Genomic DNA, 72089 nt, shown 5'->3' with positions numbered 1-72089 from the left:
TTAAAAAAAAAAAAAATCCCAGTATGACACACTAGGTTTTCTGTGCCCCAATAATTTGAGACAGATGGCACACACAGGACTGGCACTCAAGCAGAAATGCCAATCTTAATCTCCCACTATTTTTTTTTGTTTTCAGGGAGAATAAAAAAAAAAATAAATTCCCAGTATGACACACTAGGTTTTCTGTGCCCCAATAATTTGAGACAGATGGCACACACAGGACCGGCACTCAAGCAGAAATGCCAATCTTAATCTCCCACTATTTTTTTTTTTTCATAGGGAATTTAAAAAAAAAAAAAAATTCCCAGTATGACACACTAGGTTTTCTGTGCCCCAATAATTTGAGACAGATGGCACACACAGGACCGGCACTCAAGCAGAAATGCCAATCTTAATCTCCCACTATTTTTTTTTTTTCATAGGGAATTTAAAAAAAAAAAAAAAAATTCCCAGTATGACACACTAGGTTTTCTGTGCCCCAATAATTTGAGACAGATGGAACACACAGGACTGGCACTCAAGCAGAAATGCCAATCTTAATCTCCCACTATTTTTTTTTGTTTTCAGGGAGAATTAAAAAAAAAAATAAATAAATTCCCAGTATGACACACTAGGTTTTATGTGCCCCAATAATTTGAGACAGATGGCACACACAGGACTGGCACTCAAGCAGAAATGCCAATCTTAATCTCCGACTATTTTTTTTTGTTTTCAGGGAGAATTAAAAAAAAAAAAAAAATTCCCAGTATGACACACTAGGTTTTCTGTGCCCCAATAATTTGAGACAGATGGCACACACAGGACCGGCACTCAAGCAGAAATGCCAATCTTTATCTCCCACTATTTTTTTTTTGTTTTCAGGGAGAATTAAAAAAAAAAAAAAAATTCCCAGTATGACACACTAGGTTTTCTGTGCCCCAATAATTTGAGACAGATGGCACAAACAGGTCTGGCACTCAAGCAGAAATGCCAATCTTAATCTCCCACTATTTTTTTTGTTTTCAGGGAGAATTAAAAAAAAAAAAAAAAAATCCCAGTATGACACACTAGGTTTTCTGTGCCCCAATAATTTGAGACAGATGGCACACACAGGACCGGCACTCAAGCAGAAATGCCAATCTTAATCTCCCACTATTTTTTTTGTTTTCAGGGAGAATTAAAAAAAAAAAATTCCCAGTATGACACACTAGGTGTTCTGTGCCCCAATATTTTGAGACAGATGGCACACACAGGACTGGCACTCAAGCAGAAATGCCAATCTTAATCTCCCACTTTTTTTTTGTTTTCAGGGAGAATTTAAAACAAAAAAAAATTCCCAGTATGACACACTAGGTGTTCTGTGCCCCAATATTTTGAGACAGATGGCACACACAGGACCAGCACTCAAGCAGAAATGCCAATCTTAATCTCCCACTATTTTTTTCTTTTCAGGGAGAATTAAAAAAAAAAACCCAGTATGACACACTAGGTTTTCTGTGCCCCAATAATTTGAGACAGATGGCACACACAGGACTGGCACTCAAGCAGAAATGCCAATCTTAATCTCCCACTATTTTTTTTTGTTTTCAGGGAGAATAAAAAAAAAAAAAAATTCCCAGTATGACACACTAGGTTTTCTGTGCCCCAATAATTTGAGACAGATGGCACACACAGGACCGGCACTCAAGCAGAAATGCCAATCTTAATCTCCCACTATTTTTTTTTTTTCATAGGGAATTTAAAAAAAAAAAAAAAAAATTCCCAGTATGACACACTAGGTTTTCTGTGCCCCAATAATTTGAGACAGATGGCACACACAGGACCGGCACTCAAGCAGAAATGCCAATCTTAATCTCCCACTATTTTTTTTGTTTTCAGGGAGAATTAAAAAAAAAAAATTCCCAGTATGACACACTAGGTGTTCTGTGCCCCAATATTTTGAGACAGATGGCACACACAGGACTGGCACTCAAGCAGAAATGCCAATCTTAATCTCCCACTTTTTTTTTGTTTTCAGGGAGAATTTAAAACAAAAAAAAATTCCCAGTATGACACACTAGGTGTTCTGTGCCCCAATATTTTGAGACAGATGGCACACACAGGACCAGCACTCAAGCAGAAATGCCAATCTTAATCTCCCACTATTTTTTTCTTTTCAGGGAGAATTAAAAAAAAAAACCCAGTATGACACACTAGGTTTTCTGTGCCCCAATAATTTGAGACAGATGGCACACACAGGACTGGCACTCAAGCAGAAATGCCAATCTTAATCTCCCACTATTTTTTTTTGTTTTCAGGGAGAATAAAAAAAAAAAAAAATTCCCAGTATGACACACTAGGTTTTCTGTGCCCCAATAATTTGAGACAGATGGCACACACAGGACCGGCACTCAAGCAGAAATGCCAATCTTAATCTCCCACTATTTTTTTTTTTCATAGGGAATTTAAAAAAAAAAAAAAAAAATTCCCAGTATGACACACTAGGTTTTCTGTGCCCCAATAATTTGAGACAGATGGAACACACAGGACTGGCACTCAAGCAGAAATGCCAATCTTAATCTCCCACTATTTTTTATTGTTTTCAGGGAGAATTAAAAAAAAAAAAAAATTCCCAGTATGACACACTAGGTTTTCTGTGCCCCAATAATTTGAGACAGATGGCACACACAGGACCGGCACTCAAGCAGAAATGCCAATCTTAATCTCCCACTAGTTTTTTTTTTTTCATAGGGAATTTAAAAAAAAAAAAAAAAATTCCCAGTATGACACACTAGGTTTTCTGTGCCCCAATAATTTGAGACAGATGGAACACACAGGTCTGGCACTCAAGCAGAAATGCCAATCTTAATCTCCCACTATTTTTTTTTGTTTTCAGGGAGAATTAAAAAAAAAAAAAAAAAAATTCCCAGTATGACACACTAGGTTTTCTGTGCCCCAATAATTTGAGACAGATGGCACACACAGGACCGGCACTCAAGCAGAAATGCCAATCTTAATCTCCCACTATTTTTTTTTTGTTTTCAGGGAGAATTAAAAAAAAAAAAAAAATTCCCAGTATGACACACTAGGTTTTCTGTGCCCCAATAATTTGAGACAGATGGCACAAACAGGTCTGGCACTCAAGCAGAAATGCCAATCTTAATCTCCCACTATTTTTTTTTGTTTTCAGGGAGAATTAAAAAAAAAAAAAAAAATTCCCAGTATGACACACTAGGTTTTCTGTGCCCCAATAATTTGAGACAGATGGCACACACGGGACCGGCACTCAAGCAGAAATGCCAATCTTAATCTCCCACTATTTTTTTTGTTTTCATGGAGAATTAAAAAAAAAAAATCCCAGTATGACACACTAGGTTTTCTGTGCCCCAATAATTTGAGACAGATGACACACACAGGACTGGCACTCAAGCAGAAATGCCAATCTTAATCTCCCACTATTTTTTTTGTTTTCAGGGAGAATTAAAAAAAAAAATTCCCAGTATGACACACTAGGTGTTCTGTGCCCCAATATTTTGAGACAGATGGCACACACAGGACTGGCACTCAAGCAGAAATGCCAATCTTAATCTCCCACTTTTTTTTTGTTTTCAGGGAGAATTTAAAACAAAAAAAAATTCCCAGTATGACACACTAGGTGTTCTGTGCCCCAATATTTTGAGACAGATGGCACACACAGGACCGGCACTCAAGCAGAAATGCCAATCTTAATCTCCCACTATTTTTTTTTTTCATAGGGAATTTAAAAAAAAAAAAAAAAATTCCCAGTATGACACACTAGGTTTTCTGTGCCCCAATAATTTGAGACAGATGGAACACACAGGACTGGCACTCAAGCAGAAATGCCAATCTTAATCTCCCACTATTTTTTTTTGTTTTCAGGGAGAATTAAAAAAAAAAAAAATAAATTCCCAGTATGACACACTAGGTTTTATGTGCCCCAATAATTTGAGACAGATGGCACACACAGGACTGGCACTCAAGCAGAAATGCCAATCTTAATCTCCCACTATTTTTTTTTGTTTTCAGGGAGAATTAAAAAAAAAATAAAATAAATTCCCAGTATGACACACTAGGTTTTATGTGCCCCAATAATTTGAGACAGATGGCACACACAGGACTGGCACTCAAGCAGAAATGCCAATCTTAATCTCCCACTATTTTTTTTTGTTTTCAGGGAGAATTAAAAAAAAAATTCCCAGTATGACACACTAGGTGTTCTGTGCCCCAATATTTTGAGACAGATGGCACACACAGGACTGGCACTCAAGCAGAAATGCCAATCTTAATCTCCCACTTTTTTTTTGTTTTCAGGGAGAATTTAAAACAAAAAAAAATTCCCAGTATGACACACTAGGTGTTCTGTGCCCCAATATTTTGAGACAGATGGCACACACAGGACCAGCACTCAAGCAGAAATGCCAATCTTAATCTCCCACTATTTTTTTGTTTTCAGGGAGAATTTAAAAAAAAAACCCATTATGACACACTAGGTTTTCTGTGCCCCAATAATTTGAGACAGATGGCACACACAGGACTGGCACTCAAGCAGAAATGCCAATCTTAATCTCCCACTATTTTTTTTTGTTTTCAGGGAGAATAAAAAAAAAAATAAATTCCCAGTATGACACACTAGGTTTTCTGTGCCCCAATAATTTGAGACAGATGGCACACACAGGACCGGCACTCAAGCAGAAATGCCAATCTTAATCTCCCACTATTTTTTTTTGTTTTCAGGGAGAATTAAAAAAAAAAAATTCCCAGTATGACACACTAGGTGTTCTGTGCCCCAATATTTTGAGACAGATGGCACACACAGGACTGGCACTCAAGCAGAAATGCCAATCTTAATCTCCCACTTTTTTTTTGTTTTCAGGGAGAATTAAAAAAAAAATAAATAAATTCCCAGTATGACACACTAGGTTTTCTGTGCCCCAATAATTTGAGACAGATGGCACACACAGGACCGGCACTCAAGCAGAAATGCCAATCTTAATCTCTCACTATTTTTTTTGTTTTCAGGGAGAATTAAAAAAAAAAAATCCCAGTATGACACACTAGGTTTTCTGTGCCCCAATAATTTGAGACAGATGGCACACACAGGACTGGCACTCAAGCAGAAATGTCAATCTTAATCTCCCACTATTTTTTTTTGTTTTCAGGGAGAATTAAAAAAAAAAAAAAATTCCCAGTATGACACACTAGGTTTTCTGTGCCCCAATAATTTGAGACAGATGGCACACACAGGACTGGCACTCAAGCAGAAATGCCAATCTTAATCTCCCACTATTTTTTTTTGTTTTCAGGGAGAATTAAAAAAAAAAAAAAAAAATTCCCAGTATGACACACTAGGTTTTCTGTGCCCCAATAATTTGAGACAGATGGCACACACAGGACCGGCACTCAAGCAGAAATGCCAATCTTAATCTCCCACTATTTTTTTTGTTTTCAGGGAGAATTAAAAAAAAAAAAATCCCAGTATGACACACTAGGTTTTCTGTGCCCCAATAATTTGAGACAGATGGCACACACAGGACTGGCACTCAAGCAGAAATGCCAATCTTAATCTCCCACTATTTTTTTTTTTGTTTTCAGGGAGAATTAAAAAAAAAAATAAAATTCCCAGTATGACACACTAGGTTTTCTGTGCCCCAATAATTTGAGACAGATGGCACAAACAGGTCTGGCACTCAAGCAGAAATGCCAATCTTAATCTCCCACTATTTTTTTTTGTTTTCAGGGAGAATTAAAAAAAAAAAAAAATTCCCAGTATGACACACTAGGTTTTCTGTGCCCCAATAATTTGAGACAGATGGCACACACAGGACCGGCACTCAAGCAGAAATGCCAATCTTAATCTCCCACTATTTTTTTTTGTTTTCAGGGAGAATTAAAAAAAAAAAATTCCCAGTATGACACACTAGGTGTTCTGTGCCCCAATATTTTGAGACAGATGGCACACACAGGACTGGCACTCAAGCAGAAATGCCAATCTTAATCTCCCACTATTTTTTTTTGTTTTCAGGGAGAATTAAAAAAAAAAATTCCCAGTATGACACACTAGGTGTTCTGTGCCCCAATATTTTGAGACAGATGGCACACACAGGACTGGCACTCAAGCAGAAATGCCAATCTTAATCTCCCACTTTTTTTTTGTTTTCAGGGAGAATTTAAAACAAAAAAAAATTCCCAGTATGACACACTAGGTGTTCTGTGCCCCAATATTTTGAGACAGATGGCACACACAGGACCAGCACTCAAGCAGAAATGCCAATCTTAATCTCCCACTATTTTTTTGTTTTCAGGGAGAATTTAAAAAAAAAACCCAGTATGACACACTAGGTTTTCTGTGCCCCAATAATTTGAGACAGATGGCACACACAGGACTGGCACTCAAGCAGAAATGCCAATCTTAATCTCCCACTATTTTTTTTTGTTTTCAGGGAGAATAAAAAAAAAAAAAATTCCCAGTATGACACACTAGGTTTTCTGTGCCCCAATAATTTGAGACAGATGGAACACACAGGACTGGCACTCAAGCAGAAATGCCAATCTTAATCTCCCACTATTTTTTTTTGTTTTCAGGGAGAATTAAAAAAAAAAGAAATAAATTCCCAGTATGACACACTAGGTTTTCTGTGCCCCAATAATTTGAGACAGATGGCACACACAGGACCGGCACTCAAGCAGAAATGCCAATCTTAATCTCCCACTATTTTTTTTGTTTTCAGGGAGAATTAAAAAAAAAAAAAATCCCAGTATGACACACTAGGTTTTCTGTGCCCCAATAATTTGAGACAGATGGCACACACAGGACTGGCACTCAAGCAGAAATGCCAATCTTAATCTCCCACTATTTTTTTTTTCATAGGGAATTTAAAAAAAAAAAAAATTCCCAGTATGACACACTAGGTTTTCTGTGCCCCAATAATTTGAGACAGATGGAACACACAGGACTGGCACTCAAGCAGAAATGCCAATCTTAATCTCCCACTATTTTTTTTTGTTTTCAGGGAGAATTAAAAAAAAAAGAAATAAATTCCCAGTATGACACACTAGGTTTTCTGTGCCCCAATAATTTGAGACAGATGGCACACACAGGACCGGCACTCAAGCAGAAATGCCAATCTTAATCTCCCACTATTTTTTTTGTCATAGGGAATTTAAAAAAAAAAAAAATTCCCAGTATGACACACTAGGTTTTCTGTGCCCCAATAATTTGAGACAGATGGAACACACAGGACTGGCACTCAAGCAGAAATGCCAATCTTAATCTCCCACTATTTTTTTTTGTTTTCAGGGAGAATTAAAAAAAAAAGAAATAAATTCCCAGTATGACACACTAGGTTTTCTGTGCCCCAATAATTTGAGACAGATGGCACACACAGGACTGGCACTCAAGCAGAAATGCCAATCTTAATCTCCCACTATTTTTTTTTTCATAGGGAATTTAAAAAAAAAAAAAATTCCCAGTATGACACACTAGGTTTTCTGTGCCCCAATAATTTGAGACAGATGGAACACACAGGACTGGCACTCAAGCAGAAATGCCAATCTTAATCTCCCACTATTTTTTTTTGTTTTCAGGGAGAATTAAAAAAAAAAGAAATAAATTCCCAGTATGACACACTAGGTTTTCTGTGCCCCAATAATTTGAGACAGATGGCACACACAGGACCGGCACTCAAGCAGAAATGCCAATCTTAATCTCCCACTATTTTTTTTGTTTTCAGGGAGAATTAAAAAAAAAAAAATCCCAGTATGACACACTAGGTTTTCTGTGCCCCAATAATTTGAGACAGATGGCACACACAGGACTGGCACTCAAGCAGAAATGCCAATCTTAATCTCCGACTATTTTTTTTTGTTTTCAGGGAGAATTAAAAAAAAAAAAAAATTCCCAGTATGACACACTAGGTTTTCTGTGCCCCAATAATTTGAGACAGATGGCACACACAGGACTGGCACTCAAGCAGAAATGCCAATCTTAATCTCCCACTATTTTTTATTTTTTCAGGGAGAATTAAAAAAAAAAAAAATCCCAGTATGACACACTAGGTTTTCTGTGCCCCAATAATTTGAGACAGATGGCACACACAGGACCAGCACTCAAGCAGAAATGCCAATCTTAATCTCCCACTATTTTTTTTTTCAGGGAGAATTTAAAAAAAAAACCCAGTATGACACACTAGGTTTTCTGTGCCCCAATAATTTGAGACAGATGGCACACACAGGACCGGCACTCAAGCAGAAATGCCAATCTTAATCTCCCACTATTTTTTTTTTTCATAGGGAATTTAAAAAAAATAAATAAAAATTCCCAGTATGACACACTAGGTTTTCTGTGCCCCAATAATTTGAGACAGATGGCACACACAGGACTGGCACTCAAGCAGAAATGCCAATCTTAATCTCCCACTATTTTTTTTTGTTTTCAGGGAGAATTAAAAAAAAAATAAATAAATTCCCAGTATGACACACTAGGTTTTCTGTGCCCCAATAATTTGAGACAGATGGCACACACAGGACTGGCACTCAAGCAGAAATGCCAATCTTAATCTCCCACTATTTTTTTTTGTTTTCAGGGAGAATTAAAAAAAAAAAAAATAAATTCCCAGTATGACACACTAGGTTTTCTGTGCCCCAATATTTGAGACAGATGGCACACACAGGACCGGCACTCAAGCAGAAATGCCAATCTTAATCTCCCACTATTTTTTTTGTTTTCAGGGAGAATTAAAAAAAAAAAAAATCCCAGTATGACACACTAGGTTTTCTGTGCCCCAATAATTTGAGACAGATGGCACACACAGGACTGGCACTCAAGCAGAAATGCCAATCTTAATCTCCCACTATTTTTTTTTTGTTTTCAGGGAGAATTAAAAAAAAAAAAAAATTCCCAGTATGACACACTAGGTTTTCTGTGCCCCAATAATTTGAGACAGATGGCACACACAGGACTGGCACTCAAGCAGAAATGCCAATCTTAATCTCCCACTATTTTTTTTTGTTTTCAGGGAGAATTAAAAAAAAAATAAATAAATTCCCAGTATGACACACTAGGTTTTCTGTGCCCCAATAATTTGAGACAGATGGCACACACAGGACTGGCACTCAAGCAGAAATGCCAATCTTAATCTCCCACTATTTTTTTTTGTTTTCAGGGAGAATTAAAAAAAAAAAATAAATTCCCAGTATGACACACTAGGTTTTCTGTGCCCCAATAATTTGAGACAGATGGCACACACAGGACCGGCACTCAAGCAGAAATGCCAATCTTAATCTCCCACTATTTTTTTTGTTTTCAGGGAGAATTAAAAAAAAAAAAAAATCCTAGTATGACACACTAGGTTTTCTGTGCCCCAATAATTTGAGACAGATGGCACACACAGGACTGGCACTCAAGCAGAAATGCCAATCTTAATCTCCCACTATTTTTTTTTTGTTTTCAGGGAGAATTAAAAAAAAAAAAAAATTCCCAGTATGACACACTAGGTTTTCTGTGCCCCAATAATTTGAGACAGATGGCACACACAGGACTAGCACTCAAGCAGAAATGCCAATCTTAATCTCCCACTATTTTTTTTTGTTTTCAGGGAGAATTAAAAAAAAAAAAAAAAAAATTCCCAGTATGACACACTAGGTTTTCTGTGCCCCAATAATTTGAGACTGATGGCACACACAGGACCGGCACTCAAGCAGAAATGCCAATCTTAATCTCCCACTATTTTTTTTGTTTTCAGGGAGAATTAAAAAAAAAAAAATCCCAGTATGACACACTAGGTTTTCTGTGCCCCAATAATTTGAGACAGATGGCACACACAGGACTGGCACTCAAGCAGAAATGCCAATCTTAATCTCCCACTATTTTTTTTTTGTTTTCAGGGAGAATTAAAAAAAAAAAAAAATTCCCAGTATGACACACTAGGTTTTCTGTGCCCCAATAATTTGAGACAGATGGCACAAACAGGTCTGGCACTCAAGCAGAAATGCCAATCTTAATCTCCCACTATTTTTTTTTTGTTTTCAGGGAGAATTAAAAAAAAAAAAAAAATTCCCAGTATGACACACTAGGTTTTCTGTGCCCCAATAATTTGAGACAGATGGCACACACAGGACCGGCACTCAAGCAGAAATGCCAATCTTAATCTCCCACTATTTTTTTTTGTTTTCAGGGAGAATTAAAAAAAAAAATTCCCAGTATGACACACTAGGTGTTCTGTGCCCCAATATTTTGAGACAGATGGCACACACAGGACTGGCACTCAAGCAGAAATGCCAATCTTAATCTCCCACTTTTTTTTTGTTTTCAGGGAGAATTTAAAACAAAAAAAAATTCCCAGTATGACACACTAGGTGTTCTGTGCCCCAATATTTTGAGACAGATGGCACACACAGGACCAGCACTCAAGCAGAAATGCCAATCTTAATCTCCCACTATTTTTTTTTTTTCAGGGAGAATTTAAAAAAAAAAACCAGTATGACACACTAGGTTTTCTGTGCCCCAATAATTTGAGACAGATGGCACACACAGGACTGGCACTCAAGCAGAAATGCCAATCTTAATCTCCCACTATTTTTTTTTGTTTTCAGGGAGAATTAAAAAAAAAAAAATAAATTCCCAGTATGACACACTAGGTTTTCTGTGCCCCAATAATTTGAGACAGATGGCACACACAGGACCGGCACTCAAGCAGAAATGCCAATCTTAATCTCCCACTATTTTTTTTGTTTTCAGGGAGAATTTAAAAAAAAAAAAAATCCCAGTATGACACACTAGGTTTTCTGTGCCCCAATAATTTGAGACAGATGGCACACACAGGACTGGCACTCAAGCAGAAATGCCAATCTTAATCTCCCACTATTTTTTTTTTGTTTTCAGGGAGAATTAAAAAAAAAAAAAAATTCCCAGTATGACACACTAGGTTTTCTGTGCCCCAATAATTTGAGACAGATGGCACAAACAGGTCTGGCACTCAAGCAGAAATGCCAATCTTAATCTCCCACAATTTTTTTTTGTTTTCAGGGAGAATTAAAAAAAAAAAAAAATTCCCAGTATGACACACTAGGTTTTCTGTGCCCCAATAATTTGAGACAGATGGCACACACAGGATCGGCACTCAAGCAGAAATGCCAATCTTAATCTCCCACTATTTTTTTTGTTTTCAGGGAGAATTGAAAAAAAAAAAATCCCAGTATGACACACTAGGTTTTCTGTGCCCCAATAATGTGAGACAGATGGCACACACAGGACTGGCACTCAAGCAGAAATGCCAATCTTAATCTCCCACTATTTTTTTTTGTTTTCAGGGAGAATTAAAAAAAAAAAATTCCCAGTATGACACACTAGGTGTTCTGTGCCCCAATATTTTGAGACAGATGGCACACACAGGACTGGCACTCAAGCAGAAATGCCAATCTTAATCTCCCACTTTTTTTTTGTTTTCAGGGAGAATTTAAAACAAAAAAAAATTCCCAGTATGACACACTAGGTGTTCTGTGCCCCAATATTTTGAGACAGATGGCACACACAGGACCAGCACTCAAGCAGAAATGCCAATCTTAATCTCCCACTATTTTTTTGTTTTCAGGGAGAATTTAAAAAAAAAACCCCAGTATGACACACTAGGTTTTCTGTGCCCCAATAATTTGAGACAGATGGCACACACAGGACTGGCACTCAAGCAGAAATGCCAATCTTAATCTCCCACTATTTTTTTTTGTTTTCAGGGAGAATTAAAAAAAAAAAATTCCCAGTATGACACACTAGGTGTTCTGTGCCCCAATATTTTGAGACAGATGGCACACACAGGACTGGCACTCAAGCAGAAATGCCAATCTTAATCTCCCACTTTTTTTTTGTTTTCAGGGAGAATTTAAAACAAAAAAAAATTCCCAGTATGACACACTAGGTGTTCTGTGCCCCAATATTTTGAGACAGATGGCACACACAGGACCAGCACTCAAGCAGAAATGCCAATCTTAATCTCCCACTATTTTTTTGTTTTCAGGGAGAATTTAAAAAAAAAACCCATTATGACACACTAGGTTTTCTGTGCCCCAATAATTTGAGACAGATGGCACACACAGGACTGGCACTCAAGCAGAAATGCCAATCTTAATCTCCCACTATTTTTTTTTGTTTTCAGGGAGAATAAAAAAAAAAATAAATTCCCAGTATGACACACTAGGTTTTCTGTGCCCCAATAATTTGAGACAGATGGCACACACAGGACCGGCACTCAAGCAGAAATGCCAATCTTAATCTCCCACTATTTTTTTTTTTTCATAGGGAATTTAAAAAAAAAAAAAATTCCCAGTATGACACACTAGGTTTTCTGTGCCCCAATAATTTGAGACAGATGGCACACACAGGACCGGCACTCAAGCAGAAATGCCAATCTTAATCTCCCACTATTTTTTTTTTTTCATAGGGAATTTAAAAAAAAAAAAAAAATTCCCAGTATGACACACTAGGTTTTCTGTGCCCCAATAATTTGAGACAGATGGAACACACAGGACTGGCACTCAAGCAGAAATGCCAATCTTAATCTCCCACTATTTTTTTTTGTTTTCAGGGAGAATAAAAAAAAAAAAAATAAATTCCCAGTATGACACACTAGGTTTCATGTGCCCCAATAATTTGAGACAGATGGCACACACAGGACTGGCACTCAAGCAGAAATGCCAATCTTAATCTCCGACTATTTTTTTTTGTTTTCAGGGAGAATTAAAAAAAAAAAAAAAAATTCCCAGTATGACACACTAGGTTTTCTGTGCCCCAATAATTTGAGACAGATGGCACACACAGGACCGGCACTCAAGCAGAAATGCCAATCTTTATCTCCCACTTTTTTTTTTTTGTTTTCAGGGAGAATTAAAAAAAAAAAAAAAATTCCCAGTATGACACACTAGGTTTTCTGTGCCCCAATAATTTGAGACAGATGGCACAAACAGGTCTGGCACTCAAGCAGAAATGCCAATCTTAATCTCCCACTATTTTTTTTGTTTTCAGGGAGAATTTAAAAAAAAAAAAAAAATTCCCAGTATGACACACTAGGTTTTCTGTGCCCCAATAATTTGAGACAGATGGCACACACAGGACCGGCACTCAAGCAGAAATGCCAATCTTAATCTCCCACTATTTTTTTTGTTTTCAGGGAGAATTAAAAAAAAAAAATTCCCAGTATGACACACTAGGTGTTCTGTGCCCCAATATTTTGAGACAGATGGCACACACAGGACTGGCACTCAAGCAGAAATGCCAATCTTAATCTCCCACTTTTTTTTGTTTTCAGGGAGAATTTAAAACAAAAAAAATTCCCAGTATGACACACTAGGTGTTCTGTGCCCCAATATTTTGAGACAGATGGCACACACAGGACCAGCACTCAAGCAGAAATGCCAATCTTAATCTCCCACTATTTTTTTGTTTTCAGGGAGAATTAAAAAAAAAAAAACCAGTATGACACACTAGGTGTTCTGTGCCCCAATATTTTGAGACAGATGGCACACACAGGACCAGCACTCAAGCAGAAATGCCAATCTTAATCTCCCACTATTTTTTTGTTTTCAGGGAGAATTAAAAAAAAAAACCCAGTATGACACACTAGGTTTTCTGTGCCCCAATAATTTGAGACAGATGGCACACACAGGACTGGCACTCAAGCAGAAATGCCAATCTTAATCTCCCACTATTTTTTTTTGTTTTCAGGGAGAATAAAAAAAAAAAAAAATTCCCAGTATGACACACTAGGTTTTCTGTGCCCCAATAATTTGAGACAGATGGCACACACAGGACCGGCACTCAAGCAGAAATGCCAATCTTAATCTCCCACTATTTTTTTTTTCATAGGGAATTTAAAAAAAAAAAAAAAAATTCCCAGTATGACACACTAGGTTTTCTGTGCCCCAATAATTTGAGACAGATGGCACACACAGGACTGGCACTCAAGCAGAAATGCCAATCTTAATCTCCCACTATTTTTTTTTGTTTTCAGGGAGAATTAAAAAAAAAATAAATAAATTCCCAGTATGACACACTAGGTTTTCTGTGCCCCAATAATTTGAGACAGATGGCACACACAGGACTGGCACTCAAGCAGAAATGCCAATCTTAATCTCCCACTATTTTTTTTTGTTTTCAGGGAGAATTAAAAAAATAAATAAATTCCCAGTATGACACACTAGGTTTTCTGTGCCCCAATAATTTGAGACAGATGGCACACACAGGACCGGCACTCAAGCAGAAATGCCAATCTTAATCTCCCACTATTTTTTTTGTTTTCAGGGAGAATTAAAAAAAAAAAAAAATCCCAGTATGACACACTAGGTTTTCTGTGCCCCAATAATTTGAGACAGATGGCACACACAGGACTGGCACTCAAGCAGAAATGCCAATCTTAATCTCCCACTATTTTTTTTTTGTTTTCAGGGAGAATTAAAAAAAAAAAAAAATTCCCAGTATGACACACTAGGTTTTCTGTGCCCCAATAATTTGAGACAGATGGCACACACAGGACTAGCACTCAAGCAGAAATGCCAATCTTAATCTCCCACTATTTTTTTTTGTTTTCAGGGAGAATTAAAAAAAAAAAAAAAAAATTCCCAGTATGACACACTAGGTTTTCTGTGCCCCAATAATTTGAGACAGATGGCACACACAGGACCGGCACTCAAGCAGAAATGCCAATCTTAATCTCCCACTATTTTTTTTGTTTTCAGGGAGAATTAAAAAAAAAAAAATCCCAGTATGACACACTAGGTTTTCTGTGCCCCAATAATTTGAGACAGATGGCACACACAGGACTGGCACTCAAGCAGAAATGCCAATCTTAATCTCCCACTATTTTTTTTTTGTTTTCAGGGAGAATTAAAAAAAAAAAAAAATTCCCAGTATGACACACTAGGTTTTCTGTGCCCCAATAATTTGAGACAGATGGCACAAACAGGTCTGGCACTCAAGCAGAAATGCCAATCTTAATCTCCCACTATTTTTTTTTTGTTTTCAGGGAGAATTAAAAAAAAAAAAATTCCCAGTATGACACACTAGGTTTTCTGTGCCCCAATAATTTGAGACAGATGGCACACACAGGACCGGCACTCAAGCAGAAATGCCAATCTTAATCTCCCACTATTTTTTTTTGTTTTCAGGGAGAATTAAAAAAAAAAATTCCCAGTATGACACACTAGGTGTTCTGTGCCCCAATATTTTGAGACAGATGGCACACACAGGACTGGCACTCAAGCAGAAATGCCAATCTTAATCTCCCACTTTTTTTTTGTTTTCAGGGAGAATTTAAAACAAAAAAAAATTCCCAGTATGACACACTAGGTGTTCTGTGCCCCAATATTTTGAGACAGATGGCACACACAGGACCAGCACTCAAGCAGAAATGCCAATCTCAATCTCCCACTATTTTTTTTTTTCAGGGAGAATTTAAAAAAAAAAACCAGTATGACACACTAGGTTTTCTGTGCCCCAATAATTTGAGACAGATGGCACACACAGGACTGGCACTCAAGCAGAAATGCCAATCTTAATCTCCCACTATTTTTTTTTGTTTTCAGGGAGAATAAAAAAAAATAATAAATTCCCAGTATGACACACTAGGTTTTCTGTGCCCCAATAATTTGAGACAGATGGCACACACAGGACCGGCACTCAAGCAGAAATGCCAATCTTAATCTCCCACTATTTTTTTTGTTTTCAGGGAGAATTAAAAAAAAAAAAAAATCCCAGTATGACACACTAGGTTTTCTGTGCCCCAATAATTTGAGACAGATGGCACACACAGGACTGGCACTCAAGCAGAAATGCCAATCTTAATCTCCCACAATTTTTTTTTGTTTTCAGGGAGAATTAAAAAAAAAAAAAAATTCCCAGTATGACACACTAGGTTTTCTGTGCCCCAATAATTTGAGACAGATGGCACACACAGGATCGGCACTCAAGCAGAAATGCCAATCTTAATCTCCCACTATTTTTTTTGTTTTCAGGGAGAATTAAAAAAAAAAAATCCCAGTATGACACACTAGGTTTTCTGTGCCCCAATAATGTGAGACAGATGGCACACACAGGACTGGCACTCAAGCAGAAATGCCAATCTTAATCTCCCACTATTTTTTTTTGTTTTCAGGGAGAATTAAAAAAAAAAAATTCCCAGTATGACACACTAGGTGTTCTGTGCCCCAATATTTTGAGACAGATGGCACACACAGGACTGGCACTCAAGCAGAAATGCCAATCTTAATCTCCCACTTTTTTTTTGTTTTCAGGGAGAATTTAAAACAAAAAAAAATTCCCAGTATGACACACTAGGTGTTCTGTGCCCCAATATTTTGAGACAGATGGCACACACAGGACCAGCACTCAAGCAGAAATGCCAATCTTAATCTCCCACTATTTTTTTGTTTTCAGGGAGAATTTAAAAAAAAACCCAGTATGACACACTAGGTTTTCTGTGCCCCAATAATTTGAGACAGATGGCACACACAGGACCGGCACTCAAGCAGAAATGCCAATCTTAATCTCCCACTATTTTTTTTGTTTTCAGGGAGAATTAAAAAAAAAAAATCCCAGTATGACACACTAGGTTTTCTGTGCCCCAATAATGTGAGACAGATGGCACACACAGGACTGGCACTCAAGCAGAAATGCCAATCTTAATCTCCCACTATTTTTTTTTGTTTTCAGGGAGAATTAAAAAAAAAAAATTCCCAGTATGACACACTAGGTGTTCTGTGCCCCAATATTTTGAGACAGATGGCACACACAGGACTGGCACTCAAGCAGAAATGCCAATCTTAATCTCCCACTTTTTTTTTGTTTTCAGGGAGAATTTAAAACAAAAAAAAATTCCCAGTATGACACACTAGGTGTTCTGTGCCCCAATATTTTGAGACAGATGGCACACACAGGACCAGCACTCAAGCAGAAATGCCAATCTTAATCTCCCACTATTTTTTTGTTTTCAGGGAGAATTTTAAAAAAAAAACCCAGTATGACACACTAGGTTTTCTGTGCCCCAATAATTTGAGACAGATGGCACACACAGGACTGGCACTCAAGCAGAAATGCCAATCTTAATCTCCCACTATTTTTTTTTGTTTTCAGGGAGAATTAAAAAAAAAAAAAAATTCCCAGTATGACACACTAGGTTTTCTGTGCCCCAATAATTTGAGACAGATGGCACACACAGGACTAGCACTCAAGCAGAAATGCCAATCTTAATCTCCCACTATTTTTTTTTGTTTTCAGGGAGAATTAAAAAAAAAAAAAAAAAATTCCCAGTATGACACACTAGGTTTTCTGTGCCCCAATAATTTGAGACAGATGGCACACACAGGACCGGCACTCAAGCAGAAATGCCAATCTTAATCTCCCACTATTTTTTTTGTTTTCAGGGAGAATTAAAAAAAAAAAAATCCCAGTATGACACACTAGGTTTTCTGTGCCCCTATAATTTGAGACAGATGGCACACACAGGACTGGCACTCAAGCAGAAATGCCAATCTTAATCTCCCACTATTTTTTTTTTGTTTTCAGGGAGAATTAAAAAAAAAAAAAAATTCCCAGTATGACACACTAGGTTTTCTGTGCCCCAATAATTTGAGACAGATGGCACAAACAGGTCTGGCACTCAAGCAGAAATGCCAATCTTAATCTCCCACTATTTTTTTTTGTTTTCAGGGAGAATTAAAAAAAAAAAAAAAATTCCCAGTATGACACACTAGGTTTTCTGTGCCCCAATAATTTGAGACAGATGGCACACACAGGACCGGCACTCAAGCAGAAATGCCAATCTTAATCTCCCACTATTTTTTTTTGTTTTCAGGGAGAATTAAAAAAAAAAATTCCCAGTATGACACACTAGGTGTTCTGTGCCCCAATATTTTGAGACAGATGGCACACACAGGACTGGCACTCAAGCAGAAATGCCAATCTTAATCTCCCACTTTTTTTTTGTTTTCAGGGAGAATTTAAAACAAAAAAAAATTCCCAGTATGACACACTAGGTGTTCTGTGCCCCAATATTTTGAGACAGATGGCACACACAGGACCAGCACTCAAGCAGAAATGCCAATCTTAATCTCCCACTATTTTTTTTTTCAGGGAGAATTTAAAAAAAAAAACCAGTATGACACACTAGGTTTTCTGTGCCCCAATAATTTGAGACAGATGGCACACACAGGACTGGCACTCAAGCAGAAATGCCAATCTTAATCTCCCACTATTTTTTTTTGTTTTCAGGGAGAATAAAAAAAAATAATAAATTCCCAGTATGACACACTAGGTTTTCTGTGCCCCAATAATTTGAGACAGATGGCACACACAGGACCAGCACTCAAGCAGAAATGCCAATCTTAATCTCCCACTATTTTTTTTGTTTTCAGGGAGAATTAAAAAAAAAAAAAATCCCAGTATGACACACTAGGTTTTCTGTGCCCCAATAATTTGAGACAGATGGCACACACAGGACTGGCACTCAAGCAGAAATGCCAATCTTAATCTCCCACAATTTTTTTTTGTTTTCAGGGAGAATTAAAAAAAAAAAAAAATTCCCAGTATGACACACTAGGTTTTCTGTGCCCCAATAATTTGAGACAGATGGCACACACAGGATCGGCACTCAAGCAGAAATGCCAATCTTAATCTCCCACTATTTTTTTTGTTTTCAGGGAGAATTAAAAAAAAAAAATCCCAGTATGACACACTAGGTTTTCTGTGCCCCAATAATGTGAGACAGATGGCACACACAGGACTGGCACTCAAGCAGAAATGCCAATCTTAATCTCCCACTATTTTTTTTTGTTTTCAGGGAGAATTAAAAAAAAAAAATTCCCAGTATGACACACTAGGTGTTCTGTGCCCCAATATTTTGAGACAGATGGCACACACAGGACTGGCACTCAAGCAGAAATGCCAATCTTAATCTCCCACTTTTTTTTGTTTTCAGGGAGAATTTAAAACAAAAAAAAATTCCCAGTATGACACACTAGGTGTTCTGTGCCCCAATATTTTGAGACAGATGGCACACACAGGACCAGCACTCAAGCAGAAATGCCAATCTTAATCTCCCACTATTTTTTTGTTTTCAGGGAGAATTTAAAAAAAAAAACCCAGTATGACACACTAGGTTTTCTGTGCCCCAATAATTTGAGACAGATGGCACACACAGGACTGGCACTCAAGCAGAAATGCCAATCTTAATCTCCCACTATTTTTTTTTGTTTTCAGGGAGAATTTAAAAAAAAAAATTCCCAGTATGACACACTAGGTGTTCTGTGCCCCAATATTTTGAGACAGATGGCACACACAGGACTGGCACTCAAGCAGAAATGCCAATCTTAATCTCCCACTTTTTTTTTGTTTTCAGGGAGAATTTAAAACAAAAAAAAATTCCCAGTATGACACACTAGGTGTTCTGTGCCCCAATATTTTGAGACAGATGGCACACACAGGACCAGCACTCAAGCAGAAATGCCAATCTTAATCTCCCACTATTTTTTTGTTTTCAGGGAGAATTTAAAAAAAAAACCCAGTATGACACACTAGGTTTTCTGTGCCCCAATAATTTGAGACAGATGGCACACACAGGACTGGCACTCAAGCAGAAATGCCAATCTTAATCTCCCACTATTTTTTTTTGTTTTCAGGGAGAATAAAAAAAAAAATAAATTCCCAGTATGACACACTAGGTTTTCTGTGCCCCAATAATTTGAGACAGATGGCACACACAGGACCGGCACTCAAGCAGAAATGCCAATCTTAATCTCCCACTATTTTTTTTTTTTCATAGGGAATTTAAAAAAAAAAAAAAAATTCCCAGTATGACACACTAGGTTTTCTGTGCCCCAATAATTTGAGACAGATGGCACACACAGGACCGGCACTCAAGCAGAAATGCCAATCTTAATCTCCCACTATTTTTTTTTTTTCATAGGGAATTTAAAAAAAAAAAAAAAAAATCCCAGTATGACACACTAGGTTTTCTGTGCCCCAATAATTTGAGACAGATGGAACACACAGGACTGGCACTCAAGCAGAAATGCCAATCTTAATCTCCCACTATTTTTTTTTGTTTTCAGGGAGAATTAAAAAAAAAATAAAATAAATTCCCAGTATGACACACTAGGTTTTATGTGCCCCAATAATTTGAGACAGATGGCACACACAGGACTGGCACTCAAGCAGAAATGCCAATCTTAATCTCCGACTATTTTTTTTTGTTTTCAGGGAGAATTAAAAAAAAAAAAAAAATTCCCAGTATGACACACTAGGTTTTCTGTGCCCCAATAATTTGAGACAGATGGCACACACAGGACCGGCACTCAAGCAGAAATGCCAATCTTTATCTCCCACTATTTTTTTTTTGTTTTCAGGGAGAATTAAAAAAAAAAAAAAATTCCCAGTATGACACACTAGGTTTTCTGTGCCCCAATAATTTGAGACAGATGGCACAAACAGGTCTGGCACTCAAGCAGAAATGCCAATCTTAATCTCCCACTATTTTTTTTGTTTTCAGGGAGAATTAAAAAAAAAAAAAAAATTCCCAGTATGACACACTAGGTTTTCTGTGCCCCAATAATTTGAGACAGATGGCACACACAGGACCGGCACTCAAGCAGAAATGCCAATCTTAATCTCCCACTATTTTTTTTGTTTTCAGGGAGAATTAAAAAAAAAAAATTCCCAGTATGACACACTAGGTGTTCTGTGCCCCAATATTTTGAGACAGATGGCACACACAGGACTGGCACTCAAGCAGAAATGCCAATCTTAATCTCCCACTTTTTTTTTGTTTTCAGGGAGAATTTAAAACAAAAAAAAATTCCCAGTATGACACACTAGGTGTTCTGTGCCCCAATATTTTGAGACAGATGGCACACACAGGACCAGCACTCAAGCAGAAATGCCAATCTTAATCTCCCACTATTTTTTTCTTTTCAGGGAGAATTAAAAAAAAAAACCCAGTATGACACACTAGGTTTTCTGTGCCCCAAATATTTGAGACAGATGGCACACACAGGACTGGCACTCAAGCAGAAATGCCAATCTTAATCTCCCACTATTTTTTTTTGTTTTCAGGGAGAATAAAAAAAAAAAAAAATTCCCAGTATGACACACTAGGTTTTCTGTGCCCCAATAATTTGAGACAGATGGCACACACAGGACCGGCACTCAAGCAGAAATGCCAATCTTAATCTCCCACTATTTTTTTTTTTTCATAGGGAATTTAAAAAAAAAAAAAAAAAATTCCCAGTATGACACACTAGGTTTTCTGTGCCCCAATAATTTGAGACAGATGGCACACACAGGACCGGCACTCAAGCAGAAATGCCAATCTTAATCTCCCACTATTTTTTTTGTTTTCAGGGAGAATTAAAAAAAAAAAATTCCCAGTATGACACACTAGGTGTTCTGTGCCCCAATATTTTGAGACAGATGGCACACACAGGACTGGCACTCAAGCAGAAATGCCAATCTTAATCTCCCACTTTTTTTTTGTTTTCAGGGAGAATTTAAAACAAAAAAAAATTCCCAGTATGACACACTAGGTGTTCTGTGCCCCAATATTTTGAGACAGATGGCACACACAGGACCAGCACTCAAGCAGAAATGCCAATCTTAATCTCCCACTATTTTTTTCTTTTCAGGGAGAATTAAAAAAAAAAACCCAGTATGACACACTAGGTTTTCTGTGCCCCAATAATTTGAGACAGATGGCACACACAGGACTGGCACTCAAGCAGAAATGCCAATCTTAATCTCCCACTATTTTTTTTTGTTTTCAGGGAGAATAAAAAAAAAAAAAAATTCCCAGTATGACACACTAGGTTTTCTGTGCCCCAATAATTTGAGACAGATGGCACACACAGGACCGGCACTCAAGCAGAAATGCCAATCTTAATCTCCCACTATTTTTTTTTTTTCATAGGGAATTTAAAAAAAAAAAAAAAAAATTCCCAGTATGACACACTAGGTTTTCTGTGCCCCAATAATTTGAGACAGATGGAACACACAGGACTGGCACTCAAGCAGAAATGCCAATCTTAATCTCCCACTATTTTTTTTTGTTTTCAGGGAGAATTAAAAAAAAAAAAAAATTCCCAGTATGACACACTAGGTTTTCTGTGCCCCAATAATTTGAGACAGATGGCACACACAGGACCGGCACTCAAGCAGAAATGCCAATCTTAATCTCCCACTAGTTTTTTTTTTTTCATAGGGAATTTAAAAAAAAAAAAAAAAATTCCCAGTATGACACACTAGGTTTTCTGTGCCCCAATAATTTGAGACAGATGGAACACACAGGTCTGGCACTCAAGCAGAAATGCCAATCTTAATCTCCCACTATTTTTTTTTTGTTTTCAGGGAGAATTAAAAAAAAAAAAAAAATTCCCAGTATGACACACTAGGTTTTCTGTGCCCCAATAATTTGAGACAGATGGCACAAACAGGTCTGGCACTCAAGCAGAAATGCCAATCTTAATCTCCCACTATTTTTTTTTTGTTTTCAGGGAGAATTAAAAAAAAAAAAAAAAAAATTCCCAGTATGACACACTAGGTTTTCTGTGCCCCAATAATTTGAGACAGATGGCACACACGGGACCGGCACTCAAGCAGAAATGCCAATCTTAATCTCCCACTATTTTTTTTGTTTTCATGGAGAATTAAAAAAAAAAAATCCCAGTATGACACACTAGGTTTTCTGTGCCCCAATAATTTGAGACAGATGACACACACAGGACTGGCACTCAAGCAGAAATGCCAATCTTAATCTCCCACTATTTTTTTTGTTTTCAGGGAGAATTAAAAAAAAAAATTCCCAGTATGACACACTAGGTGTTCTGTGCCCCAATATTTTGAGACAGATGGCACACACAGGACTGGCACTCAAGCAGAAATGCCAATCTTAATCTCCCACTTTTTTTTTGTTTTCAGGGAGAATTTAAAACAAAAAAAAATTCCCAGTATGACACACTAGGTGTTCTGTGCCCCAATATTTTGAGACAGATGGCACACACAGGACCAGCACTCAAGCAGAAATGCCAATCTTAATCTCCCACTATTTTTTTGTTTTCAGGGAGAATTTAAAAAAAAAACCCAGTATGACACACTAGGTTTTCTGTGCCCCAATAATTTGAGACAGATGGCACACACAGGACCGGCACTCAAGCAGAAATGCCAATCTTAATCTCCCACTATTTTTTTTTTTTCATAGGGAATTTAAAAAAAAAAAAAAATTCCCAGTATGACACACTAGGTTTTCTGTGCCCCAATAATTTGAGACAGATGGCACACACAGGACCGGCACTCAAGCAGAAATGCCAATCTTAATCTCCCACTATTTTTTTTTTTCATAGGGAATTTAAAAAAAAAAAAAAAAATTCCCAGTATGACACACTAGGTTTTCTGTGCCCCAATAATTTGAGACAGATGGAACACACAGGACTGGCACTCAAGCAGAAATGCCAATCTTAATCTCCCACTATTTTTTTTTGTTTTCAGGGAGAATTAAAAAAAAAAAAAATAAATTCCCAGTATGACACACTAGGTTTTATGTGCCCCAATAATTTGAGACAGATGGCACACACAGGACTGGCACTCAAGCAGAAATGCCAATCTTAATCTCCCACTATTTTTTTTTGTTTTCAGGGAGAATTAAAAAAAAAATAAAATAAATTCCCAGTATGACACACTAGGTTTTATGTGCCCCAATAATTTGAGACAGATGGCACACACAGGACTGGCACTCAAGCAGAAATGCCAATCTTAATCTCCCACTATTTTTTTTTGTTTTCAGGGAGAATTAAAAAAAAAATTCCCAGTATGACACACTAGGTGTTCTGTGCCCCAATATTTTGAGACAGATGGCACACACAGGACTGGCACTCAAGCAGAAATGCCAATCTTAATCTCCCACTTTTTTTTTGTTTTCAGGGAGAATTTAAAACAAAAAAAAATTCCCAGTATGACACACTAGGTGTTCTGTGCCCCAATATTTTGAGACAGATGGCACACACAGGACCAGCACTCAAGCAGAAATGCCAATCTTAATCTCCCACTATTTTTTTCTTTTCAGGGAGAATTAAAAAAAAAAACCAGTATGACACACTAGGTTTTCTGTGCCCCAATAATTTGAGACAGATGGCACACACAGGACTGGCACTCAAGCAGAAATGCCAATCTTAATCTCCCACTATTTTTTTTTGTTTTCAGGGAGAATAAAAAAAAAAAAAAATTCCCAGTATGACACACTAGGTTTTCTGTGCCCCAATAATTTGAGACAGATGGCACACACAGGACCGGCACTCAAGCAGAAATGCCAATCTTAATCTCCCACTATTTTTTTTTTTCATAGGGAATTTAAAAAAAAAAAAAAAAAATTCCCAGTATGACACACTAGGTTTTCTGTGCCCCAATAATTTGAGACAGATGGAACACACAGGACTGGCACTCAAGCAGAAATGCCAATCTTAATCTCCCACTATTTTTTTTTGTTTTCAGGGAGAATTAAAAAAAAAAAAAAAATCCCAGTATGACACACTAGGTTTTCTGTGCCCCAATAATTTGAGACAGATGGCACACACAGGACCGGCACTCAAGCAGAAATGCCAATCTTAATCTCCCACTATTTTTTTTTTTTCATAGGGAATTTAAAAAAAAAAAAAAAAATTCCCAGTATGACACACTAGGTTTTCTGTGCCCCAATAATTTGAGACAGATGGAACACACAGGTCTGGCACTCAAGCAGAAATGCCAATCTTAATCTCCCACTATTTTTTTTTGTTTTCAGGGAGAATTAAAAAAAAAAATTCCCAGTATGACACACTAGGTGTTCTGTGCCCCAATATTTTGAGACAGATGGCACACACAGGACTGGCACTCAAGCAGAAATGCCAATCTTAATCTCCCACTTTTTTTTTGTTTTCAGGGAGAATTTAAAACAAAAAAAAATTCCCAGTATGACACACTAGGTGTTCTGTGCCCCAATATTTTGAGACAGATGGCACACACAGGACCAGCACTCAAGCAGAAATGCCAATCTTAATCTCCCACTATTTTTTTGTTTTCAGGGAGAATTTAAAAAAAAAACCCAGTATGACACACTAGGTTTTCTGTGCCCCAATAATTTGAGACAGATGGCACACACAGGACCGGCACTCAAGCAGAAATGCCAATCTTAATCTCCCACTATTTTTTTTTTTTCATAGGGAATTTAAAAAAAAAAAAAAATTCCCAGTATGACACACTAGGTTTTCTGTGCCCCAATAATTTGAGACAGATGGCACACACAGGACCGGCACTCAAGCAGAAATGCCAATCTTAATCTCCCACTATTTTTTTTTTTCATAGGGAATTTAAAAAAAAAAAAAAAAATTCCCAGTATGACACACTAGGTTTTCTGTGCCCCAATAATTTGAGACAGATGGAACACACAGGACTGGCACTCAAGCAGAAATGCCAATCTTAATCTCCCACTATTTTTTTTTGTTTTCAGGGAGAATTAAAAAAAAAAAAAATAAATTCCCAGTATGACACACTAGGTTTTATGTGCCCCAATAATTTGAGACAGATGGCACACACAGGACTGGCACTCAAGCAGAAATGCCAATCTTAATCTCCCACTATTTTTTTTTGTTTTCAGGGAGAATTAAAAAAAAAATAAAATAAATTCCCAGTATGACACACTAGGTTTTATGTGCCCCAATAATTTGAGACAGATGGCACACACAGGACTGGCACTCAAGCAGAAATGCCAATCTTAATCTCCCACTATTTTTTTTTGTTTTCAGGGAGAATTAAAAAAAAAATTCCCAGTATGACACACTAGGTGTTCTGTGCCCCAATATTTTGAGACAGATGGCACACACAGGACTGGCACTCAAGCAGAAATGCCAATCTTAATCTCCCACTTTTTTTTTGTTTTCAGGGAGAATTTAAAACAAAAAAAAATTCCCAGTATGACACACTAGGTGTTCTGTGCCCCAATATTTTGAGACAGATGGCACACACAGGACCAGCACTCAAGCAGAAATGCCAATCTTAATCTCCCACTATTTTTTTCTTTTCAGGGAGAATAAAAAAAAAAACCAGTATGACACACTAGGTTTTCTGTGCCCCAATAATTTGAGACAGATGGCACACACAGGACTGGCACTCAAGCAGAAATGCCAATCTTAATCTCCCACTATTTTTTTTTGTTTTCAGGGAGAATAAAAAAAAAAAAAAATTCCCAGTATGACACACTAGGTTTTCTGTGCCCCAATAATTTGAGACAGATGGCACACACAGGACCGGCACTCAAGCAGAAATGCCAATCTTAATCTCCCACTATTTTTTTTTTTCATAGGGAATTTAAAAAAAAAAAAAAAAAATTCCCAGTATGACACACTAGGTTTTCTGTGCCCCAATAATTTGAGACAGATGGAACACACAGGACTGGCACTCAAGCAGAAATGCCAATCTTAATCTCCCACTATTTTTTTTTGTTTTCAGGGAGAATTAAAAAAAAAAAAAAAATCCCAGTATGACACACTAGGTTTTCTGTGCCCCAATAATTTGAGACAGATGGCACACACAGGACCGGCACTCAAGCAGAAATGCCAATCTTAATCTCCCACTATTTTTTTTTTTCATAGGGAATTTAAAAAAAAAAAAAAAATTCCCAGTATGACACACTAGGTTTTCTGTGCCCCAATAATTTGAGACAGATGGAACACACAGGACTGGCACTCAAGCAGAAATGCCAATCTTAATCTCCCACTATTTTTTTTTGTTTTCAGGGAGAATTAAAAAAAATAAAAAATAAATTCCCAGTATGACACACTAGGTTTTATGTGCCCCAATAATTTGAGACAGATGGCACACACAGGACTGGCACTCAAGCAGAAATGCCAATCTTAATCTCCGACTATTTTTTTTTGTTTTCAGGGAGAATTAAAAAAAAAAAAAAAAATTCCCAGTATGACACACTAGGTTTTCTGTGCCCCAATAATTTGAGACAGATGGCACACACAGGACCGGCACTCAAGCAGAAATGCCAATCTTTATCTCCCACTATTTTTTTTTTGTTTTCAGGGAGAATTAAAAAAAAAAAAAAAATTCCCAGTATGACACACTAGGTTTTCTGTGCCCCAATAATTTGAGACAGATGGCACAAACAGGTCTGGCACTCAAGCAGAAATGCCAATCTTAATCTCCCACTATTTTTTTTGTTTTCAGGGAGAATTAAAAAAAAAAAAAAAATTCCCAGTATGACACACTAGGTTTTCTGTGCCCCAATAATTTGAGACAGATGGCACACACAGGACCGGCACTCAAGCAGAAATGCCAATCTTAATCTCCCACTATTTTTTATGTTTTCAGGGAGAATTAAAAAAAAAAATTCCCAGTATGACACACTAGGTGTTCTGTGCCCCAATATTTTGAGACAGATGGCACACACAGGACTGGCACTCAAGCAGAAATGCCAATCTTAATCTCCCACTTTTTTTTTGTTTTCAGGGAGAATTTAAAACAAAAAAAAATTCCCAGTATGACACACTAGGTGTTCTGTGCCCCAATATTTTGAGACAGATGGCACACACAGGACCAGCACTCAAGCAGAAATGCCAATCTTAATCTCCCACTATTTTTTTGTTTTCAGGGAGAATTAAAAAAAAAAACCCAGTATGACACACTAGGTTTTCTGTGCCCCAATAATTTGAGACAGATGGCACACACAGGACTGGCACTCAAGCAGAAATGCCAATCTTAATCTCCCACTATTTTTTTTTGTTTTCAGGGAGAATAAAAAAAAAAAAAATTCCCAGTATGACACACTAGGTTTTCTGTGCCCCAATAATTTGAGACAGATGGCACACACAGGACCGGCACTCAAGCAGAAATGCCAATCTTAATCTCCCACTATTTTTTTTTTTTCATAGGGAATTTAAAAAAAAAAAAAAAAATTCCCAGTATGACACACTAGGTTTTCTGTGCCCCAATAATTTGAGACAGATGGAACACACAGGTCTGGCACTCAAGCAGAAATGCCAATCTTAATCTCCCACTATTTTTTTTTTTCATAGGGAATTTAAAAAAAAAAAATAAAAATTCCCAGTATGACACACTAGGTTTTCTGTGCCCCAATAATTTGAGACAGATGGAACACACAGGACTGGCACTCAAGCAGAAATGCCAATCTTAATCTCCCACTATTTTTTTTGTTTTCAGGGAGAATTAAAAAAAAAAAAAAATTCCCAGTATGACACACTAGGTTTTCTGTGCCCCAATAATTTGAGACAGATGGCACACACAGGACCGGCACTCAAGCAGAAATGCCAATCTTAATCTCCCACTATTTTTTTTTTTTCATAGGGAATTTAAAAAAAAAAAAAAAAATTCCCAGTATGACACACTAGGTTTTCTGTGCCCCAATAATTTGAGACAGATGGAACACACAGGTCTGGCACTCAAGCAGAAATGCCAATCTTAATCTCCCACTATTTTTTTTTGTTTTCAGGGAGAATTAAAAAAAAAAAAAAAAATTCCCAGTATGACACACTAGGTTTTATGTGCCCCAATAATTTGAGACAGATGGCACACACAGGACTGGCACTCAAGCAGAAATGCCAATCTTAATCTCCGACTATTTTTTTTTGTTTTCAGGGAGAATTAAAAAAAAAAAAAAAATTCCCAGTATGACACACTAGGTTTTCTGTGCCCCAATAATTTGAGACAGATGGCACACACAGGACCGGTACTCAAGCAGAAATGCCAATCTTAATCTCCCACTATTTTTTTTTTTTCATAGGGAATTTAAAAAAAAAAAAAAATTCCCAGTATGACACACTAGGTTTTCTGTGCCCCAATAATTTGAGACAGATGGCACACACAGGACCGGCACTCAAGCAGAAATGCCAATCTTAATCTCCCACTATTTTTTTTTTTCATAGGGAATTTAAAAAAAAAAAAAAAAATTCCCAGTATGACACACTAGGTTTTCTGTGCCCCAATAATTTGAGACAGATGGAACACACAGGACTGGCACTCAAGCAGAAATGCCAATCTTAATCTCCCACTATTTTTTTTGTTTTCAGGGAGAATTAAAAAAAAAAAAAAATTCCCAGTATGACACACTAGGTTTTCTGTGCCCCAATAATTTGAGACAGATGGCACACACAGGACCGGCACTCAAGCAGAAATGCCAATCTTAATCTCCCACTATTTTTTTTTTTTCATAGGGAATTTAAAAAAAAAAAAAAAAATTCCCAGTATGACACACTAGGTTTTCTGTGCCCCAATAATTTGAGACAGATGGAACACACAGGTCTGGCACTCAAGCAGAAATGCCAATCTTAATCTCCCACTATTTTTTTTTGTTTTCAGGGAGAATTAAAAAAAAAAAAAAAAATTCCCAGTATGACACACTAGGTTTTATGTGCCCCAATAATTTGAGACAGATGGCACACACAGGACTGGCACTCAAGCAGAAATGCCAATCTTAATCTCCGACTATTTTTTTTGTTTTCAGGGAGAATTAAAAAAAAAAATTCCCAGTATGACACACTAGGTGTTCTGTGCCCCAATATTTTGAGACAGATGGCACACACAGGACTGGCACTCAAGCAGAAATGCCAATCTTAATCTCCCACTATTTTTTTTGTTTTCAGGGAGAATTAAAAAAAAAAATTCCCAGTATGACACACTAGGTGTTCTGTGCCCCAATATTTTGAGACAGATGGCACACACAGGACTGGCACTCAAGCAGAAATGCCAATCTTAATCTCCCACTTTTTTTTTGTTTTCAGGGAGAATTTAAAACAAAAAAAAATTCCCAGTATGACACACTAGGTGTTCTGTGCCCCAATATTTTGAGACAGATGGCACACACAGGACCAGCACTCAAGCAGAAATGCCAATCTTAATCTCCCACTATTTTTTTGTTTTCAGGGAGAATTTAAAAAAAAAACCCAGTATGACACACTAGGTTTTCTGTGCCCCAATAATTTGAGACAGATGGCACACACAGGACCGGCACTCAAGCAGAAATGCCAATCTTAATCTCCCACTATTTTTTTTTTTTCATAGGGAATTTAAAAAAAAAAAAAAATTCCCAGTATGACACACTAGGTTTTCTGTGCCCCAATAATTTGAGACAGATGGCACACACAGGACCGGCACTCAAGCAGAAATGCCAATCTTAATCTCCCACTATTGTTTTTTTTTCATAGGGAATTTAAAAAAAAAAAAAAAATTCCCAGTATGACACACTAGGTTTTCTGTGCCCCAATAATTTGAGACAGATGGAACACACAGGACTGGCACTCAAGCAGAAATGCCAATCTTAATCTCCCACTATTTTTTTTTGTTTTCAGGGAGAATTAAAAAAAATAAAAAATAAATTCCCAGTATGACACACTAGGTTTTATGTGCCCCAATAATTTGAGACAGATGGCACACACAGGACTGGCACTCAAGCAGAAATGCCAATCTTAATCTCCGACTATTTTTTTTTGTTTTCAGGGAGAATTAAAAAAAAAAAAAAAATTCCCAGTATGACACACTAGGTTTTCTGTGCCCCAATAATTTGAGACAGATGGCACACACAGGACCGGCACTCAAGCAGAAATGCCAATCTTTATCTCCCACTATTTTTTTTTTGTTTTCAGGGAGAATTAAAAAAAAAAAAAAAATTCCCAGTATGACACACTAGGTTTTCTGTGCCCCAATAATTTGAGACAGATGGCACAAACAGGTCTGGCACTCAAGCAGAAATGCCAATCTTAATCTCCCACTATTTTTTTTGTTTTCAGGGAGAATTAAAAAAAAAAAAAAAATTCCCAGTATGACACACTAGGTTTTCTGTGCCCCAATAATTTGAGACAGATGGCACACACAGGACCGGCACTCAAGCAGAAATGCCAATCTTAATCTCCCACTATTTTTTATGTTTTCAGGGAGAATTAAAAAAAAAATTCCCAGTATGACACACTAGGTGTTCTGTGCCCCAATATTTTGAGACAGATGGCACACACAGGACTGGCACTCAAGCAGAAATGCCAATCTTAATCTCCCACTTTTTTTTTGTTTTCAGGGAGAATTTAAAACAAAAAAAAATTCCCAGTATGACACACTAGGTGTTCTGTGCCCCAATATTTTGAGACAGATGGCACACACAGGACCAGCACTCAAGCAGAAATGCCAATCTTAATCTCCCACTATTTTTTTGTTTTCAGGGAGAATTAAAAAAAAAAACCCAGTATGACACACTAGGTTTTCTGTGCCCCAATAATTTGAGACAGATGGCACACACAGGACTGGCACTCAAGCAGAAATGCCAATCTTAATCTCCCACTATTTTTTTTTGTTTTCAGGGAGAATAAAAAAAAAAAAAAATTCCCAGTATGACACACTAGGTTTTCTGTGCCCCAATAATTTGAGACAGATGGCACACACAGGACCAGCACTCAAGCAGAAATGCCAATCTTAATCTCCCACTATTTTTTTGTTTTCAGGGAGAATTTAAAAAAAAAACCCAGTATGACACACTAGGTTTTCTGTGCCCCAATAATTTGAGACAGATGGCACACACAGGACCGGCACTCAAGCAGAAATGCCAATCTTAATCTCCCACTATTTTTTTTTTTTCATAGGGAATTTAAAAAAAAAAAAAAATTCCCAGTATGACACACTAGGTTTTCTGTGCCCCAATAATTTGAGACAGATGGCACACACAGGACCGGCACTCAAGCAGAAATGCCAATCTTAATCTCCCACTATTTTTTTTTTTCATAGGGAATTTAAAAAAAAAAAAAAAAATTCCCAGTATGACACACTAGGTTTTCTGTGCCCCAATAATTTGAGACAGATGGAACACACAGGACTGGCACTCAAGCAGAAATGCCAATCTTAATCTCCCACTATTTTTTTTGTTTTCAGGGAGAATTAAAAAAAAAAAAAAATTCCCAGTATGACACACTAGGTTTTCTGTGCCCCAATAATTTGAGACAGATGGCACACACAGGACCGGCACTCAAGCAGAAATGCCAATCTTAATCTCCCACTATTGTTTTTTTTTCATAGGGAATTTAAAAAAAAAAAAAAAATTCCCAGTATGACACACTAGGTTTTCTGTGCCCCAATAATTTGAGACAGATGGAACACACAGGACTGGCACTCAAGCAGAAATGCCAATCTTAATCTCCCACTATTTTTTTTTGTTTTCAGGGAGAATTAAAAAAAATAAAAAATAAATTCCCAGTATGACACACTAGGTTTTATGTGCCCCAATAATTTGAGACAGATGGCACACACAGGACTGGCACTCAAGCAGAAATGCCAATCTTAATCTCCGACTATTTTTTTTTGTTTTCAGGGAGAATTAAAAAAAAAAAAAAAATTCCCAGTATGACACACTAGGTTTTCTGTGCCCCAATAATTTGAGACAGATGGCACACACAGGACCGGTACTCAAGCAGAAATGCCAATCTTAATCTCCCACTATTTTTTTTTTTTCATAGGGAATTTAAAAAAAAAAAAAAATTCCCAGTATGACACACTAGGTTTTCTGTGCCCCAATAATTTGAGACAGATGGAACACACAGGACCGGCACTCAAGCAGAAATGCCAATCTTAATCTCCCACTATTTTTTTTTTTCATAGGGAATTTAAAAAAAAAAAAAAAAATTCCCAGTATGACACACTAGGTTTTCTGTGCCCCAATAATTTGAGACAGATGGAACACACAGGACTGGCACTCAAGCAGAAATGCCAATCTTAATCTCCCACTATTTTTTTTGTTTTCAGGGAGAATTAAAAAAAAAAAAAAATTCCCAGTATGACACACTAGGTTTTCTGTGCCCCAATAATTTGAGACAGATGGCACACACAGGACCGGCACTCAAGCAGAAATGCCAATCTTAATCTCCCACTATTTTTTTTTTTTCATAGGGAATTTAAAAAAAAAAAAAAAAATTCCCAGTATGACACACTAGGTTTTCTGTGCCCCAATAATTTGAGACAGATGGAACACACAGGTCTGGCACTCAAGCAGAAATGCCAATCTTAATCTCCCACTATTTTTTTTTGTTTTCAGGGAGAATTAAAAAAAAAAAAAAAAATTCCCAGTATGACACACTAGGTTTTATGTGCCCCAATAATTTGAGACAGATGGCACACACAGGACTGGCACTCAAGCAGAAATGCCAATCTTAATCTCCCACTTTTTTTTTGTTTTCAGGGAGAATTTAAAACAAAAAAAAATTCCCAGTATGACACACTAGGTGTTCTGTGCCCCAATATTTTGAGACAGATGGCACACACAGGACCAGCACTCAAGCAGAAATGCCAATCTTAATCTCCCACTATTTTTTTGTTTTCAGGGAGAATTAAAAAAAAAAACCCAGTATGACACACTAGGTTTTCTGTGCCCCAATAATTTGAGACAGATGGCACACACAGGACTGGCACTCAAGCAGAAATGCCAATCTTAATCTCCCACTATTTTTTTTTGTTTTCAGGGAGAATAAAAAAAAAAAAAAATTCCCAGTATGACACACTAGGTTTTCTGTGCCCCAATAATTTGAGACAGATGGCACACACAGGACCGGCACTCAAGCAGAAATGCCAATCTTAATCTCCCACTATTTTTTTTTTTCATAGGGAATTTAAAAAAAAAAAATAAAAATTCCCAGTATGACACACTAGGTTTTCTGTGCCCCAATAATTTGAGACAGATGGAACACACAGGACTGGCACTCAAGCAGAAATGCCAATCTTAATCTCCCACTATTTTTTTTGTTTTCAGGGAGAATTAAAAAAAAAAAAAAATTCCCAGTATGACACACTAGGTTTTCTGTGCCCCAATAATTTGAGACAGATGGCACACACAGGACCGGCACTCAAGCAGAAATGCCAATCTTAATCTCCCACTATTTTTTTTTTTTCATAGGGAATTTAAAAAAAAAAAAAAAAATTCCCAGTATGACACACTAGGTTTTCTGTGCCCCAATAATTTGAGACAGATGGAACACACAGGTCTGGCACTCAAGCAGAAATGCCAATCTTAATCTCCCACTATTTTTTTTTGTTTTCAGGGAGAATTAAAAAAAAAAAAAAAAATTCCCAGTATGACACACTAGGTTTTATGTGCCCCAATAATTTGAGACAGATGGCACACACAGGACTGGCACTCAAGCAGAAATGCCAATCTTAATCTCCGACTATTTTTTTTTGTTTTCAGGGAGAATTAAAAAAAAAAAAAAAATTCCCAGTATGACACACTAGGTTTTCTGTGCCCCAATAATTTGAGACAGATGGCACACACAGGACCGGCACTCAAGCAGAAATGCCAATCTTAATCTCCCACTATTTTTTTTTTTTCATAGGGAATTTAAAAAAAAAAAAAAATTCCCAGTATGACACACTAGGTTTTCTGTGCCCCAATAATTTGAGACAGATGGCACACACAGGACCGGCACTCAAGCAGAAATGCCAATCTTAATCTCCCACTATTTTTTTTTTTCATAGGGAATTTAAAAAAAAAAAAAAAAATTCCCAGTATGACACACTAGGTTTTTTGTGCCCCAATAATTTGAGACAGATGGAACACACAGGACTGGCACTCAAGCAGAAATGCCAATCTTAATCTCCCACTATTTTTTTTGTTTTCAGGGAGAATTAAAAAAAAAAAAAAATTCCCAGTATGACACACTAGGTTTTCTGTGCCCCAATAATTTGAGACAGATGGCACACACAGGACCGGCACTCAAGCAGAAATGCCAATCTTAATCTCCCACTATTTTTTTTTTTTCATAGGGAATTTAAAAAAAAAAAAAAAAATTCCCAGTATGACACACTAGGTTTTCTGTGCCCCAATAATTTGAGACAGATGGAACACACAGGTCTGGCACTCAAGCAGAAATGCCAATCTTAATCTCCCACTATTTTTTTTTGTTTTCAGGGAGAATTAAAAAAAAAAAAAAAAAATTCCCAGTATGACACACTAGGTTTTATGTGCCCCAATAATTTGAGACAGATGGCACACACAGGACTGGCACTCAAGCAGAAATGCCAATCTTAATCTCCGACTATTTTTTTTTGTTTTCAGGGAGAATTAAAAAAAAAAAAAAAATTCCCAGTATGACACACTAGGTTTTCTGTGCCCCAATAATTTGAGACAGATGGCACACACAGGACCGGCACTCAAGCAGAAATGCCAATCTTAATCTCCCACTATTTTTTTTTTGTTTTCAGGGAGAATTAAAAAAAAAAAAAAAATTCCCAGTATGACACACTAGGTTTTCTGTGCCCCAATAATTTGAGACAGATGGCACACACAGGACTGGCACTCAAGCAGAAATGCCAATCTTAATCTCCCACTATTTTTTTTTGTTTTCAGGGAGAATTAAAAAAAAAAAATTCCCAGTATGACACACTAGGTGTTCTGTGCCCCAATATTTTGAGACAGATGGCACACACAGGACTGGCACTCAAGCAGAAATGCCAATCTTAATCTCCCACTTTTTTTTTGTTTTCAGGGAGAATTTAAAACAAAAAAAAATTCCCAGTATGACACACTAGGTGTTCTGTGCCCCAATATTTTGAGACAGATGGCACACACAGGACCAGCACTCAAGCAGAAATGCCAATCTTAATCTCCCACTATTTTTTTGTTTTCAGGGAGAATTTAAAAAAAAAAACCCAGTATGACACACTAGGTTTTCTGTGCCCCAATAATTTGAGACAGATGGAACACACAGGACTGGCACTCAAGCAGAAATGCCAATCTTAATCTCCCACTATTTTTTTTGTTTTCAGGGAGAATTAAAAAAAAAAAAAAATTCCCAGTATGACACACTAGGTTTTCTGTGCCCCAATAATTTGAGACAGATGGCACACACAGGACCGGCACTCAAGCAGAAATGCCAATCTTAATCTCCCACTATTTTTTTTTTTTCATAGGGAATTTAAAAAAAAAAAAAAAATTCCCAGTATGACACACTAGGTTTTCTGTGCCCCAATAATTTGAGACAGATGGAACACACAGGTCTGGCACTCAAGCAGAAATGCCAATCTTAATCTCCCACTATTTTTTTTTGTTTTCAGGGAGAATTAAAAAAAAAAAAAAAAATTCCCAGTATGACACACTAGGTTTTATGTGCCCCAATAATTTGAGACAGATGGCACACACAGGACTGGCACTCAAGCAGAAATGCCAATCTTAATCTCCGACTATTTTTTTTTGTTTTCAGGGAGAATTAAAAAAAAAAAAAAAATTCCCAGTATGACACACTAGGTTTTCTGTGCCCCAATAATTTGAGACAGATGGCACACACAGGACCGGCACTCAAGCAGAAATGCCAATCTTAATCTCCCACTATTTTTTTTTTTTCATAGGGAATTTAAAAAAAAAAAAAAATTCCCAGTATGACACACTAGGTTTTCTGTGCCCCAATAATTTGAGACAGATGGCACACACAGGACCGGCACTCAAGCAGAAATGCCAATCTTAATCTCCCACTATTTTTTTTTTTCATAGGGAATTTAAAAAAAAAAAAAAAAAATTCCCAGTATGACACACTAGGTTTTCTGTGCCCCAATAATTTGAGACAGATGGAACACACAGGACTGGCACTCAAGCAGAAATGCCAATCTTAATCTCCCACTATTTTTTTTGTTTTCAGGGAGAATTAAAAAAAAAAAAAAATTCCCAGTATGACACACTAGGTTTTCTGTGCCCCAATAATTTGAGACAGATGGCACACACAGGACCGGCACTCAAGCAGAAATGCCAATCTTAATCTCCCACTATTTTTTTTTTTTCATAGAGAATTAAAAAAAAAAAAAAAAAATTCCCAGTATGACACACTAGGTTTTATGTGCCCCAATAATTTGAGACAGATGGCACACACAGGACTGGCACTCAAGCAGAAATGCCAATCTTAATCTCCCACTATTTTTTTTTTCATAGGGAATTTAAAAAAAAAAAAAAAAATTCCCAGTATGACACACTAGGTTTTCTGTGCCCCAATAATTTGAGACAGATGGAACACACAGGACTGGCACTCAAGCAGAAATGCCAATCTTAATCTCCCACTATTTTTTTTGTTTTCAGGGAGAATTAAAAAAAAAAAAAAATTCCCAGTATGACACACTAGGTTTTCTGTGCCCCAATAATTTGAGACAGATGGCACACACAGGACCGGCACTCAAGCAGAAATGCCAATCTTAATCTCCCACTATTTTTTTTTTTTCATAGGGAATTTAAAAAAAAAAAAAAAAATTCCCAGTATGACACACTAGGTTTTCTGTGCCCCAATAATTTGAGACAGATGGAACACACAGGTCTGGCACTCAAGCAGAAATGCCAATCTTAATCTCCCACTATTTTTTTTTGTTTTCAGGGAGAATTAAAAAAAAAAAAAAAAATTCCCAGTATGACACACTAGGTTTTATGTGCCCCAATAATTTGAGACAGATGGCACACACAGGACTGGCACTCAAGCAGAAATGCCAATCTTAATCTCCGACTATTTTTTTTGTTTTCAGGGAGAATTAAAAAAAAAAATTCCCAGTATGACACACTAGGTGTTCTGTGCCCCAATATTTTGAGACAGATGGCACACACAGGACTGGCACTCAAGCAGAAATGCCAATCTTAATCTCCCACTATTTTTTTTGTTTTCAGGGAGAATTAAAAAAAAAAATTCCCAGTATGACACACTAGGTGTTCTGTGCCCCAATATTTTGAGACAGATGGCACACACAGGACTGGCACTCAAGCAGAAATGCCAATCTTAATCTCCCACTTTTTTTTTGTTTTCAGGGAGAATTTAAAACAAAAAAAAATTCCCAGTATGACACACTAGGTGTTCTGTGCCCCAATATTTTGAGACAGATGGCACACACAGGACCAGCACTCAAGCAGAAATGCCAATCTTAATCTCCCACTATTTTTTTGTTTTCAGGGAGAATTTAAAAAAAAAACCCAGTATGACACACTAGGTTTTCTGTGCCCCAATAATTTGAGACAGATGGCACACACAGGACCGGCACTCAAGCAGAAATGCCAATCTTAATCTCCCACTATTTTTTTTTTTTCATAGGGAATTTAAAAAAAAAAAAAAATTCCCAGTATGACACACTAGGTTTTCTGTGCCCCAATAATTTGAGACAGATGGCACACACAGGACCGGCACTCAAGCAGAAATGCCAATCTTAATCTCCCACTATTGTTTTTTTTTCATAGGGAATTTAAAAAAAAAAAAAAAATTCCCAGTATGACACACTAGGTTTTCTGTGCCCCAATAATTTGAGACAGATGGAACACACAGGACTGGCACTCAAGCAGAAATGCCAATCTTAATCTCCCACTATTTTTTTTTGTTTTCAGGGAGAATTAAAAAAAATAAAAAATAAATTCCCAGTATGACACACTAGGTTTTATGTGCCCCAATAATTTGAGACAGATGGCACACACAGGACTGGCACTCAAGCAGAAATGCCAATCTTAATCTCCGACTATTTTTTTTTGTTTTCAGGGAGAATTAAAAAAAAAAAAAAAATTCCCAGTATGACACACTAGGTTTTCTGTGCCCCAATAATTTGAGACAGATGGCACACACAGGACCGGCACTCAAGCAGAAATGCCAATCTTTATCTCCCACTATTTTTTTTTTGTTTTCAGGGAGAATTAAAAAAAAAAAAAAAATTCCCAGTATGACACACTAGGTTTTCTGTGCCCCAATAATTTGAGACAGATGGCACAAACAGGTCTGGCACTCAAGCAGAAATGCCAATCTTAATCTCCCACTATTTTTTTTGTTTTCAGGGAGAATTAAAAAAAAAAAAAAAATTCCCAGTATGACACACTAGGTTTTCTGTGCCCCAATAATTTGAGACAGATGGCACACACAGGACCGGCACTCAAGCAGAAATGCCAATCTTAATCTCCCACTATTTTTTATGTTTTCAGGGAGAATTAAAAAAAAAATTCCCAGTATGACACACTAGGTGTTCTGTGCCCCAATATTTTGAGACAGATGGCACACACAGGACTGGCACTCAAGCAGAAATGCCAATCTTAATCTCCCACTTTTTTTTTGTTTTCAGGGAGAATTTAAAACAAAAAAAAATTCCCAGTATGACACACTAGGTGTTCTGTGCCCCAATATTTTGAGACAGATGGCACACACAGGACCAGCACTCAAGCAGAAATGCCAATCTTAATCTCCCACTATTTTTTTGTTTTCAGGGAGAATTAAAAAAAAAAACCCAGTATGACACACTAGGTTTTCTGTGCCCCAATAATTTGAGACAGATGGCACACACAGGACTGGCACTCAAGCAGAAATGCCAATCTTAATCTCCCACTATTTTTTTTTGTTTTCAGGGAGAATAAAAAAAAAAAAAAATTCCCAGTATGACACACTAGGTTTTCTGTGCCCCAATAATTTGAGACAGATGGCACACACAGGACCAGCACTCAAGCAGAAATGCCAATCTTAATCTCCCACTATTTTTTTGTTTTCAGGGAGAATTTAAAAAAAAAACCCAGTATGACACACTAGGTTTTCTGTGCCCCAATAATTTGAGACAGATGGCACACACAGGACCGGCACTCAAGCAGAAATGCCAATCTTAATCTCCCACTATTTTTTTTTTTTCATAGGGAATTTAAAAAAAAAAAAAAATTCCCAGTATGACACACTAGGTTTTCTGTGCCCCAATAATTTGAGACAGATGGCACACACAGGACCGGCACTCAAGCAGAAATGCCAATCTTAATCTCCCACTATTTTTTTTTTTCATAGGGAATTTAAAAAAAAAAAAAAAAATTCCCAGTATGACACACTAGGTTTTCTGTGCCCCAATAATTTGAGACAGATGGAACACACAGGACTGGCACTCAAGCAGAAATGCCAATCTTAATCTCCCACTATTTTTTTTGTTTTCAGGGAGAATTAAAAAAAAAAAAAAATTCCCAGTATGACACACTAGGTTTTCTGTGCCCCAATAATTTGAGACAGATGGCACACACAGGACCGGCACTCAAGCAGAAATGCCAATCTTAATCTCCCACTATTGTTTTTTTTTCATAGGGAATTTAAAAAAAAAAAAAAAATTCCCAGTATGACACACTAGGTTTTCTGTGCCCCAATAATTTGAGACAGATGGAACACACAGGACTGGCACTCAAGCAGAAATGCCAATCTTAATCTCCCACTATTTTTTTTTGTTTTCAGGGAGAATTAAAAAAAATAAAAAATAAATTCCCAGTATGACACACTAGGTTTTATGTGCCCCAATAATTTGAGACAGATGGCACACACAGGACTGGCACTCAAGCAGAAATGCCAATCTTAATCTCCGACTATTTTTTTTTGTTTTCAGGGAGAATTAAAAAAAAAAAAAAAATTCCCAGTATGACACACTAGGTTTTCTGTGCCCCAATAATTTGAGACAGATGGCACACACAGGACCGGTACTCAAGCAGAAATGCCAATCTTAATCTCCCACTATTTTTTTTTTTTCATAGGGAATTTAAAAAAAAAAAAAAATTCCCAGTATGACACACTAGGTTTTCTGTGCCCCAATAATTTGAGACAGATGGAACACACAGGACCGGCACTCAAGCAGAAATGCCAATCTTAATCTCCCACTATTTTTTTTTTTCATAGGGAATTTAAAAAAAAAAAAATTCCCAGTATGACACACTAGGTTTTCTGTGCCCCAATAATTTGAGACAGATGGAACACACAGGACTGGCACTCAAGCAGAAATGCCAATCTTAATCTCCCACTATTTTTTTTGTTTTCAGGGAGAATTAAAAAAAAAAAAAAATTCCCAGTATGACACACTAGGTTTTCTGTGCCCCAATAATTTGAGACAGATGGCACACACAGGACCGGCACTCAAGCAGAAATGCCAATCTTAATCTCCCACTATTTTTTTTTTTTCATAGGGAATTTAAAAAAAAAAAAAAAAATTCCCAGTATGACACACTAGGTTTTCTGTGCCCCAATAATTTGAGACAGATGGAACACACAGGTCTGGCACTCAAGCAGAAATGCCAATCTTAATCTCCCACTATTTTTTTTTGTTTTCAGGGAGAATTAAAAAAAAAAAAAAAAATTCCCAGTATGACACACTAGGTTTTATGTGCCCCAATAATTTGAGACAGATGGCACACACAGGACTGGCACTCAAGCAGAAATGCCAATCTTAATCTCCCACTTTTTTTTTGTTTTCAGGGAGAATTTAAAACAAAAAAAAATTCCCAGTATGACACACTAGGTGTTCTGTGCCCCAATATTTTGAGACAGATGGCACACACAGGACCAGCACTCAAGCAGAAATGCCAATCTTAATCTCCCACTATTTTTTTGTTTTCAGGGAGAATTAAAAAAAAAAACCCAGTATGACACACTAGGTTTTCTGTGCCCCAATAATTTGAGACAGATGGCACACACAGGACTGGCACTCAAGCAGAAATGCCAATCTTAATCTCCCACTATTTTTTTTTGTTTTCAGGGAGAATAAAAAAAAAAAAAAATTCCCAGTATGACACACTAGGTTTTCTGTGCCCCAATAATTTGAGACAGATGGCACACACAGGACCGGCACTCAAGCAGAAATGCCAATCTTAATCTCCCACTATTTTTTTTTTTCATAGGGAATTTAAAAAAAAAAAATAAAAATTCCCAGTATGACACACTAGGTTTTCTGTGCCCCAATAATTTGAGACAGATGGAACACACAGGACTGGCACTCAAGCAGAAATGCCAATCTTAATCTCCCACTATTTTTTTTGTTTTCAGGGAGAATTAAAAAAAAAAAAAAATTCCCAGTATGACACACTAGGTTTTCTGTGCCCCAATAATTTGAGACAGATGGCACACACAGGACCGGCACTCAAGCAGAAATGCCAATCTTAATCTCCCACTATTTTTTTTTTTTCATAGGGAATTTAAAAAAAAAAAAAAAAATTCCCAGTATGACACACTAGGTTTTCTGTGCCCCAATAATTTGAGACAGATGGAACACACAGGTCTGGCACTCAAGCAGAAATGCCAATCTTAATCTCCCACTATTTTTTTTTGTTTTCAGGGAGAATTAAAAAAAAAAAAAAAAATTCCCAGTATGACACACTAGGTTTTATGTGCCCCAATAATTTGAGACAGATGGCACACACAGGACTGGCACTCAAGCAGAAATGCCAATCTTAATCTCCGACTATTTTTTTTTGTTTTCAGGGAGAATTAAAAAAAAAAAAAAAATTCCCAGTATGACACACTAGGTTTTCTGTGCCCCAATAATTTGAGACAGATGGCACACACAGGACCGGCACTCAAGCAGAAATGCCAATCTTAATCTCCCACTATTTTTTTTTTTTCATAGGGAATTTAAAAAAAAAAAAAAATTCCCAGTATGACACACTAGGTTTTCTGTGCCCCAATAATTTGAGACAGATGGCACACACAGGACCGGCACTCAAGCAGAAATGCCAATCTTAATCTCCCACTATTTTTTTTTTTCATAGGGAATTTAAAAAAAAAAAAAAAAATTCCCAGTATGACACACTAGGTTTTTTGTGCCCCAATAATTTGAGACAGATGGAACACACAGGACTGGCACTCAAGCAGAAATGCCAATCTTAATCTCCCACTATTTTTTTTTGTTTTCAGGGAGAATTAAAAAAAAAAAAAAAATTCCCAGTATGACACACTAGGTTTTCTGTGCCCCAATAATTTGAGACAGATGGCACACACAGGACCGGCACTCAAGCAGAAATGCCAATCTTAATCTCCCACTATTTTTTTTTTTTCATAGGGAATTTAAAAAAAAAAAAAAATTCCCAGTATGACACACTAGGTTTTCTGTGCCCCAATAATTTGAGACAGATGGCACACACAGGACCGGCACTCAAGCAGAAATGCCAATCTTAATCTCCCACTATTTTTTTTTTTCATAGGGAATTTAAAAAAAAAAAAAAAAAATTCCCAGTATGACACACTAGGTTTTCTGTGCCCCAATAATTTGAGACAGATGGAACACACAGGACTGGCACTCAAGCAGAAATGCCAATCTTAATCTCCCACTATTTTTTTTGTTTTCAGGGAGAATTAAAAAAAAAAAAAAATTCCCAGTATGACACACTAGGTTTTCTGTGCCCCAATAATTTGAGACAGATGGCACACACAGGACCGGCACTCAAGCAGAAATGCCAATCTTAATCTCCCACTATTTTTTTTTTTTCATAGAGAATTAAAAAAAAAAAAAAAAAATTCCCAGTATGACACACTAGGTTTTATGTGCCCCAATAATTTGAGACAGATGGCACACACAGGACTGGCACTCAAGCAGAAATGCCAATCTTAATCTCCGACTATTTTTTTTTGTTTTCAGGGAGAATTAAAAAAAAAAAAAAAATTCCCAGTATGACACACTAGGTTTTCTGTGCCCCAATAATTTGAGACAGATGGCACACACAGGACCGGCACTCAAGCAGAAATGCCAATCTTAATCTCCCACTATTTTTTTTTTGTTTTCAGGGAGAATTAAAAAAAAAAAAAAAATTCCCAGTATGACACACTAGGTTTTCTGTGCCCCAATAATTTGAGACAGATGGCACACACAGGACTGGCACTCAAGCAGAAATGCCAATCTTAATCTCCCACTATTTTTTTTTGTTTTCAGGGAGAATTAAAAAAAAAAAATTCCCAGTATGACACACTAGGTGTTCTGTGCCCCAATATTTTGAGACAGATGGCACACACAGGACTGGCACTCAAGCAGAAATGCCAATCTTAATCTCCCACTTTTTTTTTGTTTTCAGGGAGAATTTAAAACAAAAAAAAATTCCCAGTATGACACACTAGGTGTTCTGTGCCCCAATATTTTGAGACAGATGGCACACACAGGACCAGCACTCAAGCAGAAATGCCAATCTTAATCTCCCACTATTTTTTTGTTTTCAGGGAGAATTTAAAAAAAAAAACCCAGTATGACACACTAGGTTTTCTGTGCCCCAATAATTTGAGACAGATGGCACACACAGGACTGGCACTCAAGCAGAAATGCCAATCTTAATCTCCCACTATTTTTTTTTGTTTTCAGGGAGAATTAAAAAAAAAAAATTCCCAGTATGACACACTAGGTGTTCTGTGCCCCAATATTTTGAGACAGATGGCACACACAGGACTGGCACTCAAGCAGAAATGCCAATCTTAATCTCCCACTTTTTTTTTGTTTTCAGGGAGAATTTAAAACAAAAAAAAATTCCCAGTATGACACACTAGGTGTTCTGTGCCCCAATATTTTGAGACAGATGGCACACACAGGACCAGCACTCAAGCAGAAATGCCAATCTTAATCTCCCACTATTTTTTTGTTTTCAGGGAGAATTTAAAAAAAAAACCCAGTATGACACACTAGGTTTTCTGTGCCCCAATAATTTGAGACAGATGGCACACACAGGACTGGCACTCAAGCAGAAATGCCAATCTTAATCTCCCACTATTTTTTTTTGTTTTCAGGGAGAATAAAAAAAAAAATAAATTCCCAGTATGACACACTAGGTTTTCTGTGCCCCAATAATTTGAGACAGATGGCACACACAGGACCGGCACTCAAGCAGAAATGCCAATCTTAATCTCCCACTATTTTTTTTTTTTCATAGGGAATTTAAAAAAAAACAAAAATTCCCAGTATGACACACTAGGTTTTCTGTGCCCCAATAATTTGAGACAGATGGCACACACAGGACCCGCACTCAAGCAGAAATGCCAATCTTAATCTCCCACTATTTTTTTTTTTTCATAGGGAATTTAAAAAAAAAAAAAAAAATTCCCAGTATGACACACTAGGTTTTCTGTGCCCCAATAATTTGAGACAGATGGCACACACAGGACTGGCACTCAAGCAGAAATGCCAATCTTAATCTCCGACTATTTTTTTTTGTTTTCAGGGAGAATTAAAAAAAAAAAAAAAAATTCCCAGTATGACACACTAGGTTTTCTGTGCCCCAATAATTTGAGACAGATGGCACACACAGGACCGGCACTCAAGCAGAAATGCCAATCTTAATCTCCCACTATTTTTTTTTTTTCATAGGGAATTTAAAAAAAAAAAAAAATTCCCAGTATGACACACTAGGTTTTCTGTGCCCCAATAATTTGAGACAGATGGCACACACAGGACCGGCACTCAAGCAGAAATGCCAATCTTAATCTCCCACTATTTTTTTTTTTCATAGGGAATTTAAAAAAAAAAAAAAAAATTCCCAGTATGACACACTAGGTTTTCTGTGCCCCAATAATTTGAGACAGATGGAACACACAGGTCTGGCACTCAAGCAGAAATGCCAATCTTAATCTCCCACTATTTTTTTTTGTTTTCAGGGAGAATTAAAAAAAAAAAAAAAAAATTCCCAGTATGACACACTAGGTTTTATGTGCCCCAATAATTTGAGACAGATGGCACACACAGGACTGGCACTCAAGCAGAAATGCCAATCTTAATCTCCGACTATTTTTTTTTGTTTTCAGGGAGAATTAAAAAAAAAAAAAAATTCCCAGTATGACACACTAGGTTTTCTGTGCCCCAATAATTTGAGACAGATGGCACACACAGGACTGGCACTCAAGCAGAAATGCCAATCTTAATCTCCCACTATTTTTTTTTGTTTTCAGGGAGAATTAAAAAAAAAAAATTCCCAGTATGACACACTAGGTGTTCTGTGCCCCAATATTTTGAGACAGATGGCACACACAGGACTGGCACTCAAGCAGAAATGCCAATCTTAATCTCCCACTTTTTTTTTGTTTTCAGGGAGAATTTAAAACAAAAAAAAATTCCCAGTATGACACACTAGGTGTTCTGTGCCCCAATATTTTGAGACAGATGGCACACACAGGACCAGCACTCAAGCAGAAATGCCAATCTTAATCTCCCACTATTTTTTTGTTTTCAGGGAGAATTTAAAAAAAAAAACCCAGTATGACACACTAGGTTTTCTGTGCCCCAATAATTTGAGACAGATGGCACACACAGGACTGGCACTCAAGCAGAAATGCCAATCTTAATCTCCCACTATTTTTTTTTGGTTTCAGGGAGAATTAAAAAAAAAAAATTCCCAGTATGACACACTAGGTGTTCTGTGCCCCAATATTTTGAGACAGATGGCACACACAGGACTGGCACTCAAGCAGAAATGCCAATCTTAATCTCCCACTTTTTTTTTGTTTTCAGGGAGAATTTAAAACAAAAAAAAATTCCCAGTATGACACACTAGGTGTTCTGTGCCCCAATATTTTGAGACAGATGGCACACACAGGACCAGCACTCAAGCAGAAATGCCAATCTTAATCTCCCACTATTTTTTTGTTTTCAGGGAGAATTTAAAAAAAAAACCCAATATGACACACTAGGTTTTCTGTGCCCCAATAATTTGAGACAGATGGCACACACAGGACTGGCACTCAAGCAGAAATGCCAATCTTAATCTCCCACTATTTTTTTTTGTTTTCAGGGAGAATAAAAAAAAAAATAAATTCCCAGTATGACACACTAGGTTTTCTGTGCCCCAATAATTTGAGACAGATGGCACACACAGGACCGGCACTCAAGCAGAAATGCCAATCTTAATCTCCCACTATTTTTTTTTTTTCATAGGGAATTTAAAAAAAAAAAAAAATTCCCAGTATGACACACTAGGTTTTCTGTGCCCCAATAATTTGAGACAGATGGCACACACAGGACCCGCACTCAAGCAGAAATGCCAATCTTAATCTCCCACTATTTTTTTTTTTTCATAGGGAATTTAAAAAAAAAAAAAAAAATTCCCAGTATGACACACTAGGTTTTCTGTGCCCCAATAATTTGAGACAGATGGAACACACAGGACTGGCACTCAAGCAGAAATGCCAATCTTAATCTCCCACTATTTTTTTTTGTTTTCAGGGAGAATTAAAAAAAAAAATTCCCAGTATGACACACTAGGTGTTCTGTGCCCCAATATTTTGAGACAGATGGCACACACAGGACTGGCACTCAAGCAGAAATGCCAATCTTAATCTCCCACTTTTTTTTTGTTTTCAGGGAGAATTTAAAACAAAAAAAAATTCCCAGTATGACACACTAGGTGTTCTGTGCCCCAATATTTTGAGACAGATGGCACACACAGGACCAGCACTCAAGCAGAAATGCCAATCTTAATCTCCCACTATTTTTTTTTTTTCAGGGAGAATTTAAAAAAAAAAACCAGTATGACACACTAGGTTTTCTGTGCCCCAATAATTTGAGACAGATGGCACACACAGGACTGGCACTCAAGCAGAAATGCCAATCTTAATCTCCCACTATTTTTTTTTGTTTTCAGGGAGAATAAAAAAAAATAATAAATTCCCAGTATGACACACTAGGTTTTCTGTGCCCCAATAATTTGAGACAGATGGCACACACAGGACCGGCACTCAAGCAGAAATGCCAATCTTAATCTCCCACTATTTTTTTTGTTTTCAGGGAGAATTAAAAAAAAAAAAATCCCAGTATGACACACTAGGTTTTCTGTGCCCCAATAATTTGAGACAGATGGCACACACAGGACTGGCACTCAAGCAGAAATGCCAATCTTAATCTCCCACAATTTTTTTTTGTTTTCAGGGAGAATTAAAAAAAAAAAAAAATTCCCAGTATGACACACTAGGTTTTCTGTGCCCCAATAATTTGAGACAGATGGCACACACAGGATCGGCACTCAAGCAGAAATGCCAATCTTAATCTCCCACTATTTTTTTTGTTTTCAGGGAGAATTAAAAAAAAAAAATCCCAGTATGACACACTAGGTTTTCTGTGCCCCAATATTGTGAGACAGATGGCACACACAGGACTGGCACTCAAGCAGAAATGCCAATCTTAATCTCCCACTATTTTTTTTTGTTTTCAGGGAGAATTAAAAAAAAAAAATTCCCAGTATGACACACTAGGTGTTCTGTGCCCCAATATTTTGAGACAGATGGCACACACAGGACTGGCACTCAAGCAGAAATGCCAATCTTAATCTCCCACTTTTTTTTGTTTTCAGGGAGAATTTAAAACAAAAAAAAATTCCCAGTATGACACACTAGGTGTTCTGTGCCCCAATATTTTGAGACAGATGGCACACACAGGACCAGCACTCAAGCAGAAATGCCAATCTTAATCTCCCACTATTTTTTTGTTTTCAGGGAGAATTTAAAAAAAAAACCCAGTATGACACACTAGGTTTTCTGTGCCCCAATAATTTGAGACAGATGGCACACACAGGACTGGCACTCAAGCAGAAATGCCAATCTTAATCTCCCACTATTTTTTTTTGTTTTCAGGGAGAATTAAAAAAAAAAAATTCCCAGTATGACACACTAGGTGTTCTGTGCCCCAATATTTTGAGACAGATGGCACACACAGGACTGGCACTCAAGCAGAAATGCCAATCTTAATCTCCCACTTTTTTTTTGTTTTCAGGGAGAATTTAAAACAAAAAAAAATTCCCAGTATGACACACTAGGTGTTCTGTGCCCCAATATTTTGAGACAGATGGCACACACAGGACCAGCACTCAAGCAGAAATGCCAATCTTAATCTCCCACTATTTTTTTGTTTTCAGGGAGAATTTAAAAAAAAACCCAGTATGACACACTAGGTTTTCTGTGCCCCAATAATTTGAGACAGATGGCACACACAGGACTGGCACTCAAGCAGAAATGCCAATCTTAATCTCCCACTATTTTTTTTTGTTTTCAGGGAGAATAAAAAAAAAAATAAATTCCCAGTATGACACACTAGGTTTTCTGTGCCCCAATAATTTGAGACAGATGGCACACACAGGACCGGCACTCAAGCAGAAATGCCAATCTTAATCTCCCACTATTTTTTTTTTTTCATAGGGAATTTAAAAAAAAAAAAAAATTCCCAGTATGACACACTAGGTTTTCTGTGCCCCAATAATTTGAGACAGATGGCACACACAGGACCGGCACTCAAGCAGAAATGCCAATCTTAATCTCCCACTATTTTTTTTTTTTCATAGGGAATTTAAAAAAAAAAAAAAAAATTCCCAGTATGACACACTAGGTTTTCTGTGCCCCAATAATTTGAGACAGATGGAACACACAGGACTGGCACTCAAGCAGAAATGCCAATCTTAATCTCCCACTATTTTTTTTTGTTTTCAGGGAGAATTAAAAAAAAAAATAAATAAATTCCCAGTATGACACACTAGGTTTTATGTGCCCCAATAATTTGAGACAGATGGCACACACAGGACTGGCACTCAAGCAGAAATGCCAATCTTAATCTCCGACTATTTTTTTTTGTTTTCAGGGAGAATTAAAAAAAAAAAAAAAATTCCCAGTATGACACACTAGGTTTTCTGTGCCCCAATAATTTGAGACAGATGGCACACACAGGACCGGCACTCAAGCAGAAATGCCAATCTTTATCTCCCACTATTTTTTTTTTGTTTTCAGGGAGAATTAAAAAAAAAAAAAAAATTCCCAGTATGACACACTAGGTTTTCTGTGCCCCAATAATTTGAGACAGATGGCACAAACAGGTCTGGCACTCAAGCAGAAATGCCAATCTTAATCTCCCACTATTTTTTTTGTTTTCAGGGAGAATTAAAAAAAAAAAAAAAAAATCCCAGTATGACACACTAGGTTTTCTGTGCCCCAATAATTTGAGACAGATGGCACACACAGGACCGGCACTCAAGCAGAAATGCCAATCTTAATCTCCCACTATTTTTTTTGTTTTCAGGGAGAATTAAAAAAAAAAAATTCCCAGTATGACACACTAGGTGTTCTGTGCCCCAATATTTTGAGACAGATGGCACACACAGGACTGGCACTCAAGCAGAAATGCCAATCTTAATCTCCCACTTTTTTTTTGTTTTCAGGGAGAATTTAAAACAAAAAAAAATTCCCAGTATGACACACTAGGTGTTCTGTGCCCCAATATTTTGAGACAGATGGCACACACAGGACCAGCACTCAAGCAGAAATGCCAATCTTAATCTCCCACTATTTTTTTCTTTTCAGGGAGAATTAAAAAAAAAAACCCAGTATGACACACTAGGTTTTCTGTGCCCCAATAATTTGAGACAGATGGCACACACAGGACTGGCACTCAAGCAGAAATGCCAATCTTAATCTCCCACTATTTTTTTTTGTTTTCAGGGAGAATAATAAAAAAAAAAAATTCCCAGTATGACACACTAGGTTTTCTGTGCCCCAATAATTTGAGACAGATGGCACACACAGGACCGGCACTCAAGCAGAAATGCCAATCTTAATCTCCCACTATTTTTTTTTTTCATAGGGAATTTAAAAAAAAAAAAAAAAAATTCCCAGTATGACACACTAGGTTTTCTGTGCCCCAATAATTTGAGACAGATGGCACACACAGGACCGGCACTCAAGCAGAAATGCCAATCTTAATCTCCCACTATTTTTTTTGTTTTCAGGGAGAATTAAAAAAAAAAAATTCCCAGTATGACACACTAGGTGTTCTGTGCCCCAATATTTTGAGACAGATGGCACACACAGGACTGGCACTCAAGCAGAAATGCCAATCTTAATCTCCCACTTTTTTTTTGTTTTCAGGGAGAATTTAAAACAAAAAAAAATTCCCAGTATGACACACTAGGTGTTCTGTGCCCCAATATTTTGAGACAGATGGCACACACAGGACCAGCACTCAAGCAGAAATGCCAATCTTAATCTCCCACTATTTTTTTCTTTTCAGGGAGAATTAAAAAAAAAAACCCAGTATGACACACTAGGTTTTCTGTGCCCCAATAATTTGAGACAGATGGCACACAAAGGACTGGCACTCAAGCAGAAATGCCAATCTTAATCTCCCACTATTTTTTTTTGTTTTCAGGGAGAATAAAAAAAAAAAAAAATTCCCAGTATGACACACTAGGTTTTCTGTGCCCCAATAATTTGAGACATATGGCACACACAGGACCGGCACTCAAGCAGAAATGCCAATCTTAATCTCCCACTATTTTTTTTTTTCATAGGGAATTTAAAAAAAAAAAAAAAAAATTCCCAGTATGACACACTAGGTTTTCTGTGCCCCAATAATTTGAGACAGATGGAACACACAGGACTGGCACTCAAGCAGAAATGCCAATCTTAATCTCCCACTATTTTTTTTTGTTTTCAGGGAGAATTAAAAAAAAAAAAAAATTCCCAGTATGACACACTAGGTTTTCTGTGCCCCAATAATTTGAGACAGATGGCACACACAGGACCGGCACTCAAGCAGAAATGCCAATCTTAATCTCCCACTAGTTTTTTTTTTTTCATAGGGAATTTAAAAAAAAAAAAAAAAATTCCCAGTATGACACACTAGGTTTTCTGTGCCCCAATAATTTGAGACAGATGGAACACACAGGTCTGGCACTCAAGCAGAAATGCCAATCTTAATCTCCCACTATTTTTTTTTGTTTTCAGGGAGAATTAAAAAAAAAAAAAAAAAAATTCCCAGTATGACACACTAGGTTTTATGTGCCCCAATAATTTGAGACAGATGGCACACACAGGACTGGCACTCAAGCAGAAATGCCAATCTTAATCTCCGACTATTTTTTTTTGTTTTCAGGGAGAATTAAAAAAAAAAAAAAAATTCCCAGTATGACACACTAGGTTTTCTGTGCCCCAATAATTTGAGACAGATGGCACACACAGGACCGGCACTCAAGCAGAAATGCCAATCTTAATCTCCCACTATTTTTTTTTTGTTTTCAGGGAGAATTAAAAAAAAAAAAAAAATTCCCAGTATGACACACTAGGTTTTCTGTGCCCCAATAATTTGAGACAGATGGCACAAACAGGTCTGGCACTCAAGCAGAAATGCCAATCTTAATCTCCCACTATTTTTTTTTGTTTTCAGGGAGAATTAAAAAAAAAAAAAAAAATTCCCAGTATGACACACTAGGTTTTCTGTGCCCCAATAATTTGAGACAGATGGCACACACGGGACCGGCACTCAAGCAGAAATGCCAATCTTAATCTCCCACTATTTTTTTTGTTTTCATGGAGAATTAAAAATAAAAAATCCCAGTATGACACACTAGGTTTTCTGTGCCCCAATAATTTGAGACAGATGACACACACAGGACTGGCACTCAAGCAGAAATGCCAATCTTAATCTCCCACTATTTTTTTTGTTTTCAGGGAGAATTAAAAAAAAAAATTCCCAGTATGACACACTAGGTGTTCTGTGCCCCAATATTTTGAGACAGATGGCACACACAGGACTGGCACTCAAGCAGAAATGCCAATCTTAATCTCCCACTTTTTTTTTGTTTTCAGGGAGAATTTAAAACAAAAAAAAATTCCCAGTATGACACACTAGGTGTTCTGTGCCCCAATATTTTGAGACAGATGGCACACACAGGACCAGCACTCAAGCAGAAATGCCAATCTTAATCTCCCACTATTTTTTTGTTTTCAGGGAGAATTTAAAAAAAAAAACCAGTATGACACACTAGGTTTTCTGTGCCCCAATAATTTGAGACAGATGGCACACACAGGACCGGCACTCAAGCAGAAATGCCAATCTTAATCTCCCACTATTTTTTTTTTCATAGGGAATTTAAAAAAAAAAAAAAATTCCCAGTATGACACACTAGGTTTTCTGTGCCCCAATAATTTGAGACAGATGGCACACACAGGACCGGCACTCAAGCAGAAATGCCAATCTTAATCTCCCACTATTTTTTTTTTTCATAGGGAATTTAAAAAAAAAAAAAAAAATTCCCAGTATGACACACTAGGTTTTCTGTGCCCCAATAATTTGAGACAGATGGAACACACAGGACTGGCACTCAAGCAGAAATGCCAATCTTAATCTCCCACTATTTTTTTTTGTTTTCAGGGAGAATTAAAAAAAAAAAAAATAAATTCCCAGTATGACACACTAGGTTTTATGTGCCCCAATAATTTGAGACAGATGGCACACACAGGACTGGCACTCAAGCAGAAATGCCAATCTTAATCTCCCACTATTTTTTTTTGTTTTCAGGGAGAATTAAAAAAAAAATAAAATAAATTCCCAGTATGACACACTAGGTTTTATGTGCCCCAATAATTTGAGACAGATGGCACACACAGGACTGGCACTCAAGCAGAAATGCCAATCTTAATCTCCCACTATTTTTTTTTGTTTTCAGGGAGAATTAAAAAAAAAATTCCCAGTATGACACACTAGGTGTTCTGTGCCCCAATATTTTGAGACAGATGGCACACACAGGACTGGCACTCAAGCAGAAATGCCAATCTTAATCTCCCACTTTTTTTTTGTTTTCAGGGAGAATTTAAAACAAAAAAAAATTCCCAGTATGACACACTAGGTGTTCTGTGCCCCAATATTTTGAGACAGATGGCACACACAGGACCAGCACTCAAGCAGAAATGCCAATCTTAATCTCCCACTATTTTTTTCTTTTCAGGGAGAATTAAAAAAAAAAACCCAGTATGACACACTAGGTTTTCTGTGCCCCAATAATTTGAGACAGATGGCACACACAGGACTGGCACTCAAGCAGAAATGCCAATCTTAATCTCCCACTATTTTTTTTTGTTTTCAGGGAGAATAAAAAAAAAAAAAAATTCCCAGTATGACACACTAGGTTTTCTGTGCCCCAATAATTTGAGACAGATGGCACACACAGGACCGGCACTCAAGCAGAAATGCCAATCTTAATCTCCCACTATTTTTTTTTTTTCATAGGGAATTTAAAAAAAAAAAAAAAAAATTCCCAGTATGACACACTAGGTTTTCTGTGCCCCAATAATTTGAGACAGATGGAACACACAGGACTGGCACTCAAGCAGAAATGCCAATCTTAATCTCCCACTATTTTTTTTTGTTTTCAGGGAGAATTAAAAAAAAAAAAAAATTCCCAGTATGACACACTAGGTTTTCTGTGCCCCAATAATTTGAGACAGATGGCACACACAGGACCGGCACTCAAGCAGAAATGCCAATCTTAATCTCCCACTATTTTTTTTTTTTCATAGGGAATTAAAAAAAAAAATAAAAAATTCCCAGTATGACACACTAGGTTTTCTGTGCCCCAATAATTTGAGACAGATGGAACACACAGGTCTGGCACTCAAGCAGAAATGCCAATCTTAATCTCCCACTATTTTTTTTTGTTTTCAGGGAGAATTAAAAAAAAAAAAAAAAAATTCCCAGTATGACACACTAGGTTTTATGTGCCCCAATAATTTGAGACAGATGGCACACACAGGACTGGCACTCAAGCAGAAATGCCAATCTTAATCTCTGACTATTTTTTTTTGTTTTCAGGGAGAATTAAAAAAAAAAAAAAAATTCCCAGTATGACACACTAGGTTTTCTGTGCCCCAATAATTTGAGACAGATGGCACACACAGGACCGGCACTCAAGCAGAAATGCCAATCTTAATCTCCCACTATTTTTTTTTTGTTTTCAGGGAGAATTAAAAAAAAAAAAAAAATTCCCAGTACGAAACACTAGGTTTTCTGTGCCCCAATAATTTGAGACAGATGGCACAAACAGGTCTGGCACTCAAGCAGAAATGCCAATCTTAATCTCCCACTATTTTTTTTTGTTTTCAGGGAGAATTAAAAAAAAAAAAAAAATTCCCAGTATGACACACTAGGTTTTCTGTGCCCCAATAATTTGAGACAGATGGCACACACGGGACCGGCACTCAAGCAGAAATGCCAATCTTAATCTCCCACTATTTTTTTTGTTTTCATGGAGAATTAAAAAAAAAAAATCCCAGTATGACACACTAGGTTTTCTGTGCCCCAATAATTTGAGACAGATGACACACACAGGACTGGCACTCAAGCAGAAATGCCAATCTTAATCTCCCACTATTTTTTTTGTTTTCAGGGAGAATTAAAAAAAAAAATTCCCAGTATGACACACTAGGTGTTCTGTGCCCCAATATTTTGAGACAGATGGCACACACAGGACTGGCACTCAAGCAGAAATGCCAATCTTAATCTCCCACTTTTTTTTTGTTTTCAGGGAGAATTTAAAACAAAAAAAAATTCCCAGTATGACACACTAGGTGTTCTGTGCCCCAATATTTTGAGACAGATGGCACACACAGGACCAGCACTCAAGCAGAAATGCCAATCTTAATCTCCCACTATTTTTTTGTTTTCAGGGAGAATTTAAAAAAAAAACCCAGTATGACACACTAGGTTTTCTGTGCCCCAATAATTTGAGACAGATGGCACACACAGGACCGGCACTCAAGCAGAAATGCCAATCTTAATCTCCCACTATTTTTTTTTTTTCATAGGGAATTTAAAAAAAAAAAAAAATTCCCAGTATGACACACTAGGTTTTCTGTGCCCCAATAATTTGAGACAGATGGCACACACAGGACCGGCACTCAAGCAGAAATGCCAATCTTAATCTCCCACTATTTTTTTTTTCATAGGGAATTTAAAAAAAAAAAAAAAAATTCCCAGTATGACACACTAGGTTTTCTGTGCCCCAATAATTTGAGACAGATGGAACACACAGGACTGGCACTCAAGCAGAAATGCCAATCTTAATCTCCCACTATTTTTTTTTGTTTTCAGGGAGAATTAAAAAAAAAAAATAAATTCCCAGTATGACACACTAGGTTTTATGTGCCCCAATAATTTGAGACAGATGGCACACACAGGACTGGCACTCAAGCAGAAATGCCAATCTTAATCTCCCACTATTTTTTTTTGTTTTCAGGGAGAATTAAAAAAAAAATAAAATAAATTCCCAGTATGACACACTAGGTTTTATGTGCCCCAATAATTTGAGACAGATGGCACACACAGGACTGGCACTCAAGCAGAAATGCCAATCTTAATCTCCCACTATTTTTTTTTGTTTTCAGGGAGAATTAAAAAAAAAATTCCCAGTATGACACACTAGGTGTTCTGTGCCCCAATATTTTGAGACAGATGGCACACACAGGACTGGCACTCAAGCAGAAATGCCAATCTTAATCTCCCACTTTTTTTTGTTTTCAGGGAGAATTTAAAACAAAAAAAAATTCCCAGTATGACACACTAGGTGTTCTGTGCCCCAATATTTTGAGACAGATGGCACACACAGGACCAGCACTCAAGCAGAAATGCCAATCTTAATCTCCCACTATTTTTTTCTTTTCAGGGAGAATTAAAAAAAAAAACCCAGTATGACACACTAGGTTTTCTGTGCCCCAATAATTTGAGACAGATGGCACACACAGGACTGGCACTCAAGCAGAAATGCCAATCTTAATCTCCCACTATTTTTTTTTGTTTTCAGGGAGAATAAAAAAAAAAAAAAATTCCCAGTATGACACACTAGGTTTTCTGTGCCCCAATAATTTGAGACAGATGGCACACACAGGACCGGCACTCAAGCAGAAATGCCAATCTTAATCTCCCACTATTTTTTTTTTTTCATAGGGAATTTAAAAAAAAAAAAAAAAAATTCCCAGTATGACACACTAGGTTTTCTGTGCCCCAATAATTTGAGACAGATGGAACACACAGGACTGGCACTCAAGCAGAAATGCCAATCTTAATCTCCCACTATTTTTTTTTGTTTTCAGGGAGAATTAAAAAAAAAAAAAAATTCCCAGTATGACACACTAGGTTTTCTGTGCCCCAATAATTTGAGACAGATGGCACACACAGGACCGGCACTCAAGCAGAAATGCCAATCTTAATCTCCCACTATTTTTTTTTTTTCATAGGGAATTTAAAAAAAAAAAAAAAAATTCCCAGTATGACACACTAGGTTTTCTGTGCCCCAATAATTTGAGACAGATGGAACACACAGGTCTGGCACTCAAGCAGAAATGCCAATCTTAATCTCCCACTATTTTTTTTTGTTTTCAGGGAGAATTAAAAAAAAAAAAAAAATTCCCAGTATGACACACTAGGTTTTATGTGCCCCAATAATTTGAGACAGATGGCACACACAGGACTGGCACTCAAGCAGAAATGCCAATCTTAATCTCCGACTATTTTTTTTTGTTTTCAGGGAGAATTAAAAAAAAAAAAAAATTCCCAGTATGACACACTAGGTTTTCTGTGCCCCAATAATTTGAGACAGATGGCACACACAGGACCGGCACTCAAGCAGAAATGCCAATCTTAATCTCCCACTATTTTTTTTTTGTTTTCAGGGAGAATTAAAAAAAAAAAAAAAATTCCCAGTACGACACACTAGGTTTTCTGTGCCCCAATAATTTGAGACAGATGGCACAAACAGGTCTGGCACTCAAGCAGAAATGCCAATCTTAATCTCCCACTATTTTTTTTTGTTTTCAGGGAGAATTAAAAAAAAAAAAAAATTCCCAGTATGACACACTAGGTTTTCTGTGCCCCAATAATTTGAGACAGATGGCACACACGGGACCGGCACTCAAGCAGAAATGCCAATCTTAATCTCCCACTATTTTTTTTGTTTTCATGGAGAATTAAAAAAAAAAAATCCCAGTATGACACACTAGGTTTTCTGTGCCCCAATAATTTGAGACAGATGACACACACAGGACTGGCACTCAAGCAGAAATGCCAATCTTAATCTCCCACTATTTTTTTTGTTTTCAGGGAGAATTAAAAAAAAAAATTCCCAGTATGACACACTAGATGTTCTGTGCCCCAATATTTTGAGACAGATGGCACACACAGGACTGGCACTCAAGCAGAAATGCCAATCTTAATCTCCCACTTTTTTTTTGTTTTCAGGGAGAATTTAAAACAAAAAAAAATTCCCAGTATGACACACTAGGTGTTCTGTGCCCCAATATTTTGAGACAGATGGCACACACAGGACCAGCACTCAAGCAGAAATGCCAATCTTAATCTCCCACTATTTTTTTGTTTTCAGGGAGAATTTAAAAAAAAAACCCAGTATGACACACTAGGTTTTCTGTGCCCCAATAATTTGAGACAGATGGCACACACAGGACCGGCACTCAAGCAGAAATGCCAATCTTAATCTCCCACTATTTTTTTTTTTTCATAGGGAATTTAAAAAAAAAAAAAAATTCCCAGTATGACACACTAGGTTTTCTGTGCCCCAATAATTTGAGACAGATGGCACACACAGGACCGGCACTCAAGCAGAAATGCCAATCTTAATCTCCCACTATTTTTTTTTTTCATAGGGAATTTAAAAAAAAAAAAAAAAATTCCCAGTATGACACACTAGGTTTTCTGTGCCCCAATAATTTGAGACAGATGGAACACACAGGACTGGCACTCAAGCAGAAATGCCAATCTTAATCTCCCACTATTTTTTTTTGTTTTCAGGGAGAATTAAAAAAAAAATTCCCAGTATGACACACTAGGTGTTCTGTGCCCCAATATTTTGAGACAGATGGCACACACAGGACTGGCACTCAAGCAGAAATGCCAATCTTAATCTCCCACTTTTTTTTTGTTTTCAGGGAGAATTTAAAACAAAAAAAAATTCCCAGTATGACACACTAGGTGTTCTGTGCCCCAATATTTTGAGACAGATGGCACACACAGGACCAGCACTCAAGCAGAAATGCCAATCTTAATCTCCCACTATTTTTTTCTTTTCAGGGAGAATTAAAAAAAAAAACCCAGTATGACACACTAGGTTTTCTGTGCCCCAATAATTTGAGACAGATGGCACACACAGGACTGGCACTCAAGCAGAAATGCCAATCTTAATCTCCCACTATTTTTTTTTGTTTTCAGGGAGAATAAAAAAAAAAAAAAATTCCCAGTATGACACACTAGGTTTTCTGTGCCCCAATAATTTGAGACAGATGGCACACACAGGACCGGCACTCAAGCAGAAATGCCAATCTTAATCTCCCACTATTTTTTTTTTTTCATAGGGAATTTAAAAAAAAAAAAAAAAAATTCCCAGTATGACACACTAGGTTTTCTGTGCCCCAATAATTTGAGACAGATGGAACACACAGGACTGGCACTCAAGCAGAAATGCCAATCTTAATCTCCCACTATTTTTTTTTGTTTTCAGGGAGAATTAAAAAAAAAAAAAAATTCCCAGTATGACACACTAGGTTTTCTGTGCCCCAATAATTTGAGACAGATGGCACACACAGGACCGGCACTCAAGCAGAAATGCCAATCTTAATCTCCCACTATTTTTTTTTTTTCATAGGGAATTAAAAAAAAAAATAAAAAATTCCCAGTATGACACACTAGGTTTTCTGTGCCCCAATAATTTGAGACAGATAGAACACACAGGTCTGGCACTCAAGCAGAAATGCCAATCTTAATCTCCCACTATTTTTTTTTGTTTTCAGGGAGAATTAAAAAAAAAAAAAAAAAATTCCCAGTATGACACACTAGGTTTTATGTGCCCCAATAATTTGAGACAGATGGCACACACAGGACTGGCACTCAAGCAGAAATGCCAATCTTAATCTCTGACTATTTTTTTTTGTTTTCAGGGAGAATTAAAAAAAAAAAAAAAATTCCCAGTATGACACACTAGGTTTTCTGTGCCCCAATAATTTGAGACAGATGGCACACACAGGACCGGCACTCAAGCAGAAATGCCAATCTTAATCTCCCACTATTTTTTTTTTGTTTTCAGGGAGAATTAAAAAAAAAAAAAAAATTCCCAGTACGACACACTAGGTTTTCTGTGCCCCAATAATTTGAGACAGATGGCACAAACAGGTCTGGCACTCAAGCAGAAATGCCAATCTTAATCTCCCACTATTTTTTTTTGTTTTCAGGGAGAATTAAAAAAAAAAAAAAAATTCCCAGTATGACACACTAGGTTTTCTGTGCCCCAATAATTTGAGACAGATGGCACACACGGGACCGGCACTCAAGCAGAAATGCCAATCTTAATCTCCCACTATTTTTTTTGTTTTCATGGAGAATTAAAAAAAAAAAATCCCAGTATGACACACTAGGTTTTCTGTGCCCCAATAATTTGAGACAGATGACACACACAGGACTGGCACTCAAGCAGAAATGCCAATCTTAATCTCCCACTATTTTTTTTGTTTTCAGGGAGAATTAAAAAAAAAAATTCCCAGTATGACACACTAGGTGTTCTGTGCCCCAATATTTTGAGACAGATGGCACACACAGGACTGGCACTCAAGCAGAAATGCCAATCTTAATCTCCCACTTTTTTTTTGTTTTCAGGGAGAATTTAAAACAAAAAAAAATTCCCAGTATGACACACTAGGTGTTCTGTGCCCCAATATTTTGAGACAGATGGCACACACAGGACCAGCACTCAAGCAGAAATGCCAATCTTAATCTCCCACTATTTTTTTGTTTTCAGGGAGAATTTAAAAAAAAAACCCAGTATGACACACTAGGTTTTCTGTGCCCCAATAATTTGAGACAGATGGCACACACAGGACCGGCACTCAAGCAGAAATGCCAATCTTAATCTCCCACTATTTTTTTTTTTCATAGGGAATTTAAAAAAAAAAAAAAATTCCCAGTATGACACACTAGGTTTTCTGTGCCCCAATAATTTGAGACAGATGGCACACACAGGACCGGCACTCAAGCAGAAATGCCAATCTTAATCTCCCACTATTTTTTTTTTCATAGGGAATTTAAAAAAAAAAAAAAAAATTCCCAGTATGACACACTAGGTTTTCTGTGCCCCAATAATTTGAGACAGATGGAACACACAGGACTGGCACTCAAGCAGAAATGCCAATCTTAATCTCCCACTATTTTTTTTTGTTTTCAGGGAGAATTAAAAAAAAAAAAAATAAATTCCCAGTATGACACACTAGGTTTTATGTGCCCCAATAATTTGAGACAGATGGCACACACAGGACTGGCACTCAAGCAGAAATGCCAATCTTAATCTCCCACTATTTTTTTTTGTTTTCAGGGAGAATTAAAAAAAAAATAAAATAAATTCCCAGTATGACACACTAGGTTTTATGTGCCCCAATAATTTGAGACAGATGGCACACACAGGACTGGCACTCAAGCAGAAATGCCAATCTTAATCTCCCACTATTTTTTTTTGTTTTCAGGGAGAATTAAAAAAAAAATTCCCAGTATGACACACTAGGTGTTCTGTGCCCCAATATTTTGAGACAGATGGCACACACAGGACTGGCACTCAAGCAGAAATGCCAATCTTAATCTCCCACTTTTTTTTTGTTTTCAGGGAGAATTTAAAACAAAAAAAAATTCCCAGTATGACACACTAGGTGTTCTGTGCCCCAATATTTTGAGACAGATGGCACACACAGGACCAGCACTCAAGCAGAAATGCCAATCTTAATCTCCCACTATTTTTTTCTTTTCAGGGAGAATTAAAAAAAAAAACCCAGTATGACACACTAGGTTTTCTGTGCCCCAATAATTTGAGACAGATGGCACACACAGGACTGGCACTCAAGCAGAAATGCCAATCTTAATCTCCCACTATTTTTTTTTTGTTTTCAGGGAGAATAAAAAAAAAAAAAAATTCCCAGTATGACACACTAGGTTTTCTGTGCCCCAATAATTTGAGACAGATGGCACACACAGGACCGGCACTCAAGCAGAAATGCCAATCTTAATCTCCCACTATTTTTTTTTTTTCATAGGGAATTTAAAAAAAAAAAAAAAAAATTCCCAGTATGACACACTAGGTTTTCTGTGCCCCAATAATTTGAGACAGATGGAACACACAGGACTGGCACTCAAGCAGAAATGCCAATCTTAATCTCCCACTATTTTTTTTTGTTTTCAGGGAGAATTAAAAAAAAAAAAAAATTCCCAGTATGACACACTAGGTTTTCTGTGCCCCAATAATTTGAGACAGATGGCACACACAGGACCGGCACTCAAGCAGAAATGCCAATCTTAATCTCCCACTATTTTTTTTTTTTCATAGGGAATTTAAAAAAAAAAAAAAAAATTCCCAGTATGACACACTAGGTTTTCTGTGCCCCAATAATTTGAGACAGATGGAACACACAGGTCTGGCACTCAAGCAGAAATGCCAATCTTAATCTCCCACTATTTTTTTTTGTTTTCAGGGAGAATTAAAAAAAAAAAAAAAAAATTCCCAGTATGACACACTAGGTTTTATGTGCCCCAATAATTTGAGACAGATGGCACACACAGGACTGGCACTCAAGCAGAAATGCCAATCTTAATCTCCGACTATTTTTTTTTGTTTTCAGGGAGAATTAAAAAAAAAAAAAAAATTCCCAGTATGACACACTAGGTTTTCTGTGCCCCAATAATTTGAGACAGATGGCACACACAGGACCGGCACTCAAGCAGAAATGCCAATCTTAATCTCCCACTATTTTTTTTTTGTTTTCAGGGAGAATTAAAAAAAAAAAAAAAATTCCCAGTACGACACACTAGGTTTTCTGTGCCCCAATAATTTGAGACAGATGGCACAAACAGGTCTGGCACTCAAGCAGAAATGCCAATCTTAATCTCCCACTATTTTTTTTTGTTTTCAGGGAGAATTAAAAAAAAAAAAAAATTCCCAGTATGACACACTAGGTTTTCTGTGCCCCAATAATTTGAGACAGATGGCACACACGGGACCGGCACTCAAGCAGAAATGCCAATCTTAATCTCCCACTATTTTTTTTGTTTTCATGGAGAATTAAAAAAAAAAAATCCCAGTATGACACACTAGGTTTTCTGTGCCCCAATAATTTGAGACAGATGACACACACAGGACTGGCACTCAAGCAGAAATGCCAATCTTAATCTCCCACTATTTTTTTTGTTTTCAGGGAGAATTAAAAAAAAAAATTCCCAGTATGACACACTAGGTGTTCTGTGCCCCAATATTTTGAGACAGATGGCACACACAGGACTGGCACTCAAGCAGAAATGCCAATCTTAATCTCCCACTTTTTTTTTGTTTTCAGGGAGAATTTAAAACAAAAAAAAATTCCCAGTATGACACACTAGGTGTTCTGTGCCCCAATATTTTGAGACAGATGGCACACACAGGACCAGCACTCAAGCAGAAATGCCAATCTTAATCTCCCACTATTTTTTTGTTTTCAGGGAGAATTTAAAAAAAAAACCCAGTATGACACACTAGGTTTTCTGTGCCCCAATAATTTGAGACAGATGGCACACACAGGACCGGCACTCAAGCAGAAATGCCAATCTTAATCTCCCACTATTTTTTTTTTTTCATAGGGAATTTAAAAAAAAAAAAAAATTCCCAGTATGACACACTAGGTTTTCTGTGCCCCAATAATTTGAGACAGATGGCACACACAGGACCGGCACTCAAGCAGAAATGCCAATCTTAATCTCCCACTATTTTTTTTTTTCATAGGGAATTTAAAAAAAAAAAAAAAAATTCCCAGTATGACACACTAGGTTTTCTGTGCCCCAATAATTTGAGACAGATGGAACACACAGGACTGGCACTCAAGCAGAAATGCCAATCTTAATCTCCCACTATTTTTTTTTGTTTTCAGGGAGAATTAAAAAAAAAAAAAATAAATTCCCAGTATGACACACTAGGTTTTATGTGCCCCAATAATTTGAGACAGATGGCACACACAGGACTGGCACTCAAGCAGAAATGCCAATCTTAATCTCCGACTATTTTTTTTTTGTTTTCAGGGAGAATTAAAAAAAAAAAAAAAATTCCCAGTATGACACACTAGGTTTTCTGTGCCCCAATAATTTGAGACAGATGGCACAAACAGGTCTGGCACTCAAGCAGAAATGCCAATCTTAATCTCCCACTATTTTTTTTGTTTTCAGGGAGAATTAAAAAAAAAAAAAAAATTCCCAGTATGACACACTAGGTTTTCTGTGCCCCAATAATTTGAGACAGATGGCACACACAGGACCGGCACTCAAGCAGAAATGCCAATCTTAATCTCCCACTATTTTTTTTGTTTTCAGGGAGAATTAAAAAAAAAAATTCCCAGTATGACACACTAGGTGTTCTGTGCCCCAATATTTTGAGACAGATGGCACACACAGGACTGGCACTCAAGCAGAAATGCCAATCTTAATCTCCCACTTTTTTTTTGTTTTCAGGGAGAATTTAAAACAAAAAAAAATTCCCAGTATGACACACTAGGTGTTCTGTGCCCCAATATTTTGAGACAGATGGCACACACAGGACCAGCACTCAAGCAGAAATGCCAATCTTAATCTCCCACTATTTTTTTGTTTTCAGGGAGAATTAAAAAAAAAACCCAGTATGACACACTAGGTTTTCTGTGCCCCAATAATTTGAGACAGATGGCACACACAGGACTGGCACTCAAGCAGAAATGCCAATCTTAATCTCCCACTATTTTTTTTTGTTTTCAGGGAGAATAAAAAAAAAAAAAAATTCCCAGTATGACACACTAGGTTTTCTGTGCCCCAATAATTTGAGACAGATGGCACACACAGGACCGGCACTCAAGCAGAAATGCCAATCTTAATCTCCCACTATTTTTTTTTTTTCATAGGGAATTTAAAAAAAAAAAAAAATTCCCAGTATGACACACTAGGTTTTCTGTGCCCCAATAATTTGAGACAGATGGAACACACAGGACTGGCACTCAAGCAGAAATGCCAATCTTAATCTCCCACTATTTTTTTTGTTTTCAGGGAGAATTAAAAAAAAAAAAAAATTCCCAGTATGACACACTAGGTTTTCTGTGCCCCAATAATTTGAGACAGATGGCACACACAGGACCGGCACTCAAGCAGAAATGCCAATCTTAATCTCCCACTATTTTTTTTTTTTCATAGGGAATTTAAAAAAAAAAAAAAAAATTCCCAGTATGACACACTAGGTTTTCTGTGCCCCAATAATTTGAGACAGATGGAACACACAGGTCTGGCACTCAAGCAGAAATGCCAATCTTAATCTCCCACTATTTTTTTTTGTTTTCAGGGAGAATTAAAAAAAAAAAAAAAAAATTCCCAGTATGACACACTAGGTTTTATGTGCCCCAATAATTTGAGACAGATGGCACACACAGGACTGGCACTCAAGCAGAAATGCCAATCTTAATCTCCGACTATTTTTTTTTGTTTTCAGGGAGAATTAAAAAAAAAAAAAAAATTCCCAGTATGACACACTAGGTTTTCTGTGCCCCAATAATTTGAGACAGATGGCACACACAGGACCGGCACTCAAGCAGAAATGCCAATCTTAATCTCCCACTATTTTTTTTTTGTTTTCAGGGAGAATTAAAAAAAAAAAAAAAATTCCCAGTACGACACACTAGGTTTTCTGTGCCCCAATAATTTGAGACAGATGGCACAAACAGGTCTGGCACTCAAGCAGAAATGCCAATCTTAATCTCCCACTATTTTTTTTTGTTTTCAGGGAGAATTAAAAAAAAAAAAAAAATTCCCAGTATGACACACTAGGTTTTCTGTGCCCCAATAATTTGAGACAGATGGCACACACGGGACCGGCACTCAAGCAGAAATGCCAATCTTAATCTCCCACTATTTTTTTTGTTTTCATGGAGAATTAAAAAAAAAAAATCCCAGTATGACACACTAGGTTTTCTGTGCCCCAATAATTTGAGACAGATGACACACACAGGACTGGCACTCAAGCAGAAATGCCAATCTTAATCTCCCACTATTTTTTTTGTTTTCAGGGAGAATTAAAAAAAAAAATTCCCAGTATGACACACTAGGTGTTCTGTGCCCCAATATTTTGAGACAGATGGCACACACAGGACTGGCACTCAAGCAGAAATGCCAATCTTAATCTCCCACTTTTTTTTTGTTTTCAGGGAGAATTTAAAACAAAAAAAAATTCCCAGTATGACACACTAGGTGTTCTGTGCCCCAATATTTTGAGACAGATGGCACACACAGGACCAGCACTCAAGCAGAAATGCCAATCTTAATCTCCCACTATTTTTTTGTTTTCAGGGAGAATTTAAAAAAAAAACCCAGTATGACACACTAGGTTTTCTGTGCCCCAATAATTTGAGACAGATGGCACACACAGGACCGGCACTCAAGCAGAAATGCCAATCTTAATCTCCCACTATTTTTTTTTTTTCATAGGGAATTTAAAAAAAAAAAAAAATTCCCAGTATGACACACTAGGTTTTCTGTGCCCCAATAATTTGAGACAGATGGCACACACAGGACCGGCACTCAAGCAGAAATGCCAATCTTAATCTCCCACTATTTTTTTTTTTCATAGGGAATTTAAAAAAAAAAAAAAAAATTCCCAGTATGACACACTAGGTTTTCTGTGCCCCAATAATTTGAGACAGATGGAACACACAGGACTGGCACTCAAGCAGAAATGCCAATCTTAATCTCCCACTATTTTTTTTTGTTTTCAGGGAGAATTAAAAAAAAAAAAAATAAATTCCCAGTATGACACACTAGGTTTTATGTGCCCCAATAATTTGAGACAGATGGCACACACAGGACTGGCACTCAAGCAGAAATGCCAATCTTAATCTCCGACTATTTTTTTTTTGTTTTCAGGGAGAATTAAAAAAAAAAAAAAAAATTCCCAGTATGACACACTAGGTTTTCTGTGCCCCAATAATTTGAGACAGATGGCACAAACAGGTCTGGCACTCAAGCAGAAATGCCAATCTTAATCTCCCACTATTTTTTTTGTTTTCAGGGAGAATTAAAAAAAAAAAAAAAATTCCCAGTATGACACACTAGGTTTTCTGTGCCCCAATAATTTGAGACAGATGGCACACACAGGACCGGCACTCAAGCAGAAATGCCAATCTTAATCTCCCACTATTTTTTTTGTTTTCAGGGAGAATTAAAAAAAAAAAATTCCCAGTATGACACACTAGGTGTTCTGTGCCCCAATATTTTGAGACAGATGGCACACACAGGACTGGCACTCAAGCAGAAATGCCAATCTTAATCTCCCACTTTTTTTTTGTTTTCAGGGAGAATTTAAAACAAAAAAAAATTCCCAGTATGACACACTAGGTGTTCTGTGCCCCAATATTTTGAGACAGATGGCACACACAGGACCAGCACTCAAGCAGAAATGCCAATCTTAATCTCCCACTATTTTTTTGTTTTCAGGGAGAATTAAAAAAAAAAACCCAGTATGACACACTAGGTTTTCTGTGCCCCAATAATTTGAGACAGATGGCACACACAGGACTGGCACTCAAGCAGAAATGCCAATCTTAATCTCCCACTATTTTTTTTTGTTTTCAGGGAGAATAAAAAAAAAAAAAAATTCCCAGTATGACACACTAGGTTTTCTGTGCCCCTATAATTTGAGACAGATGGCACACACAGGACCGGCACTCAAGCAGAAATGCCAATCTTAATCTCCCACTATTTTTTTTTTCATAGGGAATTTAAAAAAAAAAAAAAAAAAATTCCCAGTATGACACACTAGGTTTTCTGTGCCCCAATAATTTGAGACAGATGGAACACACAGGACTGGCACTCAAGCAGAAATGCCAATCTTAATCTCCCACTATTTTTTTTGTTTTCAGGGAGAATTAAAAAAAAAAAAAAATTCCCAGTATGACACACTAGGTTTTCTGTGCCCCAATAATTTGAGACAGATGGCACACACAGGACCGGCACTCAAGCAGAAATGCCAATCTTAATCTCCCACTATTTTTTTTTTTTCATAGGGAATTTAAAAAAAAAAAAAAAAATTCCCAGTATGACACACTAGGTTTTCTGTGCCCCAATAATTTGAGACAGATGGAACACACAGGTCTGGCACTCAAGCAGAAATGCCAATCTTAATCTCCCACTATTTTTTTTTGTTTTCAGGGAGAATTAAAAAAAAAAAAAAAAATTCCCAGTATGACACACTAGGTTTTATGTGCCCCAATAATTTGAGACAGATGGCACACACAGGACTGGCACTCAAGCAGAAATGCCAATCTTAATCTCCGACTATTTTTTTTTGTTTTCAGGGAGAATTAAAAAAAAAAAAAAAATTCCCAGTATGACACACTAGGTTTTCTGTGCCCCAATAATTTGAGACAGATGGCACACACAGGACCGGCACTCAAGCAGAAATGCCAATCTTAATCTCCCACTATTTTTTTTTTGTTTTCAGGGAGAATTAAAAAAAAAAAAAAAAATTCCCAGTATGACACACTAGGTTTTCTGTGCCCCAATAATTTGAGACAGATGGCACACACAGGACTGGCACTCAAGCAGAAATGCCAATCTTAATCTCCCACTATTTTTTTTTGTTTTCAGGGAGAATTAAAAAAAATAAATTCCCAGTATGACACACTAGGTGTTCTGTGCCCCAATATTTTGAGACAGATGGCACACACAGGACTGGCACTCAAGCAGAAATGCCAATCTTAATCTCCCACTTTTTTTTTGTTTTCAGGGAGAATTTAAAACAAAAAAAAATTCCCAGTATGACACACTAGGTGTTCTGTGCCCCAATATTTTGAGACAGATGGCACACACAGGACCAGCACTCAAGCAGAAATGCCAATCTTAATCTCCCACTATTTTTTTGTTTTCAGGGAGAATTTAAAAAAAAAACCCAGTATGACACACTAGGTTTTCTGTGCCCCAATAATTTGAGACAGATGGCACACACAGGACTGGCACTCAAGCAGAAATGCCAATCTTAATCTCCCACTATTTTTTTTTGTTTTCAGGGAGAATTAAAAAAAAAAAATTCCCAGTATGACACACTAGGTGTTCTGTGCCCCAATATTTTGAGACAGATGGCACACACAGGACTGGCACTCAAGCAGAAATGCCAATCTTAATCTCCCACTTTTTTTTTGTTTTCAGGGAGAATTTAAAACAAAAAAAAATTCCCAGTATGACACACTAGGTGTTCTGTGCCCCAATATTTTGAGACAGATGGCACACACAGGACCAGCACTCAAGCAGAAATGCCAATCTTAATCTCCCACTATTTTTTTGTTTTCAGGGAGAATTTAAAAAAAAAACCCAGTATGACACACTAGGTGTTCTGTGCCCCAATATTTTGAGACAGATGGCACACACAGGACTGGCACTCAAGCAGAAATGCCAATCTTAATCTCCCACTTTTTTTTTGTTTTCAGGGAGAATTAAAAAAAAAAAAAAAATTCCCAGTATGACACACTAGGTTTTCTGTGCCCCAATAATTTGAGACAGATGGCACACACAGGACCGGCACTCAAGCAGAAATGCCAATCTTTATCTCCCACTATTTTTTTTTTGTTTTCAGGGAGAATTAAAAAAAAAAATAAAAATTCCCAGTATGACACACTAGGTTTTCTGTGCCCCAATAATTTGAGACAGATGGCACAAACAGGTCTGGCACTCAAGCAGAAATGCCAATCTTAATCTCCCACTATTTTTTTTGTTTTCAGGGAGAATTAAAAAAAAAAAAAAAAATTCCCAGTATGACACACTAGGTTTTCTGTGCCCCAATAATTTGAGACAGATGGCACACACAGGACCGGCACTCAAGCAGAAATGCCAATCTTAATCTCCCACTATTTTTTTTGTTTTCAGGGAGAATTAAAAAAAAAAAATTCCCAGTATGACACACTAGGTGTTCTGTGCCCCAATATTTTGAGACAGATGGCACACACAGGACTGGCACTCAAGCAGAAATGCCAATCTTAATCTCCCACTTTTTTTTTGTTTTCAGGGAGAATTTAAAACAAAAAAAAATTCCCAGTATGACACACTAGGTGTTCTGTGCCCCAATATTTTGAGACAGATGGCACACACAGGACCAGCACTCAAGCAGAAATGCCAATCTTAATCTCCCACTATTTTTTTGTTTTCAGGGAGAATTAAAAAAAAAAACCCAGTATGACACACTAGGTTTTCTGTGCCCCAATAATTTGAGACAGATGGCACACACAGGACTGGCACTCAAGCAGAAATGCCAATCTTAATCTCCCACTATTTTTTTTTGTTTTCAGGGAGAATAAAAAAAAAAAAAAATTCCCAGTATGACACACTAGGTTTTCTGTGCCCCAATAATTTGAGACAGATGGCACACACAGGACCGGCACTCAAGCAGAAATGCCAATCTTAATCTCCCACTATTTTTTTTTTTCATAGGGAATTTAAAAAAAAAAAAAAAAAATTCCCAGTATGACACACTAGGTTTTCTGTGCCCCAATAATTTGAGACAGATGGAACACACAGGACTGGCACTCAAGCAGAAATGCCAATCTTAATCTCCCACTATTTTTTTTGTTTTCAGGGAGAATTAAAAAAAAAAAAAAATTCCCAGTATGACACACTAGGTTTTCTGTGCCCCAATAATTTGAGACAGATGGCACACACAGGACCGGCACTCAAGCAGAAATGCCAATCTTAATCTCCCACTATTTTTTTTTTTCATAGGGAATTTAAAAAAAAAAAAAAAAATTCCCAGTATGACACACTAGGTTTTCTGTGCCCCAATAATTTGAGACAGATGGAACACACAGGTCTGGCACTCAAGCAGAAATGCCAATCTTAATCTCCCACTATTTTTTTTTGTTTTCAGGGAGAATTAAAAAAAAAAAAAAAAATTCCCAGTATGACACACTAGGTTTTATGTGCCCCAATAATTTGAGACAGATGGCACACACAGGACTGGCACTCAAGCAGAAATGCCAATCTTAATCTCCGACTATTTTTTTTTGTTTTCAGGGAGAATTAAAAAAAAAAAAAAAATTCCCAGTATGACACACTAGGTTTTCTGTGCCCCAATAATTTGAGACAGATGGCACACACAGGACCGGCACTCAAGCAGAAATGCCAATCTTAATCTCCCACTATTTTTTTTTTGTTTTCAGGGAGAATTAAAAAAAAAAAAAAAAATTCCCAGTATGACACACTAGGTTTTCTGTGCCCCAATAATTTGAGACAGATGGCACACACAGGACTGGCACTCAAGCAGAAATGCCAATCTTAATCTCCCACTATTTTTTTTTGTTTTCAGGGAGAATTAAAAAAAAAAAATTCCCAGTATGACACACTAGGTGTTCTGTGCCCCAATATTTTGAGACAGATGGCACACACAGGACTGGCACTCAAGCAGAAATGCCAATCTTAATCTCCCACTTTTTTTTTGTTTTCAGGGAGAATTTAAAACAAAAAAAAATTCCCAGTATGACACACTAGGTGTTCTGTGCCCCAATATTTTGAGACAGATGGCACACACAGGACCAGCACTCAAGCAGAAATGCCAATCTTAATCTCCCACTATTTTTTTGTTTTCAGGGAGAATTTAAAAAAAAAACCCAGTATGACACACTAGGTTTTCTGTGCCCCAATAATTTGAGACAGATGGCACACACAGGACTGGCACTCAAGCAGAAATGCCAATCTTAATCTCCGACTATTTTTTTTTTGTTTTCAGGGAGAATTAAAAAAAAAAAAAAAATTCCCAGTATGACACACTAGGTTTTCTGTGCCCCAATAATTTGAGACAGATGGCACAAACAGGTCTGGCACTCAAGCAGAAATGCCAATCTTAATCTCCCACTATTTTTTTTGTTTTCAGGGAGAATTAAAAAAAAAAAAAAAATTCCCAGTATGACACACTAGGTTTTCTGTGCCCCAATAATTTGAGACAGATGGCACACACAGGACCGGCACTCAAGCAGAAATGCCAATCTTAATCTCCCACTATTTTTTTTGTTTTCAGGGAGAATTAAAAAAAAAAAATTCCCAGTATGACACACTAGGTGTTCTGTGCCCCAATATTTTGAGACAGATGGCACACACAGGACTGGCACTCAAGCAGAAATGCCAATCTTAATCTCCCACTTTTTTTTTGTTTTCAGGGAGAATTTAAAACAAAAAAAAATTCCCAGTATGACACACTAGGTGTTCTGTGCCCCAATATTTTGAGACAGATGGCACACACAGGACCAGCACTCAAGCAGAAATGCCAATCTTAATCTCCCACTATTTTTTTGTTTTCAGGGAGAATTAAAAAAAAAAACCCAGTATGACACACTAGGTTTTCTGTGCCCCAATAATTTGAGACAGATGGCACACACAGGACTGGCACTCAAGCAGAAATGCCAATCTTAATCTCCCACTATTTTTTTTTGTTTTCAGGGAGAATAAAAAAAAAAAAAAATTCCCAGTATGACACACTAGGTTTTCTGTGCCCCAATAATTTGAGACAGATGGCACA

This window comes from Ranitomeya variabilis, chromosome 4, assembly GCF_051348905.1.
Source record: "Ranitomeya variabilis isolate aRanVar5 chromosome 4, aRanVar5.hap1, whole genome shotgun sequence".
NCBI lineage: Eukaryota > Metazoa > Chordata > Amphibia > Anura > Dendrobatidae > Ranitomeya > Ranitomeya variabilis.
This window is presented reverse-complemented; position numbering follows the sequence as displayed.